Raw genomic sequence first — 72,089 nt, 5'->3', positions numbered from 1 at the left:
ATTATATTGTGGAATTAGTGCATTTTTGCTTGACAAATATATTTTTTTTACATTTAATAATGAAATATTTAGACAGAAACAGGGTACTGCAATGGGGGCACCTTTCACCCCATTTATGCAAATTTACTAATGGCTTGCTATGAAATTGAATGTTTGTATAAACATGACTATGAAAAAATATGTTAAACATTATCGATACATAGATGATTTGATTTTTTATTTGTGAAGGTTCTACAGTTTGTTTCAGATTTACAAGATAATATGTATAATTTGTCGTTTGATAAATTACAATATGGTAAAAAAGTGACATATCTAGATTTAACTCTTTATGGATTGGATAGTGGAGACATTCATACTGGAGTGCATAGAAAGTTTCTGGATGGGGGTCAATATCTATATGCTACTACCTGTCATCTTCCTCATCATTTGGCAGCATTGGCTTATAGAGAGTTTTTAGGGTTATCTAGAATTTACAATGACAAGGAAATTGTGCAAAATGAGATGGATAAATCTGCCATTATATTTCAGAAAAGGGATATGAAATGGGAAGAATAAATGAAGCCATTCAAAAAGTTTTACAGCATGGAACAAATCAAGAGACAGTTAAAATAAATAAAAGGAACAACAGTAGAACTTATAATAATAATAAGAAGGAACATATCTATTTTGTTACCACCTATAACATTAAGAGTGAAAAGCTTTGTGGGGTATTGCAACATTATTGGAATTTAATTTTGGGTGATAGGTTCATAGGTTCATAGGTTCATACTAGGCTATCTGCCCGAGGGCATTTACAAGCCTAGCCCATCGTTTTGTGGCTTAGGCCACCCCTTTAGTATGGGGAACTATACCCATTATTTTTCTGTGCCTCTGTCGAGCAGTGACACTGAGGTAATCCCTGGGGTATATCTGCGATCTCCCATCCATTGGTCAAGATTTCTCTTGAACAAGGCCAGCGAGGTGCTCTGCCTCACATGTACCGGGATTTTGTTCCACAGCATAGGGAGTCTTTGGGTGATGAATCTATCCCTCCAGCACGTCCTATTAATAGCCGTGTCAAGGTTTAAGTCTCCCGCCCTTGTGGCTCTGATGGATCTAGATTTTTGAGGTGAAGCATATTCATCAAATCTGGGTTTGACATGGCCTTGTATGTTAGGCAAAGGTCACCTCTGAGCAGCTGTAAGCGACTGAATAGAGCTGGAGTTCTTTCAGTCGGGCAGCATAGGACAGATTTTTGAGACCCTTTATCCTTTTGGTGAGGAACTTTGTGGCCTCTCCAGCTGCTGCAAGTGTCGGGTCAGATACATTCCGAATGGGGCATTGTACTCAATCATTGGTCTGATGAGTGATGAGTAAAGGGAGACTATGACCTCCCTTGATCTAGATGAGAATCCCTTCATGATAAGGTGGGCAATGTAGAAGGTCTTCCTAACTACTTTAGCTACATGGGTGTCGAATGACAGACTACTATCAACCTGGGTCCCCAGGTCCCTGATAACTTCTTCTGTGCTCAGTGGATTGCCACCTATTTGGTAGCTAGGGGTAACCTTGTTTTTCCCGAAGGGTATGACTATGCATTTTTGGCATTTAACTTTAGGCCGTGGCTCTGGCACCAGTTATCCGCTTCTGTGAGACCCTTCTGAAGGATATCTGTGTCAGATGTGTTTTCTACTATGGCCCAGTTTGCAGTCATCTGCAAACTTTGTCAGCCATAACCCTCCTGTGTTTGCTTGTACTGGAAAAGTAGATGCCAAACAAGAGTGGGCCCAGGACTGAGCCCTGTGGGACACCACTTGTGACAGGCTTTGAGTCTGACATGGCGCCAGCAGCTCTGACCCTGTGGGTTCTGTCACTCAGCCAGTTTGCAACCCATCTTGTGATGTATGGGTTGACATTTAAGCTGATGAGTTTTTCAATGATACCCGAATGGGGTATTGTATCGAAGGCCTTAGCCAGATCGAGGTAGGCTGTATGGACTGCCTTTCCCTCATCAATGGCTTTGGTGACTGTTTCGAAAAAGTCAACCAAGTTTAAAAGGCATGATCTGCCTTTGACAAAGCCAAACTGGGTTGGATCCAAAGTCTGCAAATTCCCTATGTCTTTATTTATGAGGTCCATTATGATCCTCTCCATGGCTTTGCAGATAAGGCTCGTCAAGCTAATGGGCCGGTAATTTCCAGGGTCGGTGGAGGCACCGCCATTGTCAAGTGGTACCACAGTTGCACTGCGCCACTCCCTGGAGTGCGTATCCAGAGGTAAGACTTTGATTAAACAGCTGTCCTAGCTGTGGGTTTAATTCCTCATTGAGTTCATGGAGCACACAGCCGGGGACACCATCAGGTCCCATGGATGCTGTGTTTTTGCTTTGGAGAGAGCAGTTCTCACTTGGGCGCTGGAGATGTTTGGGGGCTGCAATCGTTTGGTATAGATATCTCTCCTTTTGGGGAGGGGAGAAGTTTGCACTGAACCTGTCAGCCAGTATGTTGGCAATGTCTGTAGGATCAGTAATCTTCACATCATTTTGAACTAGCTCTGAGCATATCTGGGAGTTTCCTCCCAGGTTTCTAACATAGCTAAAGAAGGCCTTATGATTGTCTTTTGAGTCTTTAGCTATTTTTCTCTCGAAATTTGCTTTGGATGATTTTATGAGAGCTCTTAGTTTTTACTTATAGTGATCAAGGGTGTCTTACCTTTTAAGGATTTTGCTCTATCTTGTAGTAGCTTCCTCCTTTTGTTGTAGAGTTTGTTTATGGCTGGGGTCCACCAGACTGGATGCTTGCCTTTGGTACAAAGAGTCTTTGTTTTGCTTGGGATTGCCTTATCCATGCAGTCCTGCAGGTGCTGGTAGAAGGCATTTGTAAGTGATTCAGCGGCTTGAGTACTGTTTTCCGCTGGCTCGGGGCCTTAAAGGAGACCACACTAGTCTTTAGAAGTGTGAAGTCGGCTTTTGAGAAGTTCTTTACTGTGGTCTTTTTATTTCAGGTGGGGTGGGATGAGGACCTCCAGCGAGATTAGTTTGTGGTCTGATCTCACCAGTGAGGGGTACACCTCCGGTGTTGAACATTGTGCTCCCATGTTCGTGATGATGAGATCAAGTATGTTATCTCCTCTTGTGGGGATGGTGACTAGTTGTTCCATGGCATTTGAGTTTATGAATTCCAGGAACTTTTGGGCTAGGGTGTTTGGGCTTGAGTAGTGTTCCCAGTCTATATTAGGGTAATTGAAGTCACCTAGTATGATGGTGTTTGGTGATACATTTATCCCCTCTAGTGTTTTCAGGAAGGCCATGTGAGGTTCCTGAGTTTGTGAGGGTGGCCTGTAACATGCTACAATTTGCAGAGCAGTCTTGCCTATGGTTAATTGCACCTGGATGGTCTCCGATGCATCCAGCGTTGCCACCAGTCTTGAGGTGTGGGTGTCCTTGATGAATATGGATACCCCCCCTCCTTTCTTGGTATTGTCCAGATTTTGGGGCCGGAACGCATGATATGAGGTAAAACCTGATAGCGCCGGGGTGCTCTCAGGAGCCTTGAACCAGGTTTCTGTCACAGCACAGACATCGATGTTCTCCATACTGAGAAGGGCCTCGAGTGCGTGCATTTTGAGATTTAGACTTCTGGCATTGAGCAGCATTACCCTTAGTTTTTTCCTTTTTGTGTTCTAGGGTGGTAGGTTTAGAATTTGAGCCTTGCCTAAAAAGGCACTATGGGGTGGCAAGAGCCTTTGCCAATATCCGGAATCCCAGGGTGACAGGTGCAAGCCGTCCCTTGCGAAGCAGCGTGGCTTGTCCAGCATGTCATCCCAGGCAGACAGACACTGGATCCCCTTTGAATGACACCAGTGTTTAAGCCAATTGTTAAAGCTGATCATCTTATCTCTGTATTGTGGCATCATTCTTGGTGAAGGTAGGATACTGCTCAAGGTCAGGGTCATACCTGTCTGGGCTACATAATCAGAGAGCTCCTCAATGTCTCTTTTCATGTAGTCCAAGGAGGTACGTCTCAGGTCGTTTACACCAGCGTGGACAATGACTGAATCATATTTGTACCTGCTGTTGAGAGACCTGAGTGCTTGCGTTATGTGGTGGATTCTAGCGCCCGACAGGCAGCTTACTGTGACCTTCTCCTTACTCAGTCTGGTGAGCGGGACGTCAGTGTGTCTGACTATGGAGTCACCAATGACTAGTGTGTCTGGCATTGTGTTTGGCCTTAAGGGCTGTGACTGTTTGACACTCTGACTGTGAGGTCTATGTGTTGCAGGTGTTGTGTTCTGAGGTGGTGGTTGTTTGGGTGTCTGCTTTGGTGGCCTCTGCTGTTTTGGTAGATTTTTGATCAGAGCCTCAGTATGTCTTTGTGTGTTTATGTGTATGATTTGAGGTTGTAATGGTAATATGTGAGACTGGGTCTATAGTGTGTGTGGTAACCTTCTCCTCCTGACTGGTCTTGCCAGTCCTATGTTGAGAGAGCTCAGCCTCCAGTTTGGCCGTGTAGTTGCATCTCTCGCATGTATTTGTGTTTTGTGGGAGGAGGAGAGGGTTGTCTGTGTACATGAGGCAATTGTAACATTGCCTCAATATTCCCAGGTTCACCAGCTGAGCAGGAGAGGACACTAGCAACTGATCCCTCGACATGCTAGAAGGAATAGACAAAAAAACTTTAAAAAGATTCCGGGGACGTGGGTGACCGAGAAATGGGGGTTGCCTTTTGGGGTACTATCTGTGACAAGAGTGCCGTATCAAGGTAATAAGTACTGTAGGAGCAAGTGCTACGTTTAACAGATAGAGAATAGTCTACTTGGAGTCAAGTAGAGATGATCTTTTTAATTATAGGATACGCTGATTAGATCAGTAGTATAGTTCGAGGAAGGTAGTTTTAAGGGAAAATTTGAAGAGTGGACTTTAGGTAGCCCGAATAGTTTAAACCTGCTTAACCGGCGCTGCCCTAGTGTGCAACAGTAGCAACTCCGCGCTAAATCGGGCTAAATCGGGCTAAATCGCGCTAAAGCGTGCTTTATAGCAGGGGGCTGGAAAAGACAGGAAATGACCCAAATTGGCCAACAAACCACAAGTCACTGCCCTAAACCACTCCTCCGAGGACAAATGAAGGAGTTATGGAAATGACCCCTAGTGGCCAATAAAACTACAGTTTCAAGTCAGTAACCACCTCTCCGGGGGGCAGGGAAGCTGCTCAATGTTAGTCACTCCCACTGATAAACACAGAGACCCTCCTTCAGCCCAAGCAAAAATGGCCTCACAGAAACTTTCAAACAGTTCAGGAACAGCAAGCCTGTAACTGAACTTTTTTAACTCTCAGAGAAGTGGGAAAAAGCAAGATTTTTTTTTTTTGTTTTTACAGAGATAGCAGAGGTTCACAAGTAATATCAAGTTATAACAGTGCAGTAAATGACCCCACACAAGAGTGCTAGGTCAAGGACAGAAAATATGCAAGTTTTAAGAAAAACGATTTAAAATTAAGTGCAAACAGGAAATTCAGCAAACAGCTTTTGGTTGTGCTCTAAATACAGCTACTAATACAGAAATCAAGTTTAACAAGCCAGAAAATGCTCAAGCTAGGCAGCTATGCAGAAAAACTTAGCAAATAAACAGAGAAAAATACTTAAAATCTCAAAAGTGGCTCCTTCTTCTCTCAGCGTTTTTCCTCTTGGAGGGTGCTTCACCAACAGCCAACAAGCCTGAAAAGACGCTCAAACCACGAGGCAACTAGGTTTTAAGAGAGGAAGATGAAGGAGTTATGGAAATGACCCCTAGTGGCCAATAAAACTACAGTTTCAAGTCAGTAACCACCTCTCCGGGGGGCAGGGAAGCTGCTCAATGTTAGTCACTCCCACTGATAAACACAGAGACCCTCCTTCAGCCCAAGCTAAATGGCCTCACAGAAACTTTCAAACAGTTCAGGAACAGCAAGCCTGTAACTGAACTTTTTAACTCTCAGAAAAGTGGGAAAAAGCAAGATTTTTTTTTTTTTTTTACAGAGATAGCAGAGGTTCACAAGTAATATCAAGTTATAACAGTGCAGTAAATGACCCCACACAAGAGTGCTAGGTCAAGGACAGAAAATATGCAAGTTTTAAGAAAAAAACGATTTAAAATTAAGTGCAAACAGGAAATTCAGCAAACAGCTTTTGGTTGTGCTCTAAATACAGCTACTAATACAGAAATCAAGTTTAACAAGCCAGAAAATGCTCAAGCTAGGCAGCTATGCAGAAAAACTTAGCAAATAAACAGAGAAAAAATACTTAAAATCTCAAAAGTGGCTCTCTTCTTCTCTCAGCGTTTTTTCCTCTTGGAGGGTGCTTCACCAACAGCCAACAAGCCTGAAAAGACGCTCAAACCACGAGGCAACTAGGTTTTAAGAGAGGAAGATGAAGGAGTTATGGAAATGACCCCTAGTGGCCAATAAAACTACAGTTTCAAGTCAGTAACCACCTCTCCGGGGGGCAGGGAAGCTGCTCAATGTTAGTCACTCCCACTGATAAACACAGAGACCCTCCTTCAGCCCAAGCAAAAATGGCCTCACAGAAACTTTCAAACAGTTCAGGAACAGCAAGCCTGTAACTGAACTTTTTTAACTCTCAGAGAAGTGGGAAAAAAGCAAGATTTTTTTTTTGTTTTTGTTTTTTACAGAGATCTATGTAGGATACTAGATAAATTACCCCACATGTCATATAGACATGAAGAAATCTTAATGACATGTTAGTACACAATTTTGTTTTACCAAGTATTAGTATTAATAATTCATCTGTTACTTTTGGAACTTTTTATTGTAACAACTGTTCTGTCTGTAAGCATGTAAGCATGTGGTGTGTTCCTTTAAGTACATTAATAGAATTAGATTTACACCCAGGGGACTTCTCTCTTTTGTAATAGTAGTGGGGTTACTTATCTTTTAAAATGTCAGTGTACACTTTTTATATAGTCGAGATGAAAAGAATGTTTAAAATAAGAATTATGGAACATATTAAGGATATTAAGAATCAGAAAGAAGATAAAATTGTAGCTTGTCATTTTAAGGATAAACATAATAGCAAATTGTATTGCTACAGGGCAGTATTTTAGAACAGATTAATTCTAAAGGGGAAGATGATGTTTCTCTTAAAGAACAACTTTTGTATAGAGAGTCTGTTTTTATTCTAAACTATGATACATTAATTCCTGCAGGCTTGAATGGTGAAGTCACTTGGAGGTGTTTTATTTAATTGTGTAATTGAATAATTGTTTGATTGAATTTGTATACAAGAAACTAGTTCTGTGATGGATTTTATTACTCCTTGAAGGTCTTTGACCAAGGCACAAGAGAATAAATTTTCTTGGTGGATCTGTGCCAGTGGTTTTATTTTATCCCTAATAAATTGCACTGCACTGATCACACCTTTTTACTCAGAGGACTCAAATGTTTGGAATCACTTCCTTCTAATTTAAAAATCATTCACCCCCCCCCCCCCAAATTTCACTCAGAGCTAAGAAATTAACAGTGTCAGCTAAATATATGCTATCTTACTGCAGCCACAGCTTAACTCATTACAAAAGTCAACACTTTCTACACACTCATATTAAACAACTTCTTGTTCACTACTTTCCCAGTCTCCTATGTCCTACCCTACAATCCCATCCTTTTCATGTTTATGCTAACCTTCCTTTCCTATTTCAATTAACTGGAAATACTCTATATATACTACATAAGGGATATGGGGAAAACATGGCCGTCTTACACTTATCTCTTTATATTCTGTATACCAGTGATACAAATTTCCTTTTATTTACAATAAAATTATATATTGCTTTGCAGTTCATTTTCTCTTTCTTTGTATTATGAGCTGGGCTGAAAATGGCCCATGTGCTCTTCTCCTGTTAAATTTAAATAAGTAAATGCATAAAATAAATAAAAAAATCAGCAGGTTATAAAAAGGGTAATCTCACTGATACTGTATTTGATGACCCTAAAATGGCCTTGATACCATAGTTCCTTGTCCTATCTTGAGTAACCTAACTATACAGAACTTTACCCAGAAAGAGTTAACTGATGTTATAACCTTCAAGGCAAAATTCTGCAAGTCAGAATAAAGGAGAAATTTTCCTCAAACGTACCTGCCCAGTCAGGTAATCCAAGGCTCAGTAGCTACTCAACTTTCAATTGCTGTCTTCAGTAATAACCTGTGTGTGTGGATGACACATACTTGGCCTGTGTGTTACCATCTGATAACATTGAGTACCCTGTATCTTCATTTGCTACCCTTCAATCTGTGTCCTGCAATTAATTCCTTAGGATAGGCAAATGATGATAAAAACACAAATTGGAAGTAAACTGAAAAGCTACATGCTTTTTTAGATTCCTTTTCTGCAAAAATAATGCAGACCATACTGGAAAATGCTTGTTGCAGAAGGGAATTTGTTTGCCTTAGTCAGTGCCTTAGTCAGATACATGGGTATCGAATTTAGCCATGCTAATGTCTTTTAAAGAACTTGTGGGTCAAACCTTCGAAGGACCTCTCTGAAATAGCAATCACTGTCAGTAATCATAACTCCACATTACTTTTACACAGTAATGAGAGCTTCATCCAGATGTAACAAAACTCCACTTTCTCCGTTTTTACCCTGATTTAAGAATACCATTCCCTGCTTGGAAAACTACACTGGCACTTTATGCGCTCCAGATTGCTACATGGTTTGTATTCACACATTCCCACAGAATCCACTACAAAACTATATATACCCTTTTTAAGTTACAATGATCATGGTCACTCAATGAACCCCCTCATTATCTCCAGAGCCAGCACTAACCTTGGTCATGATAGCATCTCCTCCTGTTCTATGTGGCTAGGATATCAGCTTCCCCAGTACAACTGCATTGACTCAGACTGTGGAGTTTTACAGAACCAAGTCATAACCATTTTGGTTACAATACTAACTGCAGGAAATTCAGACCCTTCCATTTGCTAACACAGTGCAGTGTTCCCTTAGAGTTGTAGTCTATATCCTGAAAGTTGCCCAAGTTCATTGAAACATATTTCACCTGACAGACTTAATCTAATACAGATTTCATTTAAATAGGTTTAGTACATCTGCCTGGGCCCTTGGAATTATGGGATCTTTATGTTTTCCTCCCTTCTTTGAAAGAGGTGAAACCTTGGAGTTAGTCTACGTGAAGTGTGTGCGTGTGTAAAGCATTTCAGCAAAAGCCTTTTTCAAGCAAATTTTTGATGTTTTCAGTAATCTGCTTTTCAAAAAAAAAAAAAAAACAAAAAAAACAATTCAGTGTTTTACATGTATTTTTTTCAGTCAATAGTAATAGAACTGGTTACTTGTGTGTTTGATAGATCCTCCATTTTGTTACACGGAGTGTTTTTCCCATGAGAACTCAGATTACACCCTACATTTCTAATAAGACTGCTTATGTGTAACCTTCTGATCTTTTTTCCCTCTTGCATTTACATTTTGCTTTAAAGTACAGTTAAAGTCTGTTTTCTAGTAAAAACAGGCACAGCAGGAAACCATAAAAGCCGGCAAAAAATGAATACTATCACACCAATACGGAATAAAATAAAGAAAAAACCTTTAATGTGAGTGCTTTCGGCAAGCACTTTAACTTGCCTTCTTCAGACAAGTTAAGAAGAAGAAGGCAAGTTAATGTGCTTGCCGAAAGCGCTCACATTAAAGGTTTTTTCTTTATTTTATTCCGTATTGGTGTGACAGTATTAATTTTTTGCCTGGTTTTATGGTTTCCTGCTGTGCCTGTTTTTACCAGTTTTAGTTTTCGTTTGTGGTTTGTAAAGTCTGTTTTCTAGTCAGAATGCAATCTTGCCAATTGCAGTAGCGATTTTTCAATGGCAGGGATTAATGTACTGCTGTTTCTAAGGGATTGATATTACTGGCTGGACATCTGGCTGCTTTCTTATTGGTTCTTTTGATTTAGCTTCTCAGCTTAACAGTTTTGTGTAGTGCTCAAACAATGCTATATTTCACAAACAACGGGTACTTTCATTTTCAAATTCTGTCTTGGGAAACTTAGTTAAACTCAATTTCCAGTTATAACTATATAAACTGCAGAGTTCACATGTGGTATATTGTTGCAAGTCTAAAGCTGATCTCTTAGCCAGTTTAGACTAATTACCATTTACCTGATGTTGGTGCTCACACCAACTTTTGTCTATCCTATCCACACACATACCTCAAATCATCTACTAGCTGAAGCACTTCCCTTAGTAGTTGTGCAAAGAGGTTCTGTTTTGCACTAAGAGGTGCATGATTTTCATGTGTAGATTTAGGTGTTCTTTTAGACTGATAGCACACCAGTAAACTTCTCCAAACTTCATAAGGTCTATTCCTGCTTTACCAGTATTCTGGAACCATGGATTTGTACTTTCCAACTGTTTATGTAGCCAACTTGTTGAAATGGGCATTTTGAGACAATGTAACAATCGCCTCATGTTTACTGACAACCAGCTACTATTTAAACAAATTGATAGCGTGTGCGAGATGTAGTCATATCATGATACTGGAGGCTAAGCTCTCCCACAAAGCCACCACAAACAAGGAGCAGAGAGATGTGGCCATTTACACCTTACCAGGAACTACCCTTAGACCTTACCTCCAGTTTGAAAGAGTGATCAGCCAATCATAACTGGAATTTGTGATTACCTATCCAATTGTCTAACTCCCTTTTAAAGGAAAATAGTCATAACTCTCACCTCTTTGTGCAATAAATCTGGATAATGCCAAAAATAATGGGGAGAGGTAAATATACAAAATCAGGGACAAATTTTAAACATTCTATCAAGTTTGTAAGAGCAATAACAGATTTTGTATTAATATGCATTTTATGAAGAATATGAAGTCTGAAACTCAAATGTCTGTCATTATTAAGGGGCTACTATCCAAAATGATTTACCAGAAAACCACAAATTTTCTGAGAAACTGACCAAAAATAGGAGGCAAAAATCTAGACAGCTTAGAGGTATGAGATAGTACCTGACATTGCTTGATCTGGACAGATGTTTGCTCCAGAGGAGGTGGAGCCATTTTTCTGATGAATTTATCTCTCCACTATGATTTATTTATTTCCTGAAGAAAATGTCGTTATCTCATCCTAGTGTTCATTGGTCTGCTGGATCTGTGGAGATACAAGTCATCTTGGACAGCTGAATCTCTAATGGCTTTTAAATCAAGACATAAATCACCCCTATTGAATCTGAGACACTAGGTAGAGGGAATAGAGCCCTCCAGCCTCTCCTAGCAGATCAAGACTTTTAAGCCAGTGACTTTTTTTAAGAACCTTCAGGATATCTGTCTAGTAAGATGTTTCCCAAAGGCATTCAATGATGGACCTGAACAGTGTGGGCTATAGAGAGTCTAAGGATGCCTTTGGATCTAGAGGAGATATCCATAATCAGTTTTACCATACAGAACATTTTCAACATCATTGTTGCAACATAATAATCAAAGGAGAGAGAATTGTCTACCCATATTCCAAGGTTTACCACACCATCCTCATTTTGTAGTGGGGTGTTGGCTATACTATAAGCTGGGTGGAGGGATTGTTTACCAAATGTGGCAATACTGCACTTTTTTGCATTTAGTTTTAGCCCATTTCCTGTGGACCAGCTATTAACATCTGCACATTCAAATTGTAGCTACATGTCAGAATGGGATTGGAGAATGCCCCTCATTTTACAATCATCTACAACCTTGGTTAATCAAAAATCTCATGATTTGACTTGGAGATCAGAGAAGTGTATGCTGAATAGTACAAGTCCTACCACATATCCCTGAGGGACTCCAGTGCTTACCTTCATGCTCTCTGAGGATGCACCTGTTTCCCTCACTGTGTGGGCTACTGGGCTATGTCTGTAACACAATTTCCTATCCACCTAGTTACAGAGGGCTAACTTTGGAGCACATTTAGCTTGTTAATTATGTTGGCATGTGGTATGTTGTCAAATGCCTTGATGAGGTAAAGATATGCCACATGGACAGCATGACCATTGTTGACAACATGTTATCTCAAAAATTCAAAAATATTTAACAGACATGATGTACTCCCAAAGCCAAGATGTGGGGTGGGTCAAGCAGTAGTGTAGCAAGTTTAGGGTGAAGGGGCAGTCACCTTGGGTACAGGGTGCTAACGGGTGTGATCAGGAGATTCTGATTAGTTATCGGTGCATTTGTGATCAAGTCTGAAGTGCTTTAGTGCTTCATGTCTGGCTTGCACTATTTTGAAAAGAACAAGCTTTTTTTTTTTCCTTAGACTGTGGATAATGGACACTGCATCAGTCGAGGAAAGGATAGAACCATAGAGTTTTTTGTTTTTCCTCAAGTTAAGGGGTACAGACTGCAGAGAACTGGAGAACAGACCTTAAGTAGTGCCAATTGGGGAATGGACTGTGGACTTTTTTGTAATTTGCTCATCAACTTAGAGTTGAGGAACACCAGATTGGGAAATGGCATTGTGTGCTGGGTGAGCAAGATATAGTCTGGGGTCAAGATTTTTAATATTATCAGGACAGTTATGGCCTGTTCCATAGCCTTTCAAATGAAACACTAGGCTGTAATTTCCAGTGTGTGGTGGGCCTGCCTTTGTGACATGTTATCATAACAGCTGTGTGTGATACTTCTGGGACAAAACCAGTGGCCAGACCCAGATTAAGAGGCTGCAAGAGTGGGTCCATAACTCTTATTTAGTGCTGCTCATCATATAGCCAGGTATATCATCAGGTCTCATGGAAGATGCAGATTTTGCTTTGGAAAGTGCCTGCACCAAATGTTCTTTATTGATGATAGGGAATTTGAGATCCTTTGAGTTTTATACAGCTGTCTCAGCAGTTAAATTTACACCAAACATGTTTGCCAATATATTTCTGATATTCACCAGATCTGAGTAGGTAATGCCATTTGGAATACATTCTGAGCTTCTTCTTCTTTCGGCTTTTCCCAGTTAGGAGTCACCACAGCAGATCACCTGTCTGCTCATGATTGGCAGGGGAGTTTTATGGTGTCAAGTTGCCAGCCCGGTGCCCAACCTTCAACAGAAAGCACACACGCTTAGGGCCAGTGTAGAGTGTCCAATCCACCTACAGCATGTCTTTGGGATGTGGGAAGAAACCGGAGCACCCGGAGGAAACCCATGTGACCACAGGGAAGACATGCAGACTCCGCACAGAAGGCACCCAAGCCGGGGATTGAACCAGAGAACCTTTTGCTGTGAGGCGGCAACGCTAACTGCTGCACCACTGAGGCCGCCCTTGGAATACATTCTGAGCAATACTGCTTATTTCTTAATTTCCAGATTTAAGTAAAGAAGGATTTGTAATCATCTTTAGATTCCAATGTCAGTCTAAGTTTATGGGATGCCTTTGTTTTCTTGAAGGCATTTTCAGCATGTTTGGTAACTTTCTGATGTTAACCTTGACATTTGGCTCTTCTAGCTTTGCATGTATCCAAAGAAGCTTTTTTCTTGCATTGTATTTTATTTTTTTTTTTTTATGCATGTAGACTACCTTGTTTCTAGATGTCCAATTTCACTTAGCTAATGAAGGACTGACAGGCCAATACACTTATTTAGTACAAGTTACTTGCACCACAACTAGCCGAGTCAACATTTCAGGAGTTACAGCTGAACTTAAATGTTGAGATTTCAGTATAGACTTGGAGGAGGGTAGTAGGTTTGAAGTCAGACTACTGTAATATTTTTATTTGATAGTTTGGGGAATTTGAAGGTGAAGGTTGCCAGTTCGTGGATGGACTCAGCAGAGGAATGGTACACCAATGGGATAATGCATATAAATGCTCTATATGTAAGGACCAGGTCAGGAATTTTTGTCTAGTGAGTTCTTTAACTATTTGGTCCTGGTAGTTCTTGTTTATAAAGTCATGGAACTTTTAAGTATAACCTCCATTTTCAGGTATATGTTTACCAGTTTATTGATGGTAGTAAAAATCTCTCAGGATGATGGAGTCCTGGGGTATCTAAAGTTCACCCACTGTATTTAGGAAATGATCATTGTTTTCAGGGGGGATTAAGGAAGTCCTATAACATGCCATGATCTGATAGATGGCTTTAGTGTGATTTGTATCTCAATGAGTTCTGTTTGAGGGTCTCTAGGAATCTGCCTCAAGTTAATGTGGCCTTTAACAAATATGGATTCTCCACCACAGTTCCATTGGGTCTAAAAGTATGGTAGGTATAAAGCTCTGGTACACAGTACACCTTTGGCACTTTTATATCAAGTTTCAGTAATCTGTACATGAATGTGCTCCAAATGCCGGAGGGCCTCAAGACAGGCAATTTGTTATTTAGGCTCTAAGTATTGAGCAGCAGCTTTTATTATTGTCCAGGAGTGGTTTGGAGATCCACTGGCTGGATTCTGTCTAATAAAAGGCACCATGGGGTTGAGCAAGAGCTTTAGCCAGTATTGTATAGCTCTGAAATGATTCAGAAGACATCCTTGGAGAAGTCAAGCTGACACACACTGGATTTTCATCAAAAGCACAGCTGCATCCAACAATTGCCTAGGTCCCTTTGGCTGGGGGAAGCATCATCACAAAACTTATATTTCTTCTTTAAAAATGCATTCTGTGTGCATTACATTTCTCCTTTAAGAATGCACTCAGAGTATTTCCGTAGTGGCATCTGTGCATGCACACACACAGATGAGCTGTTCTGGAGAGTTTCCATTCATTCGTACATTACAGCAGTTATGGAGAATCAAAAGTTGCATGCTGTTTCATTTAAAACAAATGAACAGAGGATTACTAGTAGCAGAAGTGTGTGTGTGTGTGTGTGTGATGATCCAATTAGGGATGGCAGATTGGTTAACTTGCTCAGGCTCAAACCCTGCACCTTGCTTACAGGATACAAGAGCCTGAATCCTCTACACAAACTGCCAGACTATCAGCAGCAGGTACATTTTCAAGGACTGTTGACTTTCTGGGCAATTTCAAGGGAAGAGAAGTTTACTGTTCCTCATTCTAATTCTGTTTTCAATGTGCAGCTGTTTTGTTTAGCAAATGGACATTATCAGTTTTTGTGTTATCAAATTTGAAAGCAGTGTTAGTAGCATAACAGATAGCAGACTTCCCTTTTGTGCAGAAGGTTGTGGGTTCTACTCCCGCACCACATTGAAGTGATGATATTACAGTGCCCTTTAAAAGAAATTGGGGGTACTACATGACTGAGTGTGTCCTCCTTTGGATGAGATGCCTAGTAACTATGGACCTGTTACCAGTTTGACAGCCATTCCAGATTGCGATATTACCAGCTTACCACCTTTTTTTTTTAAATGTAACCTCGGCAATTTATTCTTCAGTGGCAGCAGGCACTGAATTTGTACATGAAACGCTGAAATATAAAGTTGTTTGTCAGCAGCAACCTCATTAGTTATAGACCTATTTAATGTGGAATTATTCAGATGATGTTTACCTTTGCAGACATTGACTGATACTGGTAGATTATAATGACAGACGTCTGAGAGGCCTTTTGTGGTTGAAATACCTGTAATGGGTAGTTTTGTCATTACTGGTTCAAATGTTTTGTTTCCTTGCATACTAGAAAAATATCCAAACCTACAAATTTAAAACCCACTCTAACAAATGATGCTGTATTATACCAAAAATATGATTCAATACAGTCAGGATGGTGCAAAAAACACACACATGTATGCATGGGCCCTAAAAATGTGTGCAAGGGGACTATAGTTTGAAAACAGCCCAAAGGTAAACAATTTGCTACTAACCAGATACATTTTGTTTGAATGTGGGCTTCAATGCTGTTTCAATGAATGCGAGTTTCAAGGGCAGAGAAGCTGAATGTTCATGCAAACGTTGTTTTCATTGTAAGATTACTATCAGTGCTTGTGCTATAAAATATGAAATAAAAGTTTTAAATATTTCTAATAATTGTAGTAGTAAAGAAGAAAATAGTACGCACTGACATAGTACGCACTGACAGGTTTAAACAGTGTTTATGGTACCTAGGGAGAAATAGCCAGGTAATGGGATACTGGAATGGCTGGGGAACTGCTGTGGAGGGGATTCTAGGGCCCTATATGACCATCATCCGGCTCTGACCAAACTACACCATTTATTCATCCAATTATTTAAACCATTCAGCTTTTCTTTGCACCTTGGCATTATCCTTGGAGAAGGAGGGATACTTTCCAATACCAAAGTCGTTCCTGCATTTCTGAGAAGGATTCTTTATAATAACAGAGTCCATCCTGTAGTTCTGGCATGCATACCAAACTTGGAAATTTCTCTCTTCATATCCCCTCAGGGTTTTACATGTCAGGTCAGGTCCCCTCAGGTCATTTACAGAAACATGGACCACCACCATGTCTTAGTCTTACTCATTTGGCTCCAGGACCCTAGAAATGTCAAAGATTTTGACACCTGAAAAGCAACTAAACATGACCTTATTTTTGTCCATCCTTGTCAGAGCAGACTCTGTGTAGCTGACTATGGAGCCACCAATCACCAGTATATTTTTATTACTAGATGATCTTTTACTGAGTTTGTTGTAAGTTTTTATTTAATTAGTTTGTTTCTTCTGTTTGGTACTGGTGACCCTCTAGTATGGAAGTCATAGCATACATTGTACTGCTTGTTTTCTGGACAGTTCTAGTCTTGTTGGACCTTAGAAGTTTAGGCAATGACTTTTTTCCATACTTAGCATATGATTATTTTTCAGGTATTTCTGTGGAGTGTTGTGAAGGAGTGCAGTGCTCACAGACTTCGTTCATTTGTATGTTGCTTCCATCTTAAGTTAAATACTTACATCTACCACAAATAGTGAAGAGATAAGAGTTCACTGTCTGTGAGCATCAGGCAAGTGCTACACTGAGTACACCAAGTGCTGTGAGGCTGGCAGTTGAGGAATGAAATGGTTGCGCATCTTCCATTTAGTCCTGGAGTGCAGAAATGTGGGATGTAAAGTCCTAGTTGTACAGAATTTGGGTAGTCCGAATGCTGATGTTCTTTAATAAATTCTTATGAGTGTAGTATAAAAAGAATATTTTTAGCACACTAAAACATTTGCAGTGTAATTAATAAATAAATAAACGTAGGGCTCTAACTAAGGTAGAAACAGCTAAATTCATTTCACTTGGTCTTGACCTGAGAGGTAATACCTTTGGCTCGATACAGCCACGGGAAGAAATCAAAGAAACCAGTGATAAAACAGGTTTTGGTTTCAGCCAATAATGCCTGCTTCCCAAAAAACAGCAGCAGCTTATCCTGTCTCACAAACTAAATCACTATCTCCAAGACTGCAACCACGCTTTGTTGTAAGAGTTAAGTTACATGTAGTTAAAATGGAAGTAAAAAACAGTAAACTTAACACCAGGGAACAGCATGTCACTTAAATCAGTCAGGTGACTGTAGAAACACAATTCTAAACTGTTTAAATGTCACTAAAACAATACAAAAATCTATAGGGGACAATAAGTGCAGAAGTCATATACTTTCCTGTCAAAATAACCTGATCTGGTCTCATGGCCGAGTATATGAAGAAAATGGATGAGATGGCATCTAATGGTTCTTGTCTTTTTTTTTTAATACCTTTTATTGAAATTGGCGTTGTGGTTCTCTCACTAAGCCAATTTCAATCAAAAGCATTTGAATAATAACAGAGGGACAATATTTTAGTCTAAGTAAAATACTGCAAATCTGTCATTTGTGAGACAACACACACACAGAGACACAGGATTCATTCAGAAAAAACATATATATGCGTAGATATACATGCACAATATGTACACAGTCTTGCATCTCTCTACATCAATTCCTACACACACACACAAGCTCAAATAACGCTATATAGAAGGGAAATGTAAAAAAGAAAAAAAAACACAGCAAGACAGAGAATGGAAGTTTGTGATTCTGAACAATAACATTTTCTCTTTCTGGAGGGACATAAAATACTGAAGAATTCCTACTGTGCAGACATTTCATGCAGCACTATGTAGAATTAATACAGCCATTGTGGATATAGATGAACAGCTAGAATGCAAGATATGCTAACAGAAAGGCAAAAGTGAGACGGATTATGGACATTTTGAAGTGAGAGTATATAAAACACTATTTAACAATCTTTCTTAAATCATTCAGTAACTAAAATAACCATACCACAAAAATATAACTTACTCTTAGATGCTATGACCTTAGACTACATTGTATTTTACATGGCACGGGGTCTTTCTATACAGACGGTCAAAGAGTTCCCACCCCTTAATCAAAAGTTTTTAGGTTAAACACAGTTTGGTGAAAACAGTTTAGTGAACTGTATTTGATTGGGAATTCATTCATAATACTGACTTCTTCAAATATGAGAGCAGAAAAGGTCGACCACATAAGGCAGAAACATGAAACACTGATGAAATTGCAAACAGTATCTATGCAATTGGATAAGATCCTCTGTGCCCCCATACCCCTTGATAATTACTTATACTAACTCTTACATCATATTACAGTGGGTAAACTGAAAACATAGTCCTTTCTGTACCACACTCTCACACGTTACCAGCTTTTTAGTACTGCTGAAAAAGCTGCTAGCTCATATCGTCAATGTTTCAAAGCTCGGCGCTTTTCCCACTGTCTTGTTAATGACAGGGGAACAATATTTTACGTAAAGACTAAAAAGTAAAAAAATAAAAATATAAAAAAGATTTTTTTTTTAAAAAAAAGAATACCTTTTATTGATTTGCTCTAAAAAGTAAAAAAAAAATAGGGAAGAGTGAACACTTTGCAAAAGAAACACAGACGAGCTGATTTCAAAAAAGCATTTGAGATTGGTTTTGCGGATTGCAATGATGAGGTACCAGAAAGAGTAGCAGAAAAGCTCTTCAGTTCTTATGGCTGTAACTTACTGGGGGAAAATTTCTTTCACTTTGTAAATTGTAGCAACTGCTACAGTTGGGTTCCTATCACGTTGTTGAACTTTTAAAAGTTCGAACAGCATATGGTCGACACCATATGATTGAACTTTTAAAAGTTCGAACGTTGCAATGGAGATCTCTGTACAGTGTGGCAATGGAAGTTTTCTATTGTCTGCACTGTAGTGTAATCTCGGAGTTGGCATATTTAAAGAGCAGGGGGTGTGGTGGTGCAGGGGGACTTGCCCCCCTGCTTAAACTTTCAGATAGGTTATTTGTGGAGGTAGGTTTTTTTTTTGATTTTCGAACTTTTAAGAGTTCGATCATATGGTGTTTGAACTTTTAAAAGTTCGATTATCTGATATTGACCTGCTACAGGTTATACCATACAAATGGCACTAAAACACTGGAGTGTGAGCATAGATGCAATACTGACATAAATGAATGCTGTAAATATACACTGAAGACCGATAAGAACTGCATCTGCCGCTCATGCCCCATTTCACTTTGCACCCGGTGTGGCAGCCTCCTCCACCTGATACTCGCTACTCTACTGTTTTGACCTGGCCAAGGCACTTGATATTATCCCCCGTGCTGGCATCACTGAAATGGGTAAACCTAAAATCAATCCGTACATAGCAAGGTGGATAGCAGCTTGATTGCTGAATAAAACACATGTTGCTAGAGTTGTACGAGTCACCTTGGAAAGTATAAATGTCACAAGTGGGTTTCCTCAAGGCTCAGTACTGGATTTGCTTCAGCGTCTGACCCAGGTCTCTAGTTAACAAAATCTACTGAAGATGGGTTGTTATTCAAATTACCAGTAGGCTGGACTATGCAAAACTGGTGCAAGGACAATGACCTGAAACAAAAGGCCATGTTTTTTTATTCCTCATCAAGCTATATAGATGATATACCCATTAAGAATGAAACCGATATTAGAGATCTAGTTTGAAAATCCTTCTACCTGTTCCACTTATATGAGTGCATTTCATCCAAAATCAAAGTTTTCTTCCTTCCACTGTAATCATGCCTTATCTTCCCCATTATTGTATATAATGCCCTCATTGGTATGTACTTGTCCAAACACTTCACACAACTGGAGAGAGAACTCAGACATTCATGCCTTAACTGACATGTAGGCCTCGGGCCTTTAGTTATTGAGAATGAGCAGTTGCTGAATCTCTGCATTCTGTTTCCTACAGTCTCCTCCATGCACTGATTTGTTTTTGGCCTTTCAGACCAAGAAAGTTCCCACCCAACTAGAACTGCTATGCCTTCACAGAGCTAATAGTTCCTCAAATAAACATACAAAGGATTTAATACTAATCACAGCATATTTATCACCAATGGACTAAACTACCCTGTCTCTTGATAGTAAGCAAAGTAGTACCCTAGCTACATTCAGGATGAACCTAGACAATTGGATTGGCACCCACAAATTCTCCCAGGGCCTATCATGTATGGCCCTAATTAAGGTAGGAGAAAGCTCTTTATATTGGTGCCATGATCTGAAACAGATTGCTTAGCATCTACCTTTAAACCCATGAGCCACAAAAACTGACCAAAACACAAACAAAAAGCAAATATAATAGAGCTAGATCTAAAATCCTTTATCCCATGTATGGGTCCCCTCAAATTATCTACGATATGATCCCAGTTATTCTCTTTATGGGTAATATATAATTATCAGTTTACTATCATGTCATCTTGTAGGTAGTCAAATTCCCCTACAGGATGTCCTACATCCCGAACAACAGACTACATTCTTCACTGTTCTACCTTGCCTCCCTTCTGGACTCATGGTAACACTTGTTCCTGGGTACTGAGCAGTAGTGAGTTTGGTTGTTCGGTATTTGTGTTTGGTGTGCCGGAATTCAGCATTCCAACTTTCACAGAGATGCATCTACCGTATCCCAACCTGACTGCCTCTGAATCAACATAATGATAGTAAAGCTAATTATCAACCACTGGATTGGTAATGTAAGACCAGTCTACAACCAAATGGGACAGGTTATTTCAAGCACAAAAAAGGAAAGTGGCTAGACTTAAAACTGCCTGCAAGGGCACCTCGCCTAGTGCTTTCCTATGAACCTACAAGGAAGCAAGACTCAAACACTGTCTGATAGGATGCAGTAGAAAAAGGGGAAAAAGTGCTTGTGTTGGATTTTGAAGAATGTTATATTGGCTGGGTGGTGGCACATCTGGAACTGAAACATACGCTTACTCACGGTAATTCCATATCATTCCAACAAGAAATAGACACAGATGCAAAGTTTGCCAGCATTTCAGTAAATTAGTATGGCAACCAATATAAATAAGCACATAGCTCATGTAAGCCAAATAAGAAACAAGGAGGAGAAACACAAAGTAAATAAAATGAGTCATACATAATAAGGAATAAGCCTTAAATGACCAGGCAACAATCAGGAAGTAAATGTTGTAATATACTTCGTAACTTTGCTTATATTATACATAAAAAAATGAGGTTATCTATTGAAATGCCTAAAAATAAAACTGATTTGGTTGAAGGTGGGGAGCAATAACCTCTGGTCCAGATTATGGCTGAGAATAGTCTACAGAAAAGTCCAATGATGTTCTTAACAAAAATAAAACAAAACAATGCATGTATTTTCTTTTAATAATCAGTGTAGCTTTGATGAGCAAAGTCTGTTTTCATAGAGTCCCTGAAAGAAACATTCCTAGTAATAAAGATCATGCAGCAACCATTCTTGCCAAGTGTGTACAGTCATTCATGACAAAGACATTTATGAATGACAAATTCAAATGAGTAAATGTACATATATACAGAGATGTAACAATGAAATATATGTAGAGTAATTAATTCAGTAGAAGACCCATTCCACTCAATAAACTTTATGATAGTGGTACTAAACTAGTTTTCTAGAAAGTACTATACTTTGCATATTGCAGCTTGGTCCGGAATAGCTTGTATTAGTGATATACCTCTGTAGAAGAAATACAGACAGAAGGCAAGATATTACGCTAAGCATGTCATCATCGAATTCAGCTAAAGGGCATTGTGTTGGAGCTTATAAGTGACTGCATCTTAGGCACCCTGCATAGGATCACAGGTTATGGGCAATTTTGTACATAAACTATGTGAAAAAGAAAATAAAACCTCCCAAAACCAGTGGCAATCAGGAGAAAAACATTTAATTTTAATATGGATTCTCAAATCAGCTGAAACATTTTAGGCATTCACAGTACAAAAGGAAAAGAGACTGCTACCCATAGTTATGTGTGGAATTATACCCAATGTCAAGAAGGAAGTTCAAACTTCTCTGGGTCCTTGTGCTAAAAAAGTACTACTGTTGTGATACTGCTGTAGGTATTTAATGGTGTTACCAGTTGCAAACAGATATGTGACAGGATATAAGACAATGAACGCTCCAAGTACTGAAAAAGCGTAACCGGTATTTTAAACTGCATCAGCTATTGTATCTGAGGTGTTATTAAAAAAATAGTAGAATAACCGATGCAAACATAGTAGCAGGACTAAAGCATGAGTGGCAAACGTGATGCTAATGAACCAGGAGAGCAAAAGACCAAGAGCAGATATACATAAAACACAGCCATACAGATCCTGAGAAACATAGAAATGTGTATACAAAAACACTTGCAAAAAGCCATTTTCAAGGTATTGTGGGAAGTTGTTAGAATTACTTCAAAACAAATGTTGCAGTGTAATGGCTCAACAATGCCTAATGAAGAAAAGCCTTTTACTGTGCAGTCAAGAAAGATATGAATATGAGGTTTGTATGTTTCATGGCCCGTTCTGTCTGTGCACTGCATGTGTGTTTGGTGGGTGGTAGGGATGCACATAGGTCACATTAAGCCATAACATGATCAGACACTAACGTATTTACAAAGACCAATAAAATTAATAGATGCACGTGACATTGCATCACTGTGGAAAAAAGGAAAGCTGTCATATCCTTTATACTGCTTTTTTTGCAATATACTACCTGCAGCGTTGCATCCCGTTCTGTACGTATGAGATAGTAAAAAAAAAACACACATCAGAATACAAGTTTAAAAGAGTCTAAAACCTTTTAGGGAGGTCTTATAAGACCAATTAGCACAAACAGAATGGTGAACTAAGCAACAGCCCCCCAAATAAGGAAAATAAATTCATATGTTGAACTGGGGATTTATATTTTCCAGGAAGGAGTTCTATAGAAAAGTGAACATACTTCACACTGGAAAGCTGAACATATGGGACTGACGATAAAAGCCAGACCTTCCAAAAAATGAAATAAAGTTACAACTGAATCAATGTGCTTGGAACAACAGGAAGCAAACAGAGTGTAAAGGCATGGAAACATGTGTGCAAAAGTGGGGTGGGTAATAGGTGGACACAGCGTAGCAGGGTCAGTGAGTTTGCAAACAAAATACCTTTCAGAAAAATGGGTGGACCTGAGTATACTTCCCCGTTTCTTTTGCAGACTAGCAATGAACATATTTAAAATAATTGTAAAACACAGTTGTGATGTATTTATAAAGCCATTTTATAACCACAGTAACACATATAAAGATATACCCAACCTACAGCTTAAAGCCCAGCTGCACGAAACCTAACATCTCAGTGCTACACCTTCTGATAAATCATGCTAAGTACATACTTATATGTTTCTGGGATGATTATTTAAGCCAGATTAAATACAAGTAAACTAAATATGGCACTCAGGGTAGCAGGACCAGCTGCCTGCCCACACATCAGAGATTTCTATTTTCCCACAGAAATTCCTCTTTAGGCAGCTCTTTGCTTAGTGAGTTGAATAAAGGGAATGTACAGCTTATGTGTAGGTGCAGTCGGGACTGATTAGAGTGCTGCAGACACCAGAGCAAGTCTACATCTTCATAATTAGCAGTGTGCATATAAATACAAAGGCAACAGCAAACCTGGGCTGGCTGTCAGCCATGGACATTGCTCAATTACTGAGACGAAAAAAACAGTTATTTTAGAGACGAAAAAAAAAAAAAAACTTTGTGAAAGGGAAGAAAATGGAGCCTTCGGAAAGAAAATGGATTGCTCATATTCTTGGATTCCTTAGCATTCTGCTCTTCCTTACAGCTACTGTGACCGTCACACTGGCTGTGTTGGTGTGGAACTCGGATGCCATCCAGAAGTGGAAAGACTGCAGAAATAAACTTCACAATGAAACCATCATGCTAAGGACAAAGCTTCTAACACTGGAGAAGGAATATAAACATTTGAGGAGAGAGTGGGAACAGTGCTTACAGAGGGAAGAAGATCTGAGGTTACAACTCAGAGAGTTCCAGAACAACTATAGAAATGTGAATGGAACCTTGGTCTCTTGCTGGAATCATGTGGTATGCAATTTTCTTTTTCTTTTTTTATTTCCAAAGTGTCTTTGTAGCTTGGTTTTATTCATCTCCTTCAGTTGGAATGGCTTTCCGTACCTTTCTATGCTATAGATGTGCACTGCAATGATGTAGTTCTGTTTCTTTTCATGGGACATCTGAGGCAGGGCAGCGACATTGCTTCCTGCAAGATTGTGGGTGGTCACAATAATAGTCAAACAGTGGCATTTACTTCTAGCATCCCATCAGTATCACATGCTGCCAGGTATCAGTGCACCCAGTATAGCAGACAGAATGCAAGTAGCAGTCACTCATGTCAGAAACCAGCCTGGCTGTATATGAACACTAGTGCTGCAGACCCCCATCAGGACATGATGTGCTCTGTTCAAAAAGTAGCATGCATCTCCCCCCCCAAAAAAAGAAAAGAAAACATTAAGCACTCCAGAAGTGGTTTATTTGATATATCAGGTTTACTCAAGAAAGAGCTGCTGTTTAAATGCTGACTGCTGAGTTAGTTACAGGTAAACAGACCATTAATTAATTATCTATAGCATGCAATAATGTTAATTTCCATTTTGGCATTATGTCTAATAGTACAGATTCATATAGTTGTCCTGTTAAGGATATTGCATTCTACAAAATTCTTTAGCCAGCTTTCTTACTCTAGTATCATCAATTAAAAAGTTTTTTCTCTATGTCCCTACCCCACATATCTGTCAAGCGTCTGTTTCACTAACCCATTTGCTCCTCTCTTTAGTTAACAGTTGAGGCTCACTTGTCCCCTTCATGGGGTGAGAAAGCAATGACCCATTCATTCCCTTACAGAGGCAAAATTCAAGTAAAAAAGTGGTGCCATCATATGTTATGAAGTAGTATTTTTTGTTTTTCTTTCTTTTTTATTTTATGCACCTATAACCCTCACCTGGCAACTGTGACTTCCACAGTTGCTTGCACAAGATGCATGTTGTTTCCACACATGCTATGCACCCCGGTTATTCAGCTAGCTTGTAGTGCCAGCGCTGATGTTATTCTAAGCCCATAGACTGTATGCTGTATACCTTTCTCCAGTAGATTCCAGTACTGCAGTAGTCCAGACCATCATTCTCCCAGTAAGATGGGCAAGTAGACCACCATTCTCCCCTTCAGATGGGTGAGTAGACCACCGTTCTCCAGTCTGAGCTGGCATCAACTGCTCACTCTCACCCTCCAAATCCAATTAATGTAGCAGCCAAGTTGCAAAAAAATATGGGTCATCTGTTCCATTTTGATGCTTTTTAATGACATCAGGATCAAAGTCTGGAAGTTGGCATGGATACACTTAGGATGCTTATCTGTTTGATAAACAAAACAAGCAGATAACCATCACAGGGAAAAGAATGCTGCTGCTGTTTTACGTGTGTGTGTGTGTGTGTGTGTAAATGTGTATGTATGTATATATATATATATATATATATATATATATATATATATATATACATGCAAGCATATACCAAAGAGAGAAATTCACATACACACACACACTTTCTGTTACCACTGACTTTGGTAGGTAGATAGAATATGTAATGACAGTCTATTTGTTGGAGCAGGAGACAATGGACTTTGAGAACCCTAGTACAACTGAATTTTATCACTGCCTTATTGTGAGAAACAACACTAAACAATGATTAGATAGCAAATCCTTTGAAATCTAGGTTTCTATAGACACACACTCACATGGACTATATAGGTGTGTGTATATTTATGCATACATGCACACACAGAATGCAGACTACTGAGTTTCTTACAGGCCAGTGCCCAATGAATGAGGGAAGGGGGATATCATAATCCTGTTTTCAATTTTCCATATATTTTCCATCAATAGTGACTGCCAAGCAAATTGTCGGCTAGTATGGGTGTCTGCTGGTAGACAGACCATGCAATAACCATTGCAAGCTTTGAATGAAGACTTGATACCAAATAACAGAACTGTATAAATTCAGTAAAAACAGAATTATAATGCATAACTTTCTTCAAGTAAATGAGCGACAGAGACTTCATAGCATATTTCTGCCTTAGGTTTATGACAAGCGCTTGTTTCAGCAAATCTGCCCTGAAGATCCCTTTAGACATTAGCACACTGGGGTTTAGCTTTATTGGCCTGAATGTATCCATAAATATTTAAATAGAAAAAGTAAAAAATCATCGACATTCAGAAGCCATATAGCTGAAGCACTTGATGTCCTTAAGAGCTCATTTTCATATATATATATATATATATATATATATATATATATATATATATATATATATATATATATATACCATGGGCCTCTAACACAGGAGTTTTAAGTTAGCATACAGTGAAAACTCTAGCCTGGCTATTTTTTCTTGTGGTTTTCACTAATTGGTTTGTCTGTGTGACCTTTTTACTCTTTGGTTTGCATACTGAACAGAAGGGGACACAAGTGTAAAGCTGTGTGACTTGAGCAGCATGTGGGACACTGACACAACTGTGACCATAGTTCTGCTACAATGCTTGGCAGTGTTATGTACCAGACCAGGAATCTCATTGTTGGAGTTGTCTATCAGCTGCTAAGATACACAGAGGACCACATTTTTTTTAAGGCCAACAGAGTGCAAAAGTCTCTTCTGTACTGCAGTACACATTACTGTACTGTTCATAATGACTCTCTACTTTGGCACTGAGGAGGTACAAATACCACACCTATGCTAAAGAAATGACCTTAACGGGGTGACTTTGCATCTATCAGTATTAATAGTTCCTGGTTCAGTTTCTAGCAAGGTGTGCGTCCTCAACAGCAGCAGCAGCAGGAAGGAATAGAAAATGAAAGGTATGCATTTCTTTCTTTGTTTACGTGAGGATATATGTAAGCAGGAAAAGGGTCCCACTTACCCCCCCCCCAGTTGTTCCTTAGCAGAATGCCACACAGTTAAATTCTGAGTCATTTGTACATACAAATAGAAATGCCGGTTCATTTAGAAAAACAGTTTTAATAGGCATCTTGATTTCCTATACGACAAATGCAATAAGTTGTACATGTTCTTGATTAAGGCATTTTAATTACATGTATGCTTTGCAAACCATTCACTGTGCATTTAGTCTTCTCTACTTAAACTGCCTTCTAATTAAAATCTCTGCCAGTCCTCACTCCTCCTCCCGCAGCATTACTAACCTGAGATACCAAAGCACTTGAGTGTGTATCTGATCCCTCTGACATTTCAGAGGAGTGAAAAAACTTTTTTTTAATTTTAGCTATTTAAATCAGTAGGTTGGACTACTAAAGCTCAACTCAACAATTAAGATAATAATGTACCATCAGAGTTGTGTTTCTTCAAACTATTCTCAGAAACAGGATTTTGGATTGCCTTTTGCATAACCCCAAATTTCAAGAGATATGGTACTCCTACAGCCAACCTCATGGCCACTACACTGACATCTTAAGGGAGAGGTCCCAAAATATTAAACTGTGTGTGACACTGGACAATCCAACATCAGTCAATGGGTTGCTGTATTGAATCCCCCTGACACTTCCTACTCCTTATGATTTATGTATAGCCTGGTTTGATTTCAAAACCTATACTCATCTTATCCTATCAGCATGTACTGCTGGGTTATATCATCACATCATTACTGGACAATCTTTCATATTTACTATTAGACTGACATCAGCAACATACAATACAGAAATATGTCTTTGTAGATGGAAGATTTCTGACCTACTTTTACTGTTCTTATACTGTCATGTTGGATTTTACGGTGTCTTTGGCAAATGATTCCCTGATTCTGTTTCCTTTCTGTATTATTTTCTCTTAGAAAAACATTAAGTTCATGACCCTCATATTTTATTTCCTGGAAACCTGTAATGAAAATGGTATTAGGAATAGCCATCTTCCATCCCAGGTATTCATTGTATTTTATTATAACCACTAGTTCCCACTGACACTACAGATCACCTTTTCAGGGGCTCCCAGTGTCATACAATATGAACACAGATGGTACTAAAATCCAGATGTTTGGTTCTGCAGTACCTTTGTTTCCTTTAATGTTGACTGTGTGCCACACTGATTCCTGCATTCAGTCATTCTTATATGCTACACTGTTTTATAAATACTATTCCTTGTACAGAGTGCCCTATATGCCACACCATTTCATGGATGCTTTACAGATGGCCTACTTTTTCTTATATGCCGCACTGCTACCTATATCCTTTCTTTCATGCATCACTCTTTCAGCGTATACTATATGATGAGCTGCTTCTCATACTCTGAGCAGTATCCTTTATACTAACTTCTCATAAGTATTTACCACCACTGCCTGTAGTATATTCCAAAATTATATGACATTCATACATTGTACTGCTTCATATATGCTGTATTACATCTCAATGTGCATCTTTGCAAAGTTTCTTTTCTTGCACTCATTTTCTATTAGTCCCTCACATGTCGTTTACTGTAAATAGTTATGGTCATCTGTTAAAGTTAAGTGACATATTACTTTAGTCATTCATTCATTCTATGTTGATCAGGTTAATCCCATTAGGCTAGTAGCCTCTTTTCAGTGGAGATCCAAGAAGGTATTTATACTACTATGGGAACATGGGCCAGGGCATTGAGAAACTTCCCCATCTTTGATAAGTGACGACATTATTTTTTGCATCCAGTTGAGCTACCACCAAGTCAAGCAGATGGGGCCTCATAGTTTAATGTCTCATCTGAAGGTCGGCATGCTTAGGAGTGCGGTCACCCTTCTTATACTGTACTGCAGTGTCAGCAATCAATCTACCAGCTGTGGGAATAGAACCACCAGCTTTCTGCACCAAAGACGAGTGTGTTTTGTACAAGCTTATTACTGTTTTCTGCTTTGTTGATATTACTGGCTATATATATATATATATATTAAATAATCTGTGTGTATGTATATACAAATATGCACAGTATTATAATCTGTACAATGTGCTTCCTTCTACACTTTATACTATTCCCTTTGTACTATGCTCTTGCCTATATATTGTAAAAATGCAATATGGCTAAGAGAAGGCGCTTATTCTTGTATATTACAGTAGTGTCATGCTGATAGTGTTCATTATGGTTACTCTACGATACAAGATAGCAAATAAGCAGTGCATCCAACATGTCCTGTACCAATATGTTGCAGTTCCCATATGATGCATGCACTGCCTTCTTATATGTTACGGTATTTCCTGTAGGCTGTGGTGCATCATATGTTGCACTGTTTCTTGTATGCTGCATTGGTTCTGTGTATTAGACTAAGAGCATGGGAATGCACGCATATGCATGTACATGCTCGTGTACACGTGAATGCAGTTTTCTACGTCTGCTTTTTTATTTCACCTTGTACACTATAATTTCTCCAAGACATTGGGAGTTCCAGTACCATGATGGGAATGGACCCCATTCCCAAGTGAAACTATGATTAAAGTTCATGAAATTAGTAGTGTTTCAATCTTTGATGTTAGCCAAAAGTACCCTTCACAGTATCCACAATGTGCCCAGAACTGTAACTTGTGAGCAAGGATGAATGAACTAAAAACAAGCAAAATGGAATAAGTCTTAGATATAAACTATCAGATTAATTAAAGTTCAGCTGTTCATTAGAAAAGGCAGTCAGGAAAGTTCAAGGCAACCTCAGAGATGGAGAGAGAGAGAGACATCAGAAACACAAAACAGGAAGTCCATCTGTACAGCCAGCTGGCAATACCACACCTGGATGAATTCAGACCATCCTGGAAACTCATCTTCTACAAGAATACTAACAGAAGAGAGGCAGAACAATCAAGTCAAATAGAAACGTTTGAGTATCTACATAAGATATCTTGCATACATAAATAAAGGAGGAATATTAGAATGCGACCACTGACATTTAACTCAACCATTAAGGATACCTGTAAAGGTATTTCTATAGGTCAAACAAGTAATGCTTTGGTATAGGTCTTCCATCACCAACTGATTACAAAACCACACGATCTTCAAACTACTGAAAAAAATCAATTTAAAAACCTTACACAATAAGCAATACAACTACCAGTGAAATCTGACTATGCCAATAAGAACAAAGGAAATATTTAGTGTTGTTTATATAAAATAATTTTGCAAATAGTGATAATTTTCATATTTCTGTAAAATCTTAAAACAAAAGTAATGCAAAGAATTTCCTGGTGCATTAAAGCTCATAACTACATTAATAAGCTTTGTTGCTACTCTGTGCATTGCTTGAATGGCTAAAGAAATTGGTTGATCATAAAGTAATGAAAACTTAATAATTATCCCATTTATTGTGGCTTATACAATCTAGTTTATGGCTTAGTATCTAATGAATGCCATTTCTGTAATAATTAGTTTACAATGATCGGTTCTGCTGTTTATACTTAGTGACATTTGTAGTTATGTGTTTATGGACATTTATTTGCATTGAGTTTATGGCCGCATTTTGCAAAACAGGACAAGGTAGAACCATTGCAAGAAGAAAAAAAATATAGCTCCTGTGGAGGCAGATCCAAGTACCACAGGGAAGTGAATATCTTACAAGGACAGCGTATTTCAGAAAAGGTGGCATTTGGGAACAAGATCTAATTAAACGATAGAACAAAAAGGTATCCAAACTAATGTTATAAAACATTTTTTACGCAGAGAGTGCTAATGATACATGGAAATTCATGAAGAGACAGGGGAATCAAACTGTAAATGAATTGACCACCACATGACAGAGATATAACACAACTCTAGAAGGATTTAAGTGGTACAATGCTGTTTAGCTAGGAACTGAAATTTATCCGCAAATTAGAAACATGAGCAAACTACTTGGCCACAGATCTTTATCTACTGGTAGTATATGTGTTTCAGTGTAGTGAAAGTAGAGATGTTTTGAGCTAAGGGCTGGTGATAGCTACAGGTGCAAGCTCTGACAAGATTATTTCCATACGTTTGAGCCTGATATTTTGTATTAATGAACCTGTCACAAATAATATCCCAACATTTTGAGAATACAAGCAGATAGTCCCCTATACTGAATGTGTGGTGGCAAACAATGCCGTATCCTTTGTAGTTTGCATTGTTTCACATCATAAGTTATTGATGCCCATGTCAGAAGATGCTGAGGTTGTGTTATGCCAAGTGTTGTAACTTATTTACTTTAAAAAACACAATTCCAGTAAAATCTAAATATTCCTATCAACAATTTAAGAAAAATCACAATCCGATGTGAATAGCAATGACATAGTACATGGAGCAGTGTAATTATAATCCAAGTTTGGGAAAAAGAACTTTGCCAAGCACCTCTCTGATGTAAGAAAAGTGCCAACACCAATAAACGATACTCCAACAGTTGTAAAACAAAAAAGCACAGAGTCCCAGATGGCAGTAGTGCTTCCAGTAGGTTTAATCCTCCAGTAACACACAAACAGGTTAAAAAACAAGATAAAAGTACTGTCACGCACCAATAGTAAAAACTAACAAAATAAGCAACAGAAAAAAACATAAGTAAAGCGCTTTTCGTCTAGATTGTATCCGGACTTCTTCAGACAAGAAACCAACATTAAAATCAAGTTTAAATAACCTCCCATTCTAGTGGTAACCTATTAGAGCTTAGTATCCTTCCTTTGAAATTCTTAAAGCCATAGTTACCTTCGCTCAAAATGAGCGGATGTTGTCTATAAAGTCATATAAATTATTTAAACGTCACCATAAATATTCAAACACATATATGCTACCCTGGTGAGCTGCATCCCATTCCTATTTTATGTTAGATTATCCAGTAATTGTGTAAACATGCACGCCATCAACAATAAATAAACAATTAAAATAAAAAGTTGTCTAACATTGTAAAAAGCCATATGGTAACGGAGCTACTCATCAGAAATCTCTCCGTGTATATGTTATACAGTTGTTGGACTAACCTTTTTAGTTAACATGAAGTTAAAACACAATAGCTAATAAAAAGTGTTTATAATAATATGTCATTATTATACTAACCTGTTTGTGTGTTATTGGAGGATTAAACCTACTAGAAGCACTACTGCCGTCTGGGGCTCTGTGCTTTTTTGTTTTACAACTGTAAGAAAAGTGCCAAACAAAGTTCTATGAAGCACCCTCCAGAGCTGCTCATGCTAGAGTATAATGGCCTGCAGTGCTGGCCATCATTAAACAGTGGCAAGAAGCTGAAATAGCTTTAAAATCTATTAGACTGCTGTTTCTCACTCTTGCCTGCGCGCACACACACACACACACACACACACACACACACACACACACACACACACACACACACACACACACACACACAGTGTGGCAAAGAGATGTGTCTAACTACTTTTAAAGCTTTTCATTCCTCCGAGGTACCCTTCACTTCTCCTCTCTGTCTGTGGCAAAGCTTTAAAACACTTCATACCCTCCTACCTCTATTTTTTTCTGTAACTACAGTAGATAAGCTCCATGCACTACAAAGAATTATAAATTGGGTCTCTGATCATAACTTAGTTATGTGCTCTTGACATAGAATTCTCAAACACACAACTTTGAATGACAAGACAGCCAGTCATAACTGTCCATGTTAATAGTTATGCAATAATGTGACCATTTTAAAATTTATAACTGAATACTGTGGAGGCTTACACAACCCCCTGTTTCTCCAGTATGTGCACAAGGCAATGATGCAACTCAAATTTTTGTAGAAACAAACCTAGCACTAATTGATTCCTTTATGCATACTTTACCTCAAAATGTAGTTTTGTCTTCCTTAAAAAATTAGTTTTCTAAAACTTTTCAAAACTCACCTGCAAACACTGCAGAATGTCTTACAACCAAGATAACAGAATGGAAGTCCATGGTGCTACACTGTGGAAATAAAGTTTGTTTTTATTTATTTTTGCTTGCTTTTTTATTTACTGGGTAGTCTCATTCTAAATGCACATTGACTTCTACAATTATTATTATCCAACAAAGCACAGTGCAAGATTACATGTGACAATGATGTTTTTTAAGGTTGTGAGAAAGAGCACTATAAACCTGATTGAGATCAATGTGTAGCTAGCAGCAGCAGCAGGTATGTTAAGTACAGCAACAGTTAAGACAGACAAAGGGGGCAGGAGCTGGTAAACTAGCATAGATGATCATCCACCAGACTAAAGAATGGACAAGAAAGAAAATGAGGTTTGAGGAACAGAGTAAAACTCAAGAGGATGTGAATCTTCCAGGGCAATGACATTGTGGAGCACTGGGATGGGCTGTGACTGCAACCCAGGAAACAGGGGTTCACTTAGAGGCTGTGGCACTGGAGGAACGAAGAGGCTTGAAGGGTCATGGCCCACTCACCTCTTCCTGCAGGCATGGCTAAATTTGCATCCACTCAGACCTCGACTCATGTGATTTACTTTCCTTTATGTAATGTAGTTCAGGGAGACAATTCAGGAACACACTGCAGTGATTTCCCTGACAGAGACAAGGAAAAAAAAAACACTTCAATGCTTCAAGGGTAGTGTTCGGTCTGCTTGAATGCAGCAGTCCTTGCAGGAGCAAGGGGATGGTTGTTGTGGTCAGTTCAGTGCACATAACCTTCGCTCATGCTCAGCCAAGTGTGTGCTGGGATATTAAGACGAAAGAAAGAAAAACTGTTCACCACTCTTGGGGCTGCCTAAATGGTGGACTCTCCTACCAAACGTTTGCCCCAGTGATGAGAAACAAGTGGACCAACTCTTCAGGAGCCGAGTAATGATAAGCAGGGGGTGCAGGCAAAATGAGCAAAAACAACATCTTTCACGGGAAGAATGGGAGATTTCAAGCCCCATGTTAAAGAGGATGATGATGATTAAAGTCTTGGACCATGAAGCATCAAGGTATCTGGAACAAGACTGTACCAGAGAGGATAGCTTTCATCCAAAGGGTGTCTTGGATGCCTGGGTAAGGGCACCATTAGCCAGCAAGGATCATGCTACCCTGTAGCTTAACATAAGAGGAGAGGTAACAATAAAAACACAAAGATGTTAGTGTGGGGATTATACTATGCTAATGGTGAAGACAGGGATGAATTAGGAGACAGAGCAAAATGAGGGAGTAAAAAGGCTGTGGGAATGAGCCACAGATGGTGTACTTATATTTATAGACAATAGTGCAAGGAAGAAGTTACAAAAAAAACAATGTGACTGCAATAGATAGTGATTAGGGCACAAATTCAGGATTCCATGAAACAGGGGCATACAGTGCAAGCAGACGAAGCAAGACAAAAAAGGATGATAAGAGCAGCAAAAGCTAAAGCGGAAATGGAGTCAACAGAATAGTCCAAGAATAGAAGTGCGGGCCTTTTTATCTATATAATGTAAAGGAGGAATGGCGGCAGGGACAAAACTGACCATATGGATCAAAGTCAGGAGGGAGATCATAGAATATGGTAAAAATCTGTAAGGGAAGCAGCTTTGGTCACAAGGTACCTGCTGCTAGGTTAGGAAATGCACATCTTGTGCCAGTTTCCTTCCTGAAATTGCACAGCATTCAGTGCGCAAGAAAAGGTCATTATAATGCAAATTAATATGCTTTCCTAACTAATGCAACACAGCAGGTTTGATTTTTAAAATTAGATCTAGATGACCTCTAATTCTGACTCCAACCCGTGTGATTGCCTTTATCTAATGTACTTCAGGGAGCCAATTCAGAAACACAGCACAATGCATAACCCCTTTTTCTAGCAGATCTGTGCAATGTTAGGGAATGTTACAACACAATGAAGACTTCAAGTAGCAGTTGTCTTGTTGGATATTGCAGCAAGCAAATACAGCAGTCTGCCAGCACAGATAATATAAATTAGCCATATTCTTTGCCCTCGACCTACAGATCATGATTGGTATAGCACAGCAGAATGATTCAAAGAAAAGCTGTGTTGTCCTATTTTGCGAAAGCAATTAAACTTTAGAGCAGATTCATGTTGTGCACATTTTGCAGCAGTGTGTGTGTGTGTGTGTGACCTCGCACATGTAAGCATACCTTAATGTCTATGCTGGAGAAACAATGCAGTTCTACAGTAGGCATTTGATTCAGAGACATGTGAATGAGTCACTTATGAACTTTTGCTTAATGCAATTTTAGCATGTCTCTGAATCACTGTAACACTTCTAGAGCTCATTAGCAAAGCACTAGTACAGTTTCTGTAATATCTTCTCTGAATACCTTCCATTATTTTTGCCCTTCTTGTTTGTGTTTGATAGGGTATAATGATTTGTAATCTATTTTGCAACAGATTGCATAATGTGTGTACAACTTTGTGGTTTTATTTTATTTTAGGATGTTTTACTCTAGTCATCATGCAAGCACATGTTAATTATATATTCATATTTTTACACAGCATATGCTAAAAGAGAAGACACTGGTATTAGAAGTTGAGCTGTCTAGAAGTTTGAACGAAACCTCCAAAATGAATCAAACAAACAGCATACTAAATGGTAAGACATCGTCAGCCATACCAGAATACTTTGCTGCAATTAAACATACAAAATTAAAGAAAAGTGGTTTTAAAATGTGTTTAGTGACAATTACTTCTTCTTGCAGTGCTGAGTAATTTCTTAGTTTCATTCACCGACTGCCTAGCCCAAAGCTCAACAGAGTAAGGGTACCATCTGATATCTGGTTCTGCTTCACTTATCACCCCATATTAGAAATGCACCAAGCTGGTTTGAAGGGACATAGCCAAGATTTTTGAAATTGTCAGTCAATTTTACAGTGACTTACAAAAGACTGCTACAATGACAGTCTTAGGCAAAAACATTTTAACCATTCAGGTGCTCATGGGGAATGTCTAAACAAAAGATGGTTAACAAGGAATGTATACCTTACTTAAAACCATGGCAGCTACATGCCAGGGGTGCTAGCTTATGCTCTGGCACACTTCATTGCACACATTTAAAAATGAGTACTTAGTGTCATGCAGTATGCATGCCTAGGAAAATTCTTATTGGTTGGATAAGATTTCTTGAGTTTAAACATGCACTTACTATTACACAGAATATTAGCCTTCAGCAAGGATGTATGAACAGTAACCATGCCTTTAGAACAGGTCAGGTCTACAGAACATTGAATAAACAGAACCACAAAATAGACATAACTGGAGTACTATGAAGTACATCAGGAATCTACCTTTAAGTCCATCCAGCACATTTATTCTGTAAAGTCAAAGATTTACCAGATTAATCACTGCACCACTGGGCGGCGCACTGGTGCAATGGTTAACTTTGTCACCTCACAGCGAGAGGGTCTCCAGTTTGATTCTCAGCTGGGATGCTTTCGGTGTGGAGTCTGCATTTCCTCCCTGTGTTCACGTGGGTTTCCTCCGGATACACCGGTTTCTGCCCACATTCTAAAGACATGTATCTGGAGCATTTCTACCCAGCCTCTGCTGAAAATAGGCTGTGTCCTAGTCGGACTTTCCCAGTCAACAAATGTTAAATAAAATAAGAATAAAATTTAGGCAAAAGATGAACATGTCTTTCAAAGGGACAGTTGTTCCTGTATTCCATATACCTCACCATCTTATTAAAACAAGTCCAAGGTCAGACAGCAGTGAGACAAAAGAGCAACTCCCTTCCCTATAATGCTATGACTTTGCAGTGATTATAATGAAGTAACAGGAGTCAGGTGGAATACAGTAGTCTACATCGGGGGGGGGGGACTTCACTTCCTAAAACATTACATTTTAAAACATGCTATATTGTTTAATCGTTGCTGTCACAGTGGTTCGACGTTCATTAATGCTATAATTTCTTCAAGTAAATATTCTGTCTTTTGATCACAATGTCATAAGCGCTAACTTTTAAATGGGTTCAAAATGGGCTGTTCATTTTGTTTTTACTTGAGCGCAGTTCCCGGATGCTATGTTGTACGGCTTTTTCTTCAATATCTGTTGTAGTGATATGGGTTGAAGTTGTTCTAAAGTTGTCTTTTGTGTGTACTCCAAGACAACAGTGCCAAGAGAGAGAGATTTTTTTGAATAATTTTGCTTTCATCGAGCTGATATAAACATGAGATTAAGACGTACAAAATCCTTGTTTTAGATAGGTAGATACAGAGTTGCACAAAACTCATATTTAACTTAAGTACACATTTTGTGTTTCTGTGTATTCAATTTAATGGGTTTCATGCTTCACTGTACCATCCTACTACAGTTTCTGTATTTCAACAGTACATAGTAGGCCCAGTTTCAAGAACTGTGGTTTGAGTTATTGTCATGAACCCTAAGGAGTTCCTCTCCCTTTTTAATCCATTGCATTGAGCCAACACTTGGTCATCTCTCTCCAGTTTTTAGAAACACTGTTCAAACCTGTCTGCATGTATTCTTTTTTTCTTCTTTACTTTTACAATAATTAGAGATTTGGATTTACTTTAAAACTTTTAGTTCAAACTTTATTGCACAAACACTGATAGCCATTTGCTAAACTAAACAAAAGTCTCCCAGTGAAAACAGATAACATGACCAGCAGTAAACTTCACTTCTCTTGAAGCTAACATTTGCTGAAAATGCATTGAAACTCATATCCATTGAAAATATATCTGGCCAGAGGCAGATTAAGTGCACTTTAGACACCTGGCTGTTTTCAAACCGTGGATCTCCACCTCGCATTTTTAAGACCATGCATAAATGCATGTGCTGTTTGATTTACCTTCCTGCTTGTTTTAAATTTCTTGTCTAAATTATATTTCTTTTTAATATAACACTATTTGTTACTTTTTAAATTTCTGGTCTTGAGCATTTTTACAGTAAGCAGTGAAATAAAATGTATGAACCAATAACGACAAAAGTACCCATTTCAGAACATGTCAACCATAAAAGACCACTCAAACTGCTTTCATTATAAGCCACCAATAACCATACGCAATCATTAGGTCCCACTTTATGAACTCTATGCACATCAGATGTCCAATTGTGATATAAATGGACATGGTAAAGTATTCAAATTTGCTTTACACAAATGCACACTACTCCTGCAAAGATTGGCAAATAACTGTTTAAATTTATCAGATCTGCAGGGTCATTTTTACCTGCAGATATCCCCAAACCCAACAATTATAACTACATTGGTGAACATATCCTTCTCAGAGGTCTGTGTTAAATACAATAATAATAATCAAAGTCACATATTTCAATTTTTTTTCCACACAAATGCACAGAAGCAAAAGTATTAAAACTTAATTCACACACATGCACTATTGTCCTGCAGATTAAAGATGATATAAAAGTGACCAGATGATAAGAGCATAAGGTACTTTCATACACAGAGAGCCCTCACCCCTACCAGCAGTAATAGCCACTTTGTTGACTATGTACACTCCTTATAGTTATGAAGAAATAAATTACATGTACTTTAGTGGTTGCCTTGGATGAACTACATGAAGTTGTATGAGGATCACTAGCATCATAAGATCCAGCCACATGTAATGCATAGGAAAGTATTTATGAGAGCATACGAATATTAACTAATAGGGAATGGCTGGCAAAGCATTACAACAGGTTCATAGCTACTAGGCATGCACAGTCCTGATGACTATTAAAGAGACAAGCCCATATTCCCAATTGTTAGTTACATGACTTGCTCAATGCCACACAGTAGTAAATGAAGGCAGAAAGATGCAAACCCTGCACCCTTGCCACAGGAAGCACCTCATTACAAAGTCAAAGCTTTAGTCCTCTGTTCCTACTGCTAGACTAAACTTTTAACTAAATACAGAAATATTTCACAATGTAACCTAGGAGACAATACTGCACCACAGTAATATGTAACAATGACTATATAATGGACCGGTCTGATCAACACTAAAAATAAAGCAGACTATATGACCTAACAAATGTCAATCCCTTTGCAGTTACTGGAGGTTGTAAAGAAGGTACTGCAACAATATATTGCTAAAATGCAACACATTTAAACTATATTATACCATCCAGACCTAGTAATGAATGAATCAATTTTTAATGCAACCAATAAAGTAAAACAATTATATACATTTTAAATACTGCAGCAGATTATATTCAACAACCCAAAAGTCATACAAAAATCAGAAATATTTCTGCATATCACAATTTTTTGGGGGGTAGGAGGGCTTATATGCTTGCAGGATACCTGCATCTCATTTTTGACCCCATTATGTCTTCTCTGTCATCAAGAGCAGCTATTCCCTCTCACATAAGTACAGGTCTGACCAGCTTGTATGACTAATAATGCTGTGTCATAGCAGCATACACCACCAAAGCTGCATCATGGACAAATGGTAATGAACCAGGTCACCACAGCCATACCAGTATCCCATTACTTGGAAGTCTTTCCCTAATTAGCATAAGCATGTCCAAACCTGCTCATGTACACACTATTTTCTTTACGTTTACAATTATTACAAAGATTTGGGCATAATTTAAAACTTTTATTTCAAATTTTACATAGAAAAACTGACAGCAATTTTCAAAACAAAACACTCTCATACTGAAAACTAAGCATGAAAAACAATAAAACTTATCTTCCCATGAAATTCATATTTAGGGAAAAAGCATCCGGCAACCCATTACACTAAAAGAGACGTGCCGAGGTTCATACTCACATAACATATATTGAACTATTAATTAGCAACTATGTAAAGGTTGCAGAAATTCAAAAGACAAATGCTTAACATATTTGCTAACAGCCTATGATATACATGTCCTTTTAGGGAGTACATCCAGGAGTACTACCTGGTGAAGTAACTTAGAGAGTCACATAATACTCAATTGAAGAATGAGAGAATCAAACCATATACTACAGGAATCATCTCTAACAGTCTATAGCCTTTACGCATCTGCACAAACTGTTGTAGCTAGTACTTTGCATTTCACATGTGTGGTTGCAAAAAACAAGCTTAATTAAAATGTATTTGTAGAAAAATATTAACATTAAACTCAGACTGCATGCTGTCCAGTTTACTTGAACCCCAATGTCATCATTAAAGAAACCAAGGATCAGAGCCAGAGAACACATTCCTGTTTACAACTTTCAGTTTGCTTCCTTTTCACCAAAGCTACTTTTGTTCATAGGTAGTTAAGCTTGCAGTCCCAGGGATAATTGAGGACGCTAGCCGAAATTTCCATTTGCCCCAAACACTGTCTGGTTAAGTGAGTTGGTCATAAAAAGGACATAACTTTGAGTAAAAAATCAGAGATGTTGTGCAAAGCTGGAAACAGATAAGGGCAGATGACTCTAAATCCTTCAAAAGTTTAACAGAATAGGTTTTACATCATCATGTATTTTATGAATCACAAACTGTGAAACTCTAAAGACTGACATTGACTAACTGTAATCCAGGGCAATTTATGAAAGAAAAAACAAGTTAACAGGGGTCTGGCAGCTAGAGTAAGGTCTTGCCTCCAGTATTTAAGGTACAGGGACTGGCTGATCAATTCACTTAATGAAGTAGGGCATTTTACATACACGCAAACATTTGTTTTTAATTATGTCTGGGATACCCATTCAGCACAGGGCCCTAGACAGCTGCCTAGTCACCTTGTGCTGGCTCCAGGCCTACTTACCACTGTGTGCAGACCCTCACCTTACATATAAATGTATCTGGATTTGTCAGATTGACTCTTTCCTTTCCTACTCGGTGCTGCAGTATTATAATTTGTACTAAGTAGACTAAACTCTCATTTTCCTGTCATTCTCACACCACGTAACAATTTATCCCCATTCTTACCTTTGTGAGGCATATACTGAAAACCTTCTCTCTCTCTCTTCTCCGTCTACAGACTTTCAATGCCTAAAAATTATGTTTTTCTTATCACCCAGCAGCAGATTAACAATACCTTGGGCCCTGGACTGTTTTCAATTCCTGGGCCTTCCAAACTTGTATTTTTCAGGACCACATATGAATGCACATGTCTTTTTGAATCTACATTCCTTTTCTAAAGACACTGTTTTCCACCGGATTGCTTTAGGTTATATTTGCTTTAAATCTGAGTAGTCAAAAATTATCCATCAAGAAATTGATGCAAACTTACTAGCCATTTATCTAACTGCCCATTTCATATTTCCTCAGCTGAATACCCTTTGAACCACCAGCATTATAATCTAATGTAGGCAGGGATAAGAAAAGAGATAGTTTTATTTATATTTTACTCATCCTTTTGTAGACTGGGTTAGTTCCACTAGGCTAGTGACCTCTTTTCATGGGACACCCAAGATAGCATCTCAACAACTAGGAGAAATTTGGCCAGTGCATCAAGGAACATACCTTGCTCTTTTTGAGAGATACTGAGGGATCCTTTGCTTCCACCTGAGCAACCAACAACTCAGATGGGAAATTTGTTTTAACATATCATCCCAAGGATGACGCACTCAGGAATGAAGCACCCATAATGCAATTCAGTCATCTGGAGAGGGAAAAAAACCCACAGCCTTCTGGTCTTCCATGCCAAAAGTGAGTGGTGCTACGTGTTGGGCCACTGACATTGTGCAAGGAAAAGGACAATACACTAATGTCTGAAGGGAGGATACGCACATCCATCCAGGGGTGGAATGTTGATTCCAAGCTGGTTCATGCACCTGCTCTAATGACAGAGCCTTGTCTGGATGGCAGAGGTATGTCATAATGCAGGGAACCAGTGCCAGAAAGACATTTACATGGTCACTTAGGCATATGATGTAGTCCTTACTGGCACATTTGGGGTAATATGTTTGAATGCATGAACACATGAGCACAGCTGGCCCTTTAAATGATGGAGGAGCTCATATCACCACCAGAGGTGGGTTAAGTCAAAAAGTGAAAAAGCTCTCTATGTGCAGATGCTGGCTAGTGTAAAAAGCACTCTTATGGCTGCCTCAGACAGTCTAATATCCAAGTGAAGGTTTCATAACTAGCAGGCATGGAGATTAAAATTTATATATGGGTTACCATCAAGCTCTTGAACTACCAAATGTTTGAGCACTTAAAACAGCAAACTAGTTCAAAAACTGACTTTTCAAACTTTAACAATATTTGGTTGTGCAAAATCGCAGTACAGTGGGACTGGAAATCTCCTTTTCTCCTCTGCAGTGCAACCTCAGAATTGGTATTTATATATGTATGTATGCATGTATACATGTGTGTGTGTGTATATATATATATATATATATATATATATATATATATATATATATTTTTTTTAGCAGGGGGTGTGGTGGGCTTGACCCACTACAAAAAAAAATATTTTTCTTATTGATTGATTTTTTAATTCAATCTTTTTTTGAGAGTTAGAGCATTTCCCCTGATGGATATTTATATTTGTAAAAAAAAAAAAAAAGGCAGATGTTAAACTGCAATGAGCTGTATAGTTAATGCTGATTTCCAAAGTACATTTCACAAAGAGGGCTTGAAATGGGGTTCAATTTTGATTTGGTATTGTATAGTGTGTGTATGTATGTATGTATGTATGTATGTATGTGTGTGTGTATATATATATATATATATATATATATGTGTGTATATATATATATATATATATATATATATATATATATGTGTGTGTGTGTGTGTGTGTGTATATATATATATATATATATATATATGGTTCCACTTCATTTCATCGAATTATCATTTCATCGATTTTCAAATCATCGAGACCAAATCGCCGAAAACTCATTTCGTCGAAAATTCATATCATCGAATCTCAAATCATTGAAAACTATAAAGCAGCTAGAAATAACATCCCAGACACTGTTTACTGCATTTATGCAGGGGGGCAAGCCCCCCTGCACCCCCTTTGTGGGGGCTCCACCCCCCATAAATTAAATATACCAACTCCAACTTTGCACTACAGTGAGGAAAAGAGGTAATTTCCTACCCAACTGTAGTGCGACCTTGGAGTTGGTATATTTAAGTTACAGGGGTGTGGGGGGGTAGAGCCCCCCACATGGGGGGTGCATGGGGGCTTGCCCCCCTGCATAAACGTAGTAAAAACGCTGTAGGGTGTTATTTCTAGCTGCTTTATAGTTTTCAATGATTTGAGATTCAATGATATGAGTGTTCGACAAAATGAGTATTTGACTATTTGGTCTCAATTTGAAATTCGATGAAATGATAATTCGATGATATGAAATGGAACCATATATATATATATATATATATATATATATATATATATATATATATGGGTCTAGGACAGTCTACCGAAAGACTTTCACAGAAAGTGAAATGGCCTTCACAGTTTCGCGAAAGCACTTTTATCGAAAAAAGTGCTTTTGCGAAACTTTCGTAAAAGTACAGGGAATTGGGGGGAAGTGGTAGTGGGCGAGATCGGACTACAGTGGGGGATAAGGGAATATTCCATTTTCCCCACTGTAGTGCGATCTTGGAGTGAGAATATAAAAGTAGGGGTGTGTGGGGGTCGGAGCCCCCCATGTGGGGGTGCAGGGGGGGGTGAAGCCCCCCTGTGTAAACATGGTGTGTGTTTTACCTTCCGTTAACCGCTTTTTCGGTGAAAGCAGTTTTGGTAAACGGTGTTCGGTAGGGTTGGATTCAGCCAGTTGGTCTCTCGATCAACTGTCCTAGATCCATAGATATATATATATATATATATATATATATATATATATAGATATATATATATATATATATATATATATATATATATTTATTTAGACACACACACAAATACATGAAGATATACACACACACACAGACATGCCAACATATTTCAGCTACATATCTACATGCACACACACGTCCACATACATGTAAAACAAGTGCACTAAACACTGACTGACAAAACATCAACGGTAAAACATTACAAATGCTGATGTTGACAGGCCAGTAAGCAGGAGCCAAGAAACAGCCTCAGTGAATGCAAAATTCAAGTGGAGTGGAGCGGGTTACAACACCCTGATCATAGGTTGGCAGTGGCAAAGGTGTAAAGTAACTTGTTAGAAGCTCAGGTGATTGAGCAATGAGCACATCTCTATAACTTATTTATGGCTGGAGTGTCTGAAAGTGAAGAGGCAGGTGATTGTGATGGTCTTATAAGGCATTAATCAAATAATCAGGGATATCATCAGTCTTAATTGAAAGCAAGCAGGCTAACAGCGACTTTGTACCAGTGGCAACCCAAGGCAAATACCCAGACCAATTCTGATCTGCTGTCTATTCTATGATTTGAAGGAGAAATTCCAATCTGCTGCATGGGCACCAGAGGTGATAGTCATTTAAAAAAAAAGATTATTCTTGGTTGAAGAGGAAAACTTTTCATTCTGTGCATAAGCTATGCTATCAGCACAATTTGAAATATAAATTACTTTACCCAGTTACAATGAATATACACAAAAAGGGTAAATGGCATTCCTTTTGGGCCCCAGATGAAACTTTGAATAAGATTCACCACTGGTTAGTGATGTAGAATTTTACAGAGGTGTCTGATGCTCACAGTACCTCAGATGGAGTTAGAGATGTAGACGTTTACAGAGGCGTCTGATGCTCACAGTACCTCAGATGGAGTTAGTGATGTAGACGTTTACAGAGGCATCTGATGCTCACAGTACATCAGATGGAGTTAAAGATGTAGACGTTTACAGAGGCGTCTGATGCTCACAGTATCTCAGATGGAGTTAGTGATGTAGACGTTTACAGAGGCGTCTGATGCTCACAGTACCTCAGATGGAGTTAGTAGACGTTTACAGAGGCGTCTGATGCTCACAGTACCTCAGATGGAGTTAGTGATGTAGACGTTTACAGAGGCGTCTGATGCTCACAGTACCTCAGATGGAGTTAGTAGACGTTTACAGAGGCGTCTGATGCTCACAGTACTTCAGATGGAGTTAGTGATGTAGATGTTTACAGTGGCGTCTGATGCTCACAGTACCTCAGATGGAGTTAGTGATGTAGACGTTTACAGAGGCGTCTGATGCTCACAGTACCTCAGATGGAGCTAGTAGACGTTTACAGAGGCATCTGATGCTCACAGTACCTCAGATGGAGTTAGTGATGTAGACGTTTACAGAGGCGTCTGATGCTCACAGTACCTCAGATGGAGTTAGTAGACGTTTACAGAGGCGTCTGATGCTCACAATACCTCAAATGGAGTTAGTGATGTAGACGGTTGCAGAGGCGTCTGATGCTCACAGTACCTCAGATGGAGTTAGTAGATGTTTACAGAGGTGTCTGATGCTCACAGTACCTCAGATGGAGTTAGTGATGTAGACGTTTACAGAGGCGTCTGATGCTCACAGTACCTCAGATGGAGTTAGTGATGTAGACGTTTACAGAGGCCTCTGATGCTCACAGTACCTCAGATGGAGTTAGTAGACGTTTACAGAGGCATTTGATGCTCACAGTACCTCAGATGGAGTTAGTGATGTAGACGTTTACAGAGGCCTCTGATGCTCACAGTACCTCAGATGGAGTTAGTAGACGTTTACAGAGGCGTCTGATGCTCACAGTACCTCAGATGGAGTTAGTGATGTAGACGTTTACAGAGGCATCTGAAGCTCACAGTACATCAGATGGAGTTAAAGATGTAGATGTTTACAGAGGCGTCTGATGCTCACAGTATCTCAGATGGAGTTAGTGATGTAGACGTTTACAGAGGCCTCTGATGCTCACAGTACCTCAGATGGAGTTAGTGATGTAGACATTTACAGAGGCGTCTGATGCTCACAGTACCTCAGATGGAGTTAGTAGACGTTTACAGAGGTGTCTGATGCTCACAGTACCTCAGATGGAGTTAGTGATGTAGATGTTTACAGAGGCCTCTGATGCTCACAGTACCTCAGATGGAGTTAATAGACGTTTACAGAGGCGTCTGATGCTCACAGTACCTCAGATGGAGTTAGTAGACGTTTACAGAGGCGTCTGATGCTCACAGTACCTCAGATGGAGTTAGTGATGTAGACGTTTACAGAGGCATCTGATGCTCACAGTACCTCAGATGGAGTTAGTGATGTAGACGTTTACAGAGGCGTCTGATGCTCACAGTACCTCAGATGGAGTTAGTAGACGTTTACAGAGGCGTCTGATGCTCACAGTACCTCAGATGGAGTTAGTGATGTAGACGTTTACAGAGGCGTCTGATGCTCACAGTACCTCAGATGGAGTTAGTAGACATTTACAGAGGCGTCTGATGCTCACAGTACCTCAGATGGAGTTAGTGATGTAGATGTTTACAGAGGCCTCTGATGCTCACAGTACCTCAGATGGAGCAGCTGAGCCCTTCCCCCTTTTTATAAATATCTGCAAGACCATGAGAGATCAGCAGGAGACACAACCAGAACTATTCTGTGCAATCTTAAGAACGGAATTAATTTGTGCTTCTTATCAACAAGATAGTTCCTTTACTATTTTAATCTGAAACAAATAGGATTAATTTTATGTTGTAAGGACTGGTTCCCATACTCCAGTAGCAGGACATTTTGAGCTAAATACTTCTACCCCTCTTAATACTATATTGTAGCATGGTGACACAGTTGTCATTGCTCTTGAGCTGGCATGGCAACCAGTAGGGACTGTCATGTCTTATTCCTGCACTGCACTCTGGCTGGTTGTACTAGTTCTCCACTGCAGCCATCCTGTTGTGGAGGTGAGCTTCCTCCTTGTAAGTCATGATTGTATTTTTCATGTACATAGTTAATGTTTATATAACACTTTTTTTTTTCTCTCTCTCTGTTCAGATGTTTAAAACAGTTTTTTATTTTGCATTTTGATTACCAGGAACGTTCCGATGGGATGACTAGCATACCCCTTTTCATTGGAGGCCCAGGGAGAAAAGCTCCACAGTTAGTTACAATTACATAGATTTCTTACAGGTACAGTGCACGATCAGTTGCAAGTGATGTATTCAAGGTCAAATACAAATGCACTAAGAGCATAATAGTGTGAATTTATATAACTTATAGGGCTAACAGTAGTAGAAATCTAACATCTTTGGTAAAAGTAATTCAAATGGGTAATAGTAGAAAAACAATTGAATATTGTATATCATGGAGAATCAAACTGACATGTGAAAGTTGAGGGATAAAAGGGTCAAGAGTACAAAGGTTTTAGTTGGTAACTTTGAGGCATGAGATGATTTCAGTAATTTGGATTAGAATAGAGTATATAGTTAAGGTTCATCATAGGTTCATAGGTAGGTACTAGGCTACTGGCCCTAGGGCCTATACAAGCCCAGACAAAAAGGTACCCTGGCTTTTGCCACCCAAGAAAATTATTTTCCTGTGCCACTGTCGAGCAGAGCCACAGAAGTGATCCCCGGGGTGAATTTCCTATTTCCCATCCAGTCATCAAGATTTTTCTTGAAGAGTACTAATGAGGAGCTTTGTTTGATATAGATAGGTAGTTTATTCCAGAGTATGGGAAGTCTCTGGGACAGGAATCTATCCCTCCGGCATGTTCTGTTTATTGTGGTGACAAGGTTTAGGTCCCTAGAGCATGTAGCTCAGAGGAATTGGGACTTCATTAAGTAGAGCATGCCCAACAGCTCTGGGTTTGGCATAGCTTTGTATATTAGGCAGAGATCACCTCAGAGTAGGTGATATGCAATGGAGTAAAGCTGAAGTTTTTTGAGACGGTCTGCGTAGGGCATCTGTTTGAGGCTGGTAATCCTCTTTGTGAGGTATTTCTTCAGCCTTTCCAGTTGTTGTAGATGTCTTGTGAGGTACATACCAAAAGGGGCATTGTACTCTATAATTGGTCTAATGAGTGATGAGTAGAGGGGAACAATGACCTCTTTTTTTCTGGATGAGAAACCTTTTGTGATGAGGTGTGCCACATAGAAGGATTTCCTGATTACTGTGGCAATGTGATTATCAAAGGTGAGACTACTGTCCACCTGTTTCCCAAGGTCTCTTATCACACTTTCAGTGTTAAGTATACTACAGCCTATGTTGTAGTTCATGGGCACCGAGTTTTTACCAAAGGGGATGACAATGCACTTTTTGGCATTGAGCTTAAGGCTATGGCTTTGACACCAGGCATTTGTCTCAGTGAGGCCCTTTTATAGGATGTCCACAACGTTAGGAGTTTCGATTATGGCTCCTAGTTTGCAGTCATCTGTGAGTTTTGTTAGCCAAAGGTCTTCTGTGTTATCCTGTACTTCAGAGAAGTAGATACCAAACAGGAGAGGACCCAGGACTGAACCTTGTGGTACTCCACTTGTCACTGGTCTGAAGTTGGTTTGGAGTCTACTTTCACAGTGTGGGTTTTGTCAGTGAGCCAGTTGGCAACCCATCTTGTGACATAGGGATTTATACCTAGTTTAGTGAGTTTATCTATATTTCCAGAGTGGGTGATGGTGCCAAAAGCCTTGGCAAGATCTAGATAGGCTGTGTGAACCACCTTACCCTCGTCTATGGCTTTGGTGACTGCTTCAAAGAAGTCTATCAGGTTTAGGAGACATGATCTGCCTTTTACAAACCCGAACTGGGTGGGGTCCAGAGTTTGGAGATTACCAATGTCTTTGTTTATAAGTTCCATGCCTTGCAGACCAGGCTCATCAGGCTAATGGGGCGGTAGTTCGTGGTGGCTACCCCCTTGTGGAGTGGGATAACCATCACTGTGCACCATTTAGTTGGCACAAAGCCTGTTGTGAGGCTATGACTGAACATGGTACTTAGGTGGGGTGCCAGTTCATTCTGTAGTTCATGTAGAACACAGCCTGGGATGTTGTTTGGTCCCATGGATGCTGTGTTCTTGGCTTTGGAGAGTGTGGTTTTTACCTGTGCAGCCGTGATTACAGAAACTTTGCATTCTTCTGGTATACAGATGGGCTCTTTAGGGGGTGAGAGGGGGTAAAGATAGCACTGAACCTATCTGCTAAGATGTTGGCAATATCATTTGTGTCTGTATATTTAGTGCCATTGTGCTGTAACTTAGAACAGATCTGAGTGTTGCCATTGAGATTCTTGACATAGCTGTAGAATGCTTTGTGATTGTCTCTAGAATCAGTGGCGATTATGTTTTCGTAACTAGCTTTGGAGGATTTTATCAGGGATCACAGCTTCTTACTGGATCATGGACATATGAGGAAAGCCTTTGACATTCTCCCCACTTTATGTTTGGATCATGGACATATGATGAAAGCCTTTGACATTCTCCCCACTTTCTGTTCGGATCAAGGACATATGATGAAAGCCTTTGACATTCTCCCCACTTTCTGTTTGGATCATGGACATATGATGAAAGCATTTGACATTCTCCCCACTTTCTGTTTGGATCATGGACATATGATGAAAGCCTTTGACATTCTCCCCACTTTCTGTTCGTATCATGGACATATGATGAAAGCCTTTGACATTCTCCCCACTTTCTGTTCGGATCAAGGACATATGATGCTCCCCACTTTCTGTTTGGATCAAGGACATATGATGAAAGCCTTTGACATTCTCCCCACTTTCTGTTCGGATCATGGACATATGATGAAAGCCTTTGACCCCCACTTTCTGTTTGGATCATGGACATATGATGAAAGCCTTTGACATTCTCCCCACTTTCTGTTCGGATCATGGACATATGATGAAAGCCTTTGACATTCTCCCCACTTTCTGTTCGTATCATTGACATATGATGAAAGCCTTTGACATTCTCCCCACTTTCTGTTCGGATCAAGGACATATGATGAAAGCCTTTGACATTCTCCCCACTTTCTGTTTGGATCATGGACATATGATGAAAGCCTTTGACATTCTCCCCACTTTCTGTTCGGATCAAGGACATATGATGAAAGCCTTTGACATTCTCCTCACTTTCTGTTTGGATCAAGGACATATGATGAAAGCCTTTGACATTCTCCCCACTTTCTGTTCGGATCAAGGACATATAATGAAAGCCTTTGACATTCTCCCCACTTTCTGTTTGGATCATGGACATATGATGAAAGCCTTTGACATTCTCCCCACTTTCTGTTCGGATCAAGGACATATGATGAAAGCCTTTGACATTCTCCCCACTTTCTGTTCGGATCAAGGACATATGATGAAAGCCTTTGACATTCTCCCCACTTTCTGTTCGGATCATGGACATATGATGAAAGCCTTTGACATTCTCCCCACTTTCTGTTCGGATCAAGGACATATGATGAAAGCCTTTGACATTCTCCTCACTTTCTGTTCGGATCAAGGACATATGATGAAAGCCTTTGACATTCTCCCCACTTTCTGTTCGGATCAAGGACATATGATGAAAGCCTTTGACATTCTCCCCACTTTCTGTTCGGATCATGACAATTTTCCTTCCTTCTCCCTCTGGAGGATAAATCTCTTATTTGCAAAAAGGACAAATTCACTCAGCAAATGCCTTACTTTTCTGCAGAATGGGAAACCTTTAAAAAGGATAATTTGGACTTTCAATCTGGTGAATACCTTGGTGAGCTTGGTTCAAGATTATCAGTAACAAGCCTTTGATAGCCAGACTTTTATTCCAAAAGTTGCTGGTTCAGCTTTCTATAACACAGCAGCAGACAGAGGCATGGCTGCCTGAAGAAAGGCAGCAACCTCTGCAGATGAGGTGAAGAATGTCTCTGCATCTACAGTAGAACACTCATCTAGCTGTTAACTAATTAAGGATTTCCTGTTTCAATGTCGGACCTAAATCGCAGAAATATTTAGTTACGAGGCTTATGACTGAGATCAGGGACACAGCTTCAAAGCAGATGTATATCTCACTAATTCAGATCCTATAGACTTTAATTATTATCAGACTATGTATATGGGACCTCCCCACCCTCAGAGAATACGTTTCAAAATTAGGGAATATCTATCTTGGAACTTTCCAGGCTGGAGCAAGCTTAGAATCAATATTTTTCAAGGCCCATAACTTATATGCAGGTGGAGATGATCCTAAACAAAATAAGGCTGAAACCCTAAGGCATGATGGAATTCTTAAAATAGACAGGATGGGAATGGATAATTGTATTCCTGCATTTGAAGTCGCTGTAAATAAGATCATACAGGCCAAACTTATCCTTTCTTCTTGGAAATGAGGTGTAATATCCCTTATTCTAAAACCAGGGAAAGACCCTAAGGAGGCCTCCAGCTATAGACTGGTTTATATTTTGATAAACTTTTCGTAGCAACTTGTTCATGAATCAACTCCTTCCTTCCCTCCTTAATTGTGTTGACTGTTTTTTTCTGCCCAATTTACCAGTGTAGATTAGTTAATTAAAACTTGCCTTCTGTTGAAACAAGCAAATTCCTCACCATCTCCTCTACTTTTGGTGAGTTTTGACAGTGAAAACCTTTGAAAGGGTTTTGTGTTTTTTAGTTTGAAACTTTGGTAAAGATGAGCCCCCAGGGAGTTTATTGAATTATTACAATGCTTGTACAGCAAAAACTCAACTGTGATAAAATTGGGTCCAGACTTTCCAGGCCCTTTGAACTAAAGAGGAGGGCTAGGCATGGCTACTTATGTATCTGCTTCTGTTTGCTATGTATATTGAACCACTGGCAACGTAGTTTGGACTGTGTCCCATTTTGGGGTGTATTAATGGGCAGGAGTATAAAGGTCTCTCTCTATGCTGACAATTTTTGCTCTTTCAGTCCCTGATTGAGATCTACCAGACGTGATAAATTAGAGTGAAAACTTTTGCTTCTGTCACAAGATGCATGGTCATCACCAATAAAACCCAAGTGCTTACGGTTTAACCATGCAGCCTCTACTGCTGTCAAGGACCTTAGCATTTTTGAAAGGTCAAGCTTTGTCATATAGCTGGGGGTATCATTGCACAAACTACATATGATGTAATTTTAGCCAAAGCAAAGCAGCTTTGTCTAAGATGGAACAGCATCTGTTTGGAATGCATGCAGAAGATTCAGGGTTTTGTTGTTTGTTTTGTCTGATTTAGTTTGCCTCTGGTTCTATATGCTTCCCAGAATATCCCCTTCTTAACACTCCAAAACACTTTTACAGAGAAGGATCATCTCTAATTTGCTGTGGGGTGGGGGGCAGCAGGTAGGCTGGGGCATCTTAGCCCTTTCTGCTGGTCAAGGAGGTCTAAATCTCCCTTATTTTGAGTTGCATAGTGGGTCTCGGTTCTTCATCCACTTGAAGCCCAATACCCTGGAATAATTTAGGTCATCTATCAGAAATCTATAAAAATAAACAATCCTAGGGCAAGAAGGGCCCATTTACCAGGCTGGACTTTTGCATTAAAGTTAGTGCAGTTGGAGGGTGGGGGTTCACTAAAACCAGCATATTTGCCCCAAACTTTCTGTGGCTGCTAGAGCCCAGCCCATCATAAGCTATTAAGCCAATTAAAGATCTCCCAAACTTTAGGATCATCTTTGATGCAGATACCTTCCAGATGTTGAGGACTTGCAGATCAACAGTTTGCTACATACCTTGCAGCTAGCAGCGAGAAAAGCTATTTCCAGACAAACAGAAAGACCTGTTAAACAGTATCATGATGGAGATTCAAACTGAGGAACTGTTTGCTTTAGGTCAGCAGACAAGATCACTGCACAAAGCAAATGGTCTTTCTGCAACTCGGTAGTCAGTACAGAGCTGGTGCATATATTAGTTCCTTACCTTAGACTTCTCTTCAAATTGCAAGCATCTTTTCTTTAAACTTCAGTGATTTTTTTTATTTGCTTGTTTACACTGGAGGAAAGGTTTTATTTCATTGCTTGTATTTCTGCAAATGTTTTATTTACAGGTTATACAGAGCTGCTGTGAACAAGTATATTCATAGAAATTTCACTTGTGGTAAATTGCTGTGCGTGAACTGTAATAAAGTTTATATTGTTAAAAATAAATTGCCTGTTCGACAAAATCAGAATATGATCAAATCTGATTAACACAAATATTTCCCAACTCAATTTGTGTCAATGAAATCCCTGTATCATAGATTGTGTAAACTACAGTTTACTACATATTACTTAGTATTTCATTAATTAATAGGAAAATTACTATACACCACAAATTGCCAGCACACCACGACTGCAGTCAATAATGGATTCCATGGTATCTGGATATAAAGTCATAAAACGTTTATTGTACAAAAAAAACAAAGACAGCAAAAATCTTCATTATTGTATCACATCCAGTCGTTAAGAACTTTTTGCTGCATCACATCAAGTCATTAAGCACTTTTTGTTGCATCACATCCAGTCATTAAGCACTTTTTGTTGCATTACATCCAGTCATTTAGCATTTTTTGTTGGATCACATCCATTTGTTAAGCACCTTTGTTTCCATCTTTGGTAATACTGAAGATTTTTGCTGTCTTTAGTAATACTGTAGATTTTTGCAGTCTTTGGTTTTCTTCTAGAATAAGCCTTTTATTACTTGATATCTGGCTGCCTTGGAATCCATTATTGACTGTAATGGTCGTGTGCTAGTAATTTGTGGTTCCTAGTTTTCTCTCAGCATGCTTGCATCATTGGCTGGTTAAAATTACTATACAGGCAGTGCATAAAAATCAGAAGAATAAATTAAATTGTTGGGTTGTATACTGGCTCACAGATAGAACCCACAGTGTGAAAGTAGTTGACTCCAAGTCAGACTGCTGACCAGTCACGAGTGGAGTCCCACAGGGTTTGGTCCTGGGTCTTCTCCTGTTTGGTATCTACTTTTCTGAAGTTCAGGCCAACATGAAGGGACTCTGGCTGACAAAGTTCACAGACGATTGCAAGTTGGGAGCTATTATTAACTCCCCAAGTGATATTGACATCCTACAGAAAGGCTCAAGGACACCAACAACTGGTGTCAGAACCATGGCCTTAAGCTCAATGCCAAAAAATGTGTCATCATTCCCCTTGGAAAAAATCTGGTTCCCTTGAATTACCAAATTGATGGTAGTCCACTGAACACAGAAGGTGTTATAAGAGATCTGGGAACACAGGTTGACAGCAACCTCTCTTTTGAGCACCACATTGCCATTGTGGTCAGAAAGTGGCTCATCTCATTACTAAAGGTTTTGCATCCAGGAAGAAAGTAGTCATTGTCTCCCTCTACTCTTCCCTCATTAGACCAATCATTGAGTACAATGCCCCATTTGGCATGCACCTCACTAGTCACCTGCAACAACTGGAGAGGGCACAGAAGTACCTCACAAAGAGGATCCTAGGCCTTAAACACTTGTCCTATATGGACAGACTAAAAAAACTCCAACTATTCTCTGTCTCATATCGCCTACTTAGAGGCGATCTCTGCTTGACTTACAAAGCCATGCCTGACCCAGCTCTGTTAGAAATGCTACATCTAAGGAAATCCCAACCTCATTACCACAATCAACAAAACATGCTGGAGGGACAGGTTCATAACCCAGAGACTGCCAATACTATGGAATAGACTTCCCATACATGTCAAGCAAAGTGCCTAACTGGCCTCTTCAAGAGAAATCTTGATGAGTGGATGGAAAATAGAAAATTCACCCTGGGGATTACTCCAGTAGCTCTACTCAACAGAGCCACTAGGAACTAAGGTTGTGTGGCACGATGCCAGGGTAATCATATGGGCTAGGCTTGTAAAGGCTCCAGGGCCATTAGCCTAGTACACACCTTTGAACCTATGATTTCCTCTGATAGGGCTGAAGGATGACCTAGACCTCTCAACTGTCCCTACTTTTTAGGAATGATCCTGTTTTCAGGGTTAATTTACCCCTGCAGAGGATATCTCTGTTTTTGCAGGTATGTCCCTATTTTCAGGCTTGATTCACTCCTTCACACAATTTTCTGAATCCTGCCCATCATATGTGATTTTTGAAGCTGTGTAGTACACAGAAAACCACACTACATGACTAACATTCTAGGGGCAATAATAACTTAAAGGAGGAGGGGTCACATCTTACATCTTCATTTTTCTTGAGCAAAATTAAATTACCTTGTGTGGTAGAATTTTGCAATACAATATATTAAAGTCTACAGATTTTTCACTCACTGATATTGTGCTTATTTTTTGTCATCTGTCACACTGTTTTTAAACATGTGTTTCTGAATAGTAACCCACATTCCTACTGAAAATAGAAAGTTATGTAATATTTGGCATTCAAATTTTATGTTAATTAGAGGTCCATTTTTGGTATTCAAATTTTATGGTATTTAGATGTCCAGATTTTTAGCTGGATGTTACCTACTTATTAAAAGCTTTTAATCCTATTTCCAACATCTACAGGATGTAAGCTGTTCTTGACTTTTGTGAATTCATTCTGGCAATTTATACCAAGAAGGAAAAACAGAGTGGAAAAATAATGGTGGCCAAAGTCAGGAATGAGGTCATCAAGGGGCTTACATTAGCAAAGTGTCCAATCTGTGCTGACACACACAGAGAAGTTGCAGTATTGAACATAAGCTTAATTAGGGATGCAAGAAAATGAAGGTCATGCCTTGTTACAGCATTGGGCCAGATATGCCACTTAAACTGAGTGCTTGTGATATGTGTGTTGTATTCTGTATGAAATGTTGATGTCTCATTAAGTCAATTGTTTCACACAGGTGAGGTGGCCCATCTGAAACAGAAGTTTGCAGCCACTCAGCGTGATCTAAATGGATACAAAGAATGTTATTCCAGGATAGTAGAAAGCTGGAAAAGTGCAAAAGCTGCAAGAGACCAGTGTGAGGCTAGTCGGACTGAACTACAAAACAACCTGTAAGATCATTATAGCTTATTTAGTCTTGAATTCTGTTATTGAACCCATCCGTATTCAGTTATTTTTGTTCAAAAACAGATGCACTTTGGTATTAAATTTCCATGACCACAAGCCCATATTACCGGGGGTGGGGGAGGGGAGGTAGGTTAGTTGTTAAAGTATTGTATACCATTACATGGTACATATGAAGCATAACCTGATGCATTCCTTTCCATAAGAAGAGTGATTTTCAACTGGAAATGCTATAGTTTTGTTTTTAAGGTATGTTCATTTTATATTTGAAGCTTGGATGGACCTAATAGAGCTACCACTGTTGATGGTATCTCCAAATCAATTGGAAAGTGTTGTGCTTTTAATATGCCAGTCCTTTGTCTTTGACATTATATAGGAAGCTTAGGCTGCATCTTCTCCCAAAATGCACATAGACAACAGCAAGGAAATAACAAATAAGATATAACTATTCCTTTGACTGGTTGTCTTAGTAGTGTCTGTAATCAGATTTTCTCTAGCTACTGAAAATACCATCCAAATCTCTTCTGAAAAAAAACATATGCTCTCAACGGGTGCACCCAAGTCAACAAAATGAAACAACATGGCAGTGTATGCACAGAAGGATCTGGTGGCATATGTATTTATCATTTGAAAATTCTTCTGTCTTCCTTCGCATAGTAACTTTGAAGGAAAGGTGTAATTTCAAATTAATATTGACTGATAATAATTAAGGTAATGATCTTAAAAAGGGATTACACATTTGAAAGAAGTTTGATTCTACAATTTCTACTTGCACAATGCACATTGTCACTTTGAACAATTGTCTTTTTTTAAGACTTCTCTTTATATTCTATCTTTTAGCAATGACTCCCTGTATGAATTATTATAAGCATATTATTTGCAATTTGCATTTTACTTCTTTTGCATACAGGCACTGTAGAACACAGTTGAAGCTTTAACTGAACTATTCACGATCATCTTTGAAACTAACAGATTTTATATATATATATATATATATATACATAAATATATATATAAAATATTGGGCTATACTTTGCTAACAAAAAAAATCTAAATAAATATTTAAACTAAACTGATTTCACCCTTTCTCTGCTTCTCTGCTGTTGGATTCCTTCCAGCTCAATTTCGCAAACCCACACTTTTTCAAGCAAACACCACAGCGGCTTGCTATACATTATCACCGTGGTTCCAGAAGTGCATTCACTCTAAGAGAGGGGATAGGGGAGTTATATCATCAATGGATTCTGCCAGAAGAAATGAAGGCTTGAACTAATGTGACCATTTTACAAACCTAAAAGAAACAAGAACAATGTTAATAAAAGATTTAAAGTCCTTGCTGTGAATGTTTGAAAACACATATTTCATCTCTTGATGTACTTGCATCTCCCACAGATGCAGAGATGCTGATCTATGCTCTTACTTGTGATTTCAGGCAGTCTACCCTACAGGATGTAGAAAGCCTGAGACAATAAACTGACATACATTCCAGTGACAAACTCTGTGACACTGTCTAGAATTATATGGGTAATACCACACGGTTCTCATTCTGATTTTCTTAGTGAAACTGATGGGGGGGGGGGGGGAGTCAAATAAGCAATACATTCATATATAAACATACACACTCTCTTACATCTGAAGGAAGAGATCCACAGCGTATTGTATGTAATAGTCTGAAATATCAAACAAAAACATAATTTGCCAGAAAATATTACTTAAATAAAGTCGCCTGCTGTAGCTTTGTATTTGTAAAAGATATATTCCTTTTTAATTACAAAAGATAATTTGCAGGAATGCATTATTCTGGTCATAGGGTACAGTGGTCACTCTCGTTTCACATCTGATCCTCCTAATGAAAAATGTTCCCACATATTCTTACCTATGTTTGCTTATATTTTATCACTAAGCATGAATTAAGTTACAGTAGAATGACTGAGAGGATGACTTTCTTGTGACAATTTTAGCAGCAGTTGAAAGGAATATGTTAAATATGGGTGCTGCAGTTAGCTGTAGAAGTTTAAAGTCACACTCAAAACACCTCACTTGTTAACAGGACATGGAACTTCTCCAGCATTCATTCTAATTGCAACATGTTACACCGCAGAAAAAATTATCTTCAGTAAATGTTTGCATGAAGACTATTTACTCCATTTGTTATTTCACTTTATCTTTCGATTCTGTGTGCTGGTTAAGCCTTCCTCCCCATACTCTATTGACCTGTTCATTCCTCCAGCGGGAAGCGCCCTAAGGGCCATTCATTTTCCATAATGGTGATGGGAAAGCACCAGGAGTGGCACCATCATTCCGGAGAAATCGGGATATTTTCATTTAAACGTAGTGCGGCTTGTTCCACTAAGTGGATATTGTGCAATGCCTCCCCTTCTGCAAGGGGTGCTGCCTTGAATAGCACTGACTCTTAGAACAAAAATAATTCCATCTGCAAGGGGTGCTGCCTTGACTAGCCCTGACCCTTAGAACAAAAAGAATTCCATCTGCAAGGGGTGCTGCCCTGACTAGCCCTGACCCTTAGAACAAAATGAATTCCATCTGCAAGGGGTGCTGCCTTGACTAGCCCTGACCCTTAGAATAAAATGAATTCCATCTGCAAGGGGTGCTGCCTTGACTAGCCCTGACCCTTAGAACAAAATGAATTCCATCTGCAAGGGGTGCTGCCTTGACTAGCCCTGACCCTTAGAACAAAAATAATTCCATCTGCAAGGGGTGCTGCCTTGACTAGCCCTGACCCTTAGAACAAAAAGAATTCTATCTGCAAGGGGTGCTGCCTTGACTAGTCCTGACCCTTAGAACAAAATGAATTCCATCTGCAAGGGGTGCTGCCTTGACTAGCCCTGACCCTTAGAACAAAAAGAATTCCATCTGCCATTTCCATCAGGGAGTCACAATGGCATCTGCACTGCAGACATGTACTCCTAAACTCTTTCCACCACCAAGAAGAGATGGAAGCAAGTTCCATTTTTTTCTCTCTGGTCATCTCCACCAGCCTCTGCTCAGTTTGGTATAACAGCTATACTATCCGAGCATGCTCCAGAAGAAATGAAAGTCACATGGCTGTACATTATAACTGGTTCCGTTTTCTTCTGAACAGAATGCAAAACTCTAACTTCATAGAGGCCAGTTCTAAATCTTCTGTCTAAAAATATATAAATTGTTGTGTCTTTCGGCTTTTCCCGGTTAGGGGTCGCCACAGCAGAACTCCGGTCCGCTAATGATTGGCAGTGGATTTTTACGTGCCAAGTTGCCAGCCCTGATGCACAATCTTCAACGAAGGTACGCCCATTCATGCATGTCTCTACACAGAAGACACTCTAGCTGAGAATCGAACAGGACAACATCTTACTGGGAGGCGACAATGCTACCACAGCACCACCACCACAGTTACAAAAATTTACAAAAATAGAAATGTGTGTGTCTATACATGTGCATATTTTTTTTTATAAAGAAGTATGTTAGTATGGGTTGAAAAAGTCAGATATCTAATTAAAGCAAAAGAAAAAGGATGTGTGTGCATTTATCTATAGATATAGCTATATAGATATTACACACATCTAAATAGTCGAACATTATATACAATATAAATCTATATCTAGATAGTTGAATATTATATACGTATTAATATTTATGTAAATCAGTATATGTCAAAATGGCCACGGTGGTGCAGCCGTTAGCATTGTCGCCTCACAGCAAAGGTTCTCCCATTTGATTCTCAGCTGGAGCCCCTTCTGTGTGGAGTCTGCATGTCCTCCTCATGGTCAAGTGACGTTAAAGACATGCAGGTAGGTGCGAGCGTGAATGGGCATGCCTTCTTTGAAGGTTGGGCGTCGGGCTGGCAACTCGGCATCATAAAAATTCACTGCCAATCATTAGTGGACGGGAGTTCCACTGTGGCGACCCCTAACTGGGAAAAGCCGAAAGACTTTTAATATATGTCAAAATATCTAACACTTAAAATACTGAAAAAGAAAACTAATTTTGTGCAGGGAAAGCCCCCATCATACATATGCCATTTCCTGAATCATACAACAGTCAAAAATGGCAAATTGAACGTTTTCGATATTCTGAGTTTCAGATATTTTCTACCACTAACAGTTCTGAGTAACTGGCCTATGTTTCCTGTGTAACCTGTCTCTGGAAATTTTCTGCATTTCACTAGATAACTCAATTTTTTTGGAAGTGCACCTAACTAAACCCTGTACTTTGAAACTTCTCTTCTGTGAAATTAAGTTGGAAGCTGAACAAATCATGAGGCATGTTTTGCATCTTGGATAGTTGCGGGGTTTTGTGCCATTCTGGACCACATTGTGCTCTGATTGGAGTGTGTTTCTAACAAGAAGAGTTCTTATATTTGGTGGTTGTTTAAATGCAGCAGTGGTAATGCTTGAAAAATATCTTTCAGTGCGTTATTCTCACTGAATATGTTGGAGTTCCCTTCTAATTTTGTACAGTTTAAGTTTTGGATGATATATTATCCCTAGTGAAACTGTCACACGGGTTCCTCTCTTTGTATTGAAGCAGATGGTTCTCGTGGTTGCTGCCCTAGTGAAACTGTCACACGGGTTCGTCTCTTTGTATTGAAGCAGATGGTTCTCGTGGTTGCTGCCCTAGTGAAACTGTCACACGGGTTCGTCTCTTTGTATTGAAGCAGATGGTTCTCGTGGTTGCTGTATTGCTTTGTGTACAGCTCTGTCAAACTTCCTGGCAGGCTACCTTGAGCAAGCATGATGTCATTTAGCAGTGCCAACTGCCTCTCTCTCGCTAGAATAAATGTGGTGATATCAAAGTGCTTGAGGGCAAATAACTGACTTCTTTGTGTGTTCTCTGCAGATACATCTGTCTGTCAGTTGGTTTCCTATAGACACATGTCTGTAATGTTCCATTTTGTATTATAACCTTAGTATCAAGGAAGGTTACACTTGTAGTAGAGTGCTCCAAGGAGGGTTCAATAGATGAGTGCATTCTACTGAGTCCTTCGTGGAATTCCTTGAGGGAGTCAATCTCCAGATTATAAGTCATGAATAAATCGAAAATAAGTGACTGGCCTGCAGTGTTATATAAATTCCTCTATGTCTGCCTATTCTACACCCATAGTCTAAACATATAATTTCCCATAAAAGGTAAAATTGCCGTGTCAAAATAAATTCTGTATGCTGTCCCACTATATGTATAGTAGTAATCTATTTTCTCTTAAGTACTGGAGACGGGCAGCAATTCCATCTTCATGTGGAATATTTGTGTAGAGTAACAACTTCCATTTTGGCTAAAACTACATTAACAGAATGTAAAGAAATGAGTGGTGTCTTGAATGTGGCTATTCTCTCACTTAGTAACAATTTCAGAATTTTTTTCCACAAACTGAAATCCTTTCTGGTTCCTTCACCTGATACTATTGCCCTTCCTGGATTTCCTAGTTTATGGATTTTTGGTAACAAGTGGAAAACTCCTGGCCTAGGCTGATTTGATATGAGGCCAGTTATTTTGTCCTGGATGCAATCTGGGAAAAGATTTAATAAGATTCTTTAGTTTAGTTATTTTGTGTGCTGTTGATTTGGATCCTCAAACAGCTGTGTGATCAGAAAGCCATCGTATTAGCTTCAGCAATATAGTCGACACGGCTCTGGATAACCATTGCAGACCCTTTGTTTACCTCATTTATGATTATGTTGTAGTTAGATTTCAAGGATTTTACTGCCATTCTTCTGAGAGAAAGATTATAATGAGTCTGTCTTTGTATATTCTAGATACGATGATTCATGACTTTGTGTAAAACAGTCAATACAGCAATCCAGCTTTGCATTGCATCAACATTTAGGAGAAAAGTTGGAAGATTTTTGTACCCATTTCTGGATTCACATTGCCTGTGTTATGTATTTGTGTATCATGAAAAAATTCTCCAAGTCTCAGTCCGTGAAAATATTCCTCAGGTTTTCCACAAAACTGTACTCTGTCAAATGGTTCAGTGGTACAAAAAGTGAGAGCTACAAAAAGTAAGAGCTGTCAAAAGGACTTGTCTTGTTTTGAGATTTATTGCCTTATTAAATGTCAGAGCAGTGTGAGTGCTGTCTTCTCTGTTAAATTAACGTCAATTGTAATGTACCAAGCCAAACTTTGATATTTATAGCATGTCATTCATGACTCAGTTCTAAAGTTTCAGTCTCTCTCACACACACACACAATGTGAGCTACATTTGTTTCCACATTACATCCTTTAAGATTTTTTTTTTTGGCCAATGGGACATAAATGATGTAGTTCAACACCACTTGTCTTGAACAATAAGCCCCAGAGCTAGTCTCTTGCAGGCAAAAAAGAGGTACAATTAATTTGCCAGCATTCTGGATATCCATACATTTCCTTATCGCATATATGTCATCATTATCTCTTGAGTAGCCATATGTGTGCTGATTAGACACCTAATAATGTGACTAACATGTTAAAGCCTGCATTCAGATATGGCCAGGGCTCAGAGCAACACTGGCAAATTTGGCTATTGCAAAGATCCCTAAAAGTTAATGACTGACTATTTCTTTCTCTCCCAGGCTCCAGAGATGTTACAGAATAGACTTACAGGAAGAGGACCTTGGGCCATGCAGAGAAGCAGCAAGTTATCTGGCTTCATGCTGGGAACAGAATGAAATGAAATGACATGGACTGCAGCAGAACATAAAAGAGCAGAGTCAGAAGAGGGACTGAAAACCTGCAGCCAAGGAAAACGCACCCCCCCCCATGCAGTTTCCACTGACAATTCCATCTGGGGTGGTGCTCTTTTCTTAGACAGGAGCAATATCTTATGGGTTTACCATTAGCTTGAGGTAGCAGAGGATTTGGTCTCGGGTGCAGCAGCACTGTTTTGTTTTATGGGGTGTCTCTGTAACTTGAAAAGTGATCTACAGATGAAATATTGGATTGAAATTAGGACTTCAGACTATGCTGAATTATAGACAATGGCAACAGAAGTGATTAAGGGTTAATAAACGTTGCCACTTTTCCTTGACAAATGCAAAACCTGATACTGACTCTAATTTTTGTACATTATCGTGTAAAGGTTGCACCTTACAAATAAAAAGGCTCCCCCCTTCTTGGGTTAAATAAAATATACACAAATATAGTGTATTTTACACATTATGGCTTACTGCAGCTTTGTCAGCACAAAGGGGTTACGTTCAGATACTGCCTGGGCACAGTGCTCATTTTCTGTGCAAATCATTTCAGCATCTTTCATGGTTTAAATTAAGACTGGAATCTCATGATAGTACATGTTCTGAATCAAAGGGGTGAACAGGTGCTACAGAGAATCAGTCTTCACTTTATCAGTGTTTGATATTTTGATTGGTGATATTTAGACCAGGATAATCTCAACATTTCCCTTACTGATCTCATCATCTATCCTGCCCACACCTAACCCGTTTAATCAAAGGAGGTTCCTGTGCAAATACATTGTGCATGATAAGAAATATTTGATGTTGGATAGAATTATTTGCCAACTATTCTTATACTCACTCTAGATCTACTGGAATTAATTATACTCACTTTAAATACATATTCTAACATGTTCTTATAACTCTTCTTTGTCTTTTCAGCTTTTCCCGGTTAGGGGTCGCCACAGCGGAACTCCGGTCCGCTAATGATGGGCAGTAGATTTTTATGGTGCCGAGTTGCCAGCCCGACGTCCAACCTTCAGCGAAGGCACTCCCATTCACGCATGTCTTTTGGAGGCCACTCGACTGTGGGGAGGACATGCAGACTCCACACAGAAGGCAATCCAGTCGAGAATCGAACAAGAGAACTTATAACTAGAATTCTTTAAAAAAATGGTTTCACCTTTATAGTCTGCTCTTCCCCTTTTATAGCCTTCAGTTTTGCTCAAAAGAGAAATATAACTGACATATGTTAAGTTACCGCCAATGAGTACCACAGATTTATGTACTTGCTGTATGATTCAGATTCATGCATTATTTTGTGTTTCAGTTTTTAGGACTCTGTTATGTATACTGCTCAGACAAGCTCCACGTGGGTTTACAGAGTGGTCCTAGCAGCAAGGAACTCGAAAAAGCGACTACCTTCTGGATTTAAGTATCTTTGCTTTTTTTTCACTGAAAATAGCTTCTGCTGCTTACTTTGAACTAGCCTGAACTGTTTTTTACTGATTTACTGCATTTATTTTAAAATCTGCACTTAAAGTTACATTTAGTCGAATTTAGTCGAAAGTTTGCTTGTTTGTTTGTTTAATTGAACTGTGGAGGCTGCCCACTAAAGTGTGCTAGCCTGTGTAACTAATTTATCACTGTCTCTGCATTTTCTGTGTATTTCTGCAAAAAAAACACAAAAACAAAAAAATAATCCTTGTTTTCCCGCCTTTCTCGACTAGTTTAGACCAGTATACAGGCATTGCTGTATTCTGGGCTGTGGTGTAGTTCCTGTGTTGTCCGTTACCTTACTTGGATAAAATGAAGTTTCTTTGCTCACCAGTGGGAGTGGGGAGCCTTGAGCAGCCTACCTATCCTTGGGGGAAGTGACCTCAGCACAAGAAGCTGTTAGTAATTGGTTGTTTGGGACCATTCCTAGCTCTTTTGTAGTTCACTGCTTAAAATCCGCCTCTGGGCATTTTTTTCTGGCTATACTGCTCAGACAAGCTCCACATGGGTTTACAGAGTGGTCCTAGCAGCAAGGAACTCGAAAAAGCGACTACCTTCTGGATTTAAGTATCTTTGCTTTTTTTTCACTGAAAATAGCTTCTGCTGCTTACTTTGAACTAGCCTGAACTGTTTTTTACTGATTTACTGCATTTATTTTAAAATCTGCACTTAAAGTTACATTTAGTCGAATTTAGTCGAAAGTTTGCTTGTTTGTTTGTTTAATTGAACTGTGGAGGCTGCCCACTAAAGTGTGCTAGCCTGTGTAACTAATTTATCACTGTCTCTGCATTTTCTGTGTATTTCTGCAAAAAAAAACAAAAAAATAATCCTTGTTTTCCCGCCTTTCTCGACTAGTTTAGACCAGTATACAGGCATTGCTGTATTCTGGGCTGTGGTGTAGTTCCTGTGTTGTCCATTACCTTACTTGGATAAAAGGAAGTTTCTTTGCTCACCAGTGGGAGTGGGGAGCCTTGAGCAGCCTACCTATCCTTGGGGGAAGTGACCTCAGCACAAGAAGCTGTTAGTAATTGGTTGTTTGGGACCATTCCTAGCTCTTTTGTAGTTCACTGCTTAAAATCCACCTTAGCACGGCTTTGCGCGGTCGTGCGCATAGTCCAGCGCCGGTTAAATAAGGTTAAACTTTTTCTGGCTCCGCCAAGTGTGCTCTTCAATTTTTCCCTTAGAACTGTTCTACTTGCAATCTAAACAGCCTATACTCTATCTGAAAAGCTCAGCACTTGCTCCTAAAGCATTTTGTATACAGGTAAAGCACTCTTAAGCAAACGAAAAGTACTTCATTCACCTAAATTCTGTTGAGTACCCATTTCCCTATAGGTCCTTTCTGACTCAGTTACACAGCAATCTTTTTCACTATTTCTAGCATGTCGAAGGGTCAGTTGCTGGTGTCCTCTCCTGTTCAGCTGGTGAATCTGGGAATCTTGAGGCAATGTTACAATTGCCTCATGTACATAGACAACCCTCTCCTCCTCCCAACAAATACAAATATATGCGAGAGATGCAACTATATAGCCAAACTGGAGGCTGAGCTCTCTCAATTCAGTACTGGCAAGACCAGTCAGGAGGAGAAGGTAACCACGCACACCACAAACCCAGTCTCACATAGAACTATCACAACTGCAAACCAAACACATAAACACACAAAAACATACTCGGAGGCGCTGATTAAAAATCTACCAAAACAACAGAGGCCTCCAAAGCAGACACCCAAGCAACCACCACCTCAAAACATAGCACATGCAACATATAGTTCACAAAGTCAGTGTGCTAAACAGTCACAGCCCTTAAGGCCAAACAACATGCCAGACACACTTGTAATAGGTGACTCCATAGTCAGGCACACTGACGTCCCGCTCACCAGACTGAACAAGGAGAGGGTCACAGTAAGCTGCCTGTCAGGAGCTAGAATCTGCCACATAACACAAGCACTCAGGTCACTCCACAGCAAGTACAAATATGACTCAGTCATTGTACATGCCGGTGTGAACGACCTGAGACGTACCTCCCTGGACTACATGAAAAGAGACATAGAGGAGCTCTCTGATTATGTAGCCCAGGCCGGTATGACCCTGACCCTGAGCAGCATCTTACCCTCACCAAGAATGATGCCACAGTATAAAGACAAAATGATCAGTTTTAACAATTGGCTTAATTACTGTTGTCATTCTAAGGGGATCCAGTGTCTGTCTGCTTGGGATGACATGCTTGACAAGCACTGGACACTGGAGAGTATGAATGTCTCTCCAAATACCATCATTTTGGGAGACTTCAACTACCCAAACATAGACTGGGAACATTACTCAAGCCCCAACACCCTAGCCCAAAGGTTCCTAGAATTCATAAACTCAAATGCAATGGAACAACTAGTCACCATTCCCACAAGAGGAGACAATATACTAGACCTGATCATCACAAACATGGGGACAAAATGCTCCACACCAGAAGTACATCCCTCTTTGGTAAGATCAGACCATAAATTAATCTCACTGGAAATCCACATCCCGCCCCCACCCCCTGCACAAAAGACCACAGTGAAGAACTTCTCAAAAGCAAACTTCACACTTCTTAAGACTGAAGTGGTATCTTTCAAGGCCCCTGGGCCAGTGGAAACCACAACCCACACTGCTGAATCCTTTGCAAATGCCTTCTATGGGCACCTTCAAGAATGCATGGATCATGCAATCCCAAATAAAACCAAGACCCATTCCCCAAAGGCAGGCGCCCGGTCTGGTGGACCCCAGCCATAAACAAACTTTACAACAGGAGGAGGAAGCTACTACATGACAGAGCAAAATCCCTAAAAGGGAAGGCATCTCTGATCAGTACTAGCAAAAAACTACGATCACTCATAAAATCATCCAAGGCCAACTTTGAGAGAAAAATCGCAAAAGACACAAAAGACAATCACAAGGCCTTCTTTAGCTATGTTAGAAACCTGGGTAGAAACTCCCAGATAGGCTCAGAGTTAGTCCAAAATGACACAAAATACACTGAACCCACTGACATTGCCAACATTCTGGCAGACAGGTTCAGTGCAAATTTCTCCTCCCCTCCCCAAAAGGAGAAATAACTATCCCAGCAGAGTGTAGCCTCCCTAACATCTCGGATGCCCAGGTGAGAGCCGCCCTCTCTAAAGCTAAAAGCACAGCATCAATGGGACGGGATGGTGTCCCGGGCTGTGTGCTACATGAACTCCAAGAGGAACTAAACCCACACATAAGGCTGCTGTTTAATCTTAGCCTTACCACAGGATACGTACCCAAAGAGTGGCGTACGGCTACAGTGGTCCCACTTCACAAAGGCGGTGCTTCTACGGACCCTGGAAATTAAGGCCCCATAAGCTTGACGAGCCTGGTCTGCAAAGCTATGGAGAGGATCATTATGGAAATCATAAACAAAGACATTGGGGACCTACAGACATTGGATCCTACCCAATTTGGCTTTGTCAAGGGCAGATCCTGCCTTTTGAACTTGGTCGACTTTTTTGAAACAGTCACTAAGGCCATCGATGAGGGTAAGGCAGTTCACACAGCCTACCTTGACCTTGCAAAAGCCTTTGACACAATACCCCACTCGGGCATCATAGACAAACTCACCAGCTTAAATGTAAACCCATATGTCACAAGATGGGTTGCAAACTGGCTCAAGGACAGAACCCACAGGGTCAGAGTTGCTGGAGCTATGTCAGACTCTAAGCTAGTCACAAGCGGTGTCCCACAGGGCTCAGTCCTGGGACCCCTCTTGTTCGGCATTTATTTTTCTGAGGTACAGGCAAACATAGGAGGATTGTGGCTGACAAAGTTCGCAGATGACTGCAAACTGGGCGCCATAACTGATACTCCAGCGGACACAAACATCCTTCAGAGAGGCCTCATAGAAATGGATAATTGGTGCCAGAGCCATGGCCTTAAGCTGAACGCCAAAAAATGTATAGTCATACCCTTTGGGAAAAACAAGGTACCGACAAATTACCACATAGGCGGTAATCCATTAAGAACGGAAGAGGTAATCAGGGACCTAGGGACCCAGGTTGACAGTAACCTCTCATTTGACACTCACATTGCCAAAGTGGTTAGGAAGACCTTCTATATTGCCCACCTTATCATGAAGGGTTTCACATCTAGATCAAGAGAGGTCATTGTGCCCCTGTACTCTTCTCTTATCAGGCCAATGATTGAGTACAATGCCCCATTTGGGATGTATCTCACCCGACACCTGCAGCAGTTGGAAAGACCCCAAAAGTTCCTCACCAAGAGGATAAAGGGTCTTAAACATATGTCATATGCTGCCCGACTGAAAAACTCCAGCTCTATTCAGTCGCATACCGCCTACTCAGAGGTGATCTGTGCCTGACATACAAGGCCATGTCCAATCCTGAATTAATGGACATGCTCCACCTCAGAAAATCCAAATCCATCAGAGCCACGAGAACAAGTGACTTAAACCTCAACACAGAAATAAATAGAACGTGCTGGAGGGACAGATTCATAACCCAGAGGCTCCCTACACTCTGGAACAGAATCCCAGTCCATGTTAGGCAGAGCCCCTCACTGACTCTATTCAAGAGAAATCTCGACGAGTGGATGGGAGATCGTAGGTTTACCCCGGGGGTCATCTCTGTGTCACTACTAGACAGAGGCATAGTAAACTAAACCCTAAAAGGGCATAGTATTCTCATCCTAAGGGGTGGTGTAAGCCACATACACTCTGGCTAGGCTTATAAATGCCCTAGGGCAGATAGCCTAGTACGAACCTATGAACCTATGAACATCTCTTGAAGGTTTTCGCGGCAGGCCTCTGCTAAAAAGATGTGCAATGCCCAGCCAGACTTTTCTGGTAAACAAATGCAAATAAAATAAATATATTAAAATGTTGTGGTAGGAAAAGATGCATCATGTACATAGCACTGAAATTATATATATATGAAAAGTCAGTCTGAAAATGGTGGATAAAGGAGACTGCACTGAAAATTCAAAACACAAACATCATGTCTCATAGTTATTATGTGTTTTGAACTTTAATCCTCCCATACTATAAAATGCCTGTATCCTAAAACAATACAGATGTGTGCATATCCTGCAATAAACTGGTCGGCTATTACCCTATGCTTTCTGCATATCTGTAAAGGGGGAGCTATACCTGCGTGTGTGTGTGGGGATTCTTTCTCCTAGCCTCATCAATGATGCTTTGAGGCTATATCCATAGGATCTCCCACAATTAAACAGTCTTCTCAGTGTTCCCATCACATTACCCTTCACATCTGATGCCACAATGCAAATATGCAACAATTATTGGTAACTCGTAAATTTGATGTTAAATGGACAGTAACATGGAACTAGAGAAAAATTGAGGACTTAATGCTGAAAATGAATCCAACTTGTGCTAAGACCTAAAAAAATTAGGGAAAGATCCTATGGAATGATTACTCAAGTATTAGGGAGTTATAAAAAGGTATATCCAATTCAAACACAATGAATATTGGACCCAGGACTGATGATTCTAAAATCGACCATCTCACCACAACACACTGTGACATACCATTCATTCATCCATCAGTTCAATTTCTCAACCTAGGTCCTACATTCAAGCTATCCAGTTTTTCTACCTACCACCTGTGTGCAGCAGAGTTAAGTTCAATTTTAAGTTAATTGTAAAACAGGATCAGGTTTGATGAGTATGTCGTCCTGGTCATGAACTTGAGTCAGTGGATGTCCTTGAAAGGTTTTCCTTTTCTTGGTCAAATTTGAAGTAGATGAGCTTTCAATTCATGTTATGCACTTTAGGAATCCCTACTGCTGCAGTTTCTGTTTGATTACTGTATTACTGTCAGCAATTCAAAGATATTGAGCTCATCTATTTTTCTACATGATTATGTGACAGTGGAGTTAAGTAAGGGAGGACTGTTTGGAAAACACTCCACATGTTTGGTTGCAGGAGGCCATCTAAATGTGTCTCCACACTTCATTTCTGCTTACTTTTCAACAGTATTCTGGGAAATAATAGTGTTTATTATAAAATGTGGTGCATTTCTGAAGCTGGAAAGAGATGTGATTAGGGTAGTTCCTATTGCCCCTCTCTTCCACAACTCTAGTCATTCTGGTCAGTGGTCACAGATGTTTACATGGGGATGATCACCCCTTCGGAGGAAAATAGTGGGTTCCTGTTACGAGATCAACACTGACTAGCCCAACATGAGTGCCTGTAAATAGGCAGAAAGAGTACAGCAGCTGCATCTGGGTGAGCAATCAAAATAAAAATACAAAATTCTGCAATTGCAGGAAGACTGACAACAGGTGGTACTACAGTGGTGGTGCTGTTGGTTAGAAAGAAGAAACATTGCAACACTTGATCTTAGCCAAAATCCCGAGGAGAGGTTTGCTTAGTTCTGTAAAGTGTATGTGAGACTACACAGTTCTCATCATACTATCATGTTGAGAAAAGAATATTGAAAAGTATCCTGACTTGTACAGTTTGAGCAAGCTTGAATACAAAACATTTGCACTTCACACACAGAACTTTGAACCCGTGTTCACACCCAACTAAAATTCAGGTTTCTGGACATTTTATTGTTGGTTAAAAAAAATTACAGTTAAGAACCTTATGGATCTCATGAATTCAGCTGTTAAAGGAGAACATTGTTGGTTTGATTTTTTTTACTACTATTTCTTAGTTTAAAAGTATATACTTGTTGCAGGTTTTTTCTTTAGGCCCAGCAAATACCTTTCCCTTTATATTCTTTTTTCGTTTTAGACCCAGACACTAGATAATGAATGTCACAGACATGACAAGCTCCTTGTTATGTTGCCATTTTTTCTGCTGTTGCACCTTTTTGTCTGTGGTTTTACTTTTCCTTCTCACTAAAAATTAGTTCAGCTTTATGAACAAGGAAAAAGCACTGTAAATGCAAATAACTATAAATGCAGAGTATAGTTAGTTCTCTTATCTGCTCAAAAGTGTGAAACAGTATGTGGTCTGAGGCCTAAAAAACAACAATCATGTTTAAATGATGGCTGGCAGTTAAGAAATAATAGACATAATTAGAAAGTCTCATTTCAGTGAATATGTGCGTCATACTAGACCTTAGTAGTTTAGTAACTGAAGGCAGTTAACAAAAGAAAAAACTGCATCCAGTCTCTTATTGATTCTCATATAAACCCGGAAGGGGATTCAGAGATGGTGCTTGTGACACCTCTCCACTCTCAAGATTTTGGAATGATGACCCTACTTTTCCTTCATGTCTCCTAAAACTGGAAATTATTTTGAGACATTCTAAGTTTATATATTAGCATCTCTCTCAACCTGTTAGAACAAGAAATCTGAGCAATGCATAAAATAATGACAGGAATAAAGGCCCAAAAATAGGGACAGATTTTAAATGTTGCTGTTATAAACTTAGAAAGTTGTTAGAGTAACAGGATTTGCATTAGCATTCATTTTTTAAGGATTTAAAGTCTGAAACTGAAATATATGTCATTATTTAGTGACTTCAACCCTCAGTGATTTGCCAGAAAACAGCAAATTTTATGAGGAATAAACCAAATATATGAGGCAAAAATCTGGGCATTCCGTGAAAATCTGGACAGTTGAGAGGTATATCAGCATTTAGAGTCCCTAATTTGGGGCATTTTCTCTCTCTTTTGCTTTGTTCATAACTCCTATTGTGAATGTTTAAAGATATAAGCTGGAATTCACATTCATGTACAAATGTCTCTTTCAGAGTTGCTCTAAAGTTGAGGACGACAAGATGTCAAGTTCAGTGAATTACATTTCTCACAGTACACTTCAAATTAGCTTTACAGTATGAACAAACAGGATGTCTGAAGGAAATATTAAAAAAAAAAAAAAACACACGTTACCAGACACACACTTTAAAAACTACTATTACGGATTACCAATAATAAAGAACTAATCTGAGTCTAAATGTTAAAATATGAGTGGGTAATGCTAAAGGAAACTTCATAATCACCACTACAGAAGGTTACGAGTGGCCTGATTATATACAAGATACAACGTATAAATTTCTTATTATTATTTGTATAGGCATGCATAAGTATGCATGCATGCATGCATGTTTCCAGTCTTTCATGAGGTACTACTTACTGACCTTTAAGTGTGACTGTAAACTATTACT

At 39.3% G+C, this 72,089-nt stretch overlaps 1 protein-coding gene across 1 annotated transcript; it reads left to right on the top strand.

Annotated features, from left to right (window-relative positions):
• Positions 1 to 23,346: 23,346 nt before the first annotated feature.
• Positions 23,347 to 62,927, top strand: LOC122817618. Its single transcript, XM_044090663.1, has 4 exons — positions 23,347 to 24,237; positions 35,576 to 35,672; positions 55,629 to 55,782; positions 62,345 to 62,927. The coding sequence occupies exons 1-4, from the start codon at positions 23,908 to 23,910 to the stop codon at positions 62,448 to 62,450; spliced, it is 687 nt and encodes a 228-aa protein (XP_043946598.1). The 5' UTR covers positions 23,347 to 23,907; the 3' UTR covers positions 62,451 to 62,927.
• The last annotated feature ends 9,162 nt before the right edge of the window (positions 62,928 to 72,089 follow it).

The sequence above is a fragment of the Protopterus annectens genome, chromosome 13.part0 (assembly GCF_019279795.1).
Source record: "Protopterus annectens isolate FY-2018-M chromosome 13.part0, PAN1.0, whole genome shotgun sequence".
Lineage (NCBI taxonomy): Eukaryota > Metazoa > Chordata > Ceratodontiformes > Protopteridae > Protopterus > Protopterus annectens.
The sequence above is the reverse complement of the archived record's forward strand: the minus strand, read 5'-3'. Positions and strand labels throughout refer to the sequence as shown.

Excerpts from the sequence above, each read along its gene's own strand:
- LOC122817618 (XM_044090663.1), top strand. The coding sequence starts at position 23,908 with ATGGAGCCTTCGGAAAGAAAATGGATTGCTCATATTCTTGGATTCCTT. Across the intron at positions 35,673-55,628 it reads AACAAACAGCATACTAAATG|GTGAGGTGGCCCATCTGAAA; the intron begins GTAAGACATCGT and ends TGTTTCACACAG. Across the intron at positions 55,783-62,344 it reads ACTGAACTACAAAACAACCT|GCTCCAGAGATGTTACAGAA; the intron begins GTAAGATCATTA and ends TTTCTCTCCCAG.